The following is a 71,718-nucleotide window of genomic DNA, read 5'->3' as shown; positions in this document are numbered from 1 at the left end:
CTGAGTACTAGGTTTTTGCCATCATTCTCAGCTTGCAGTCCTTTCTGGGGTACGGAGCATACACTCTCCTTTTCTCTTTCTTCTTAGCCTGGGCCTTTGGACACTGGCTGGGAAACAAAACTTGCAGTGGAGTTAGGAGCTATTGAAATGCATCCCTCTTAGGAAGCTCAGTTGGGATCAGGAGAAGAGAGGTTAACTTTTCCACAGGGCAACGTAGCATATATATCAGTACTAACAATGAGGCTTTTATTTCCCTGAGTCAGCTCTAAAAATAATGTTGACTTTTATGGTCGATACATTATAGATCACCATATTTATGTCAAGACATATTGGCATGAAAATAAATCAATGAAAATATTAATACATAAGCCTTGTGTTTAAATGAAACCCCTTGCAACTCCACACTCTCCTGTCGTATTTCACTGTAGGGGCTCTCAGAGACCTCACCTCTGATATGTTTTACTGAACCTGAAATGAAGGCTCGTTTTCATTCTCCACAACTACTGTTTTTAATCAGCCTTGTCTAAAATCAGCTTCAATTTTTTTTCACTTTGTTCTTTTACCATAAACATACATAACTGCCTCCCATCATTAATAGGAATGTCAATTCAAATTTATGGTTTATGCTTAAACAAAATATCTCAGCAAAGCTCTGGCTGGTATATTTTTAATAAATGAAACTCTGCATTTGGAGACTGACTTCAATTATTATTTGTCATGCACATTTTATTTTACAGTCACATATTTTAAAAATCAAGCTCGTAACTTAAAAATCATTAAAGAAAAATAGGTTAAGAAAGAAAACGTGTTCTTTCGCATGTGTCTTTTCTTTTGGATGCTTTCTATCCTCACAGGACATACTATGAACCAGCAGCTTACATCTGATTTTAAAGGAACTGTGTTCCCAGCAGAGGGAGGCCTGGACGTTCATTGGGCGTGGTCTGTCTACTGGAACCAATGGCCATGCCCCTGAAGGACTTCTTTGGCTGTGTACAGAGATCTAAATATTTCCAACAAAAGCATAAGCCAAAGGATGCCCTACCAGGCTTGTCTAGCATTTGAACACTGCAACACATCTAAAAAGTTCATGCTCAAGAAATACTCAATAGAGTCACAAAAAAATTCGTAATTTTAAAGAAAGATTACAGTTTTGTGTTGAGCCACATTCATAGCTATCCTCAGTGTGTGTGACCCAGAAGTCAGGGGTTGGACACACCTGCTGGGGTAGGGAGAATCACGGGAGGCTAGGAGACAGCAAAACCTGAGCAGAGAAGCAGCAGACAAATAAAGGAAGAGTGAGACACCCGTTGGTACAGGCAGATGTCTATCAGGCCCCCTTCGTCTGACCTTCATTCAGTGCCCAGTCAATCCCACCACACATCATGGAATCCACCCATGGCCCATCCTTTCTCTAGAGTAGCACAATAGCCCCTAACCTACCCCAGTGAACCAAGACTCTGCTATTCAAAGAGCAGGTGCACTCACAGTTCAAAACCAAAGTCCCGCCATATTGTTATGCTTTTCCTGCACACAGGCAGACACACAGAGAGCTAAACCTATTAGGAGGGCACGCCCAAACCCATCTGAAGGGGACAGGCTTTCACATGCCAGCATAAAAATGCCTCAAAGCACACAAAGATGCACAAGCTGCTACAAAAAAAATAAATAAAAATATCAAACATCATGAAAAGAAAAATAAGCTGAGCTGTATCCATACTAAGAATGAGGCTGGGGTTGTGCCCTCACCTACAGGCAGGAAGATTGCCAATCAAGGTCAGTCTGGGACCATAAGGCAAAAACCTATCACCAAACAAAATTAACTTATTTCTCAACATACATGCAAAATAAAAAATATGGACAGTTATATACCATTAAGTCAGGAAAGCAAAGAATGAACTAGGGAAAGAAAAGTTGTGACATGAATATTTGGGAAAACTTTAACCTAAAATATATTTTTAAATTATTTTATCAATAATCAAGTGATGACAGGCAACAGAATAAGAAAAATTAGAAGATCCTAGAACAACTGCTTCGCACCAAAAGATATGGGTTTGGGTCGGGTTATGCAGAAGCCTTCCTCTCCCAAGAGGGGAAAAGGGATGGCTCAAGGGATGGCTGGGAAACAAGGCCCCTGCCTAAAGCAAAAGCTTTTATCTCTCTGAGTCTTCTCCCCAGCGCCCTCTGCATTCTAGACGCTCCCTGCATCAGCTGATATGGACCATTTGAGGAACTTACATCTCTAAATCAGAGGAAGAGCAGTGCGGATATCCCTGTGGAGCGTGGCTAGCAGGAGACAGTAGCATGTCCTTCTTCCTGACCCTGAGCAGCAGGAGACCGTAGCAGGTGGGACACTGTGTCTGTCTCCCTGTCCCTGAGAGGCTTTTGCTGAGGCAGAGCTGGCTCAGAGCCTCAAAGGACAGTCCCTCAGAGCTGGGCACTCTGCTGCCCCATTTGAGGACCACCTCAGTAACATACCGTTAGTCCTCATACCGGCTCCCTTTGTGAAAATGTCATTTTTCGTATCTCTTTATTCACCCTCCCAAAAAGATGGAAGCACGGGTAGCCAGGGCTCTGCTTCCTGGTTGACCCAAGCTAGGAAAACACCCTTTGACCCCAACTGACAGGCTTCCCACTCAATAGCTTCAGGATACTACAAGAGGTGCTCTCTGCCTTGGGGTGAGGATGAATGGAGGAATCCATGGCTCTCAGAAATCTTGGGCAATGTTACCTCAGGCTTTGCAGCTGCTTTCCTCTCCTGACCTACATGAAACCAATCTTTATTTCTCCATACACAGCCTATAGAGAGCCAGGCGCGATATAGTTAAATATCTTTGATGTTAAATGGAAAGAAAAGGAGAAATTTTTCTTAGACATCATCTCTTAGGGCTCTAAGTTCAAGACCATAGAGTGATGCTGTAACTGGTGTTCGTTGTTTTGGTTTGTTGTTTTGGTTTTGTTGCTTCCACTGAAACAACAAACAGCTTACACTGAAGCTGGTACTTCTGACTTGAGTTAGGTTTAAAGGTACCACACCCTTCAGCAGCGAGTCAACAGGAGCATAAAGCCTGCTTCTCCAGAGCAGTGGCCTCTCCAGAACCTTCTTTGCCGAGACCACACAATGTTTCCCATCCATCGCCATGTCTACACTGACGTGAAACTGCCAGTCATGCCACATCCTTGTCAGCAGAAAACAAAAACCTTCCGACTGCCACACAAATTCACTACTGAAATGAAGTATTCACCGTATTAGATAGTCTTCGGAATTATTTCGGAATGCAATTTGCTTACATTGTGAGAACATTAAGTATCCTTGGAGTCCCTCGTTTCTGAACAATTGAGATGTTGACATGAGACCGTACTGTAAAATACAACACAAAATCATTACAAGGCTAGCATACCTATACTTAACTCTTAAGACCCCAGAGAAACTATAAAAACAGGTAGTAGATCACTATGCAGATCTATTACTCAACAGTTTCCTGGAAACACAGTTCATTTGTTCTCCCTGCGGGGCATCCATTCCAAGGCACACACCCTGTGGAAACCTGTGTTTGGTACTGGTTTCAGTACCGACTCTGTTCAGTACTTACCCCTCCACCCACTCTGCTTCTTCCCACACAGTCATACACAGGATGACATTTAACTTGTAAGTGAGGCACATGAAGGGACTAACAGCAGTAACTAGTAACAGAACAAAGCAACTATAACAATAAAATGAAAGTTTGTGCTTTGGGGACACTACTGAGTACAACAAGGGTTACTCTGACACAAGAGTGTCAGTACTGCGACACGGCATCTGATAACCTAAACTCGCCAACGGGCTGGTAGCCCATACAGAGCGTACACACTGACAGAGCTGATTCATGGGACCGAACAGCACCTCAAGAGAACTCGTCACACTTCTCTGCACGGCACACAATTTAAAACCTACAACTGTGTGCTGCTGGAATTTTCCATGCAATACTTTTGAACTGCAACCGACTTCCTACAACCGTCATCTCAGAAAGTGCGAACCAGGATAAAGGCAAACTGCTGTGTTCTGTGTAGTCGCTTCTCTGATTTGAAGTAGTAGTCTGTTGCTTGTAATGAAGGCAGTGCATACAGTGGGTTGGGGGGTGACTTGCTGTTTTATTTCCAAGCCTTACTTTATTATTATTATTACTATTACTATTACTATTATTATTATTATCATTATATTTTTGCTTGGTAGGGGTTGGGAGGCAATTGTGGTGGAGGGAGGGAGGTAAGAGAACATTCCCCCCTGAAATCTGGCTTTGTAAAAAGAAGTCCAAGCTTGCCCTGCAGCGATTGCCTCACAATAGACAATTCCACTGACCCTCTCTGAGCCCTAGGCTCCCTGCTGTAAAATGAAGAGAAGAGTATCTTCCATGCTTACCAGAATATTCTGTGCAACAGTCACCCACCATCAGGGGCTGCTCTCAACTAACTGTAACTCCACTTCTTTGTGTGAAAGCAACATAGATGCAGAGTGATAAGTGAAGGGATGGTTAGTGTGATTATTTGGGGAGAGGAGGTCCTCAGTGATTGTGTCTCCTTTACAGCTACCACACAATACATAGAGCCCAACCCCAATTCAGGTTTTCACTTGCATGAGGGGAATTGGATGGTGAAAACTCTCTGTGGTCTTTATTGCCATCCAGTGGTCAGTTGTCAAAACAACTTCACTTGAAACAAAATTCATTCCAGGTAAAACATTTGCTACATGAACCTACCATAGAATTAACTGTACCTATATCCCCATCACTTAAAAGAAACCATAAAAAAGCATGCTGTTATGTGAATGATTCTTATTTGTAAATGAATATTATATTGATATGTACTGTGTGTGACCAGATAAATACACTGATATATAAACAGGTAGGTATGTGCCAACAATTTTTGGAAAACAAAACTTGGTAAAAATAATCAATTACTGTCTGGGGATATTTATGAGCTTCCTTTGCTAAAGAGAGGTCTCAGGTGATTAGCTGTAGCTCAGTGGTGCTTAACAGGCATGGAGTCCTGACTTCAGTTCTTATCACCTCAAAAACATATTCTCCAGACAGGAAAAATACTAAACCCTAAAATTAATTCTTAGATTTTCAGTTTGTATCTTTACATAAAAGAGTGAGTGTGATTCTAGTGATTATTATTATTATTGTTGTTGTTGTTGTTATCATTGTTATTATTATATGAAACAGAGTCTTGCCATTGAGTTTAGGATGGCCTGTTACTTGTTCTGCATGTGGCCTATTCTGGCCTCACACTTACAATCCCCTGCCTCTGCCTTCTGAACACTATAAACAGCACCCAAGAGTTCTTGGGTGGGGCCAAAGTCAGTGACCCAGTCAGATGCTGCCCATCAAACTGAGGCCCACAATATACCTCTGACTTGCTTCAGTAAAACAGAGGTAGTGCTTGATTCAAAAGGTCAGTCACAAGTGTGAAAGGCCCAGCCCAGCCAGCACTGAGTCTCAGCCTCCCTCTGAGCCCATGCTGAGCTGGAAAGAGAGCTTCTCCAGAAATAACTAAGCATTTGCCAACACCCCAGCATGAAAGATTACAGGGAACAAAAGGAATGAAAACTGTATTTACTTCCCTCTCCCAGCCAAAAAGATTTCTTCTCGTTGTCCAGTAGATTTTTAAGCCAGTCAGAGAAGTGATGAACTGTCAGCACCCTGAGGCAGAGAACCTCCATCCTCCTCAACCTTGGGAGCCAGTCTTTACTGTACCTCCAAGACCTCACCATGCCAGCCCCCAGCACTCAACAACTTGAAAGCTAGCAGAGCACAGTAATCCCAGGCCTTCAATCCCAGGACTCTGGGAGGCAGAGACAGATTGCTGTGAGCTGGAGGACAAAGTGAGTCCAGGACAGCCAAGGCTACACAGAGAAACCCCGTCTCCAAAACACAAAAAGAACTTAAGAGCTCCAACCCCTTACTCTTGTGCCTCATGCCCAAGGCCCAGCATTCCTGCTTCAACAGTTCTCTCCTGGCAGTTCCCTGCTCTGTGTCCATCCTGGTCGACCTTTCCTGAGGCAGAGCTGACTGACCCCTACATCCTGCAACAGGCCCTTCTGGTCTAACTGGTCTGTTACCGTTCCAGGTTCTGGTCTCTGGTGTTAGCATCTGCTAGAGGGGATTTCCAGATAGTCAGGACCAACAGAATGCAGACATCACCTGGGAACCATCACAGTTGACTCACACTGTCTGAACTGCCCAACAGTGTAATTAACATCAGGAGCCTGGGGACTGGGGGGTCTGGTAGCAGGGTTCAGTCTGAGAACCGTGGGCCCCTGAAGAAGGTTCTAGAGTCTAGAGGCCAGAAAGCCTAGAGCTCTGATGTCCAAGACCAGAAGATGGGACTTCCCCCTCCAGTGAGGAGGGTAGACGTACTTTTCTTCTACCTTTGTTTCCCTGTCTGGGCCCTCAAGCAATTGGATGGTGCCGAGCTGGCTGAGGAGGATCTTCCTTAATGAGTCCCCTAATTCAAATGGCAGACTTGTCTGGAAACACTCTCACGAGCAAGATTAATAATGTTCTATCAGCTCTCAGGGCATCCCTTAACCCAGTCAAGTGTACACCCAAGATGGACCATCACCAGACTTGTTCCGTCACCACCTGCTTAGGAGTGCCCTTCCTCGCAGAGGTACCATCCCTTCTGCTGACTCTGTGGTCTTCAGGCGTGGCCCCTCTGTGCTTGCCACCTCCTCGAGTTGTTCCTCATCCTGTCCTCATGCTACTCAGCTTCCGCCCTGCAGGCTCGTGTGTCTTCTCTCCTGGAGACTCAAATATTGCCTATTTTAAGAAACCTTCACTTGGTCCCCTCAGTGGCTGTTTCCGCCATTTTCCATAGCTTTTCTGACCATTTCTCACAAATTACAATTAGCTGTATCCATTTCTAACTTCTCCCATGAAGGTGTGAGATCCTGAAGAACAAGGGATGTATCCTCTTCATCCTGTGAGAGAGAGCAGGCATGCATGTGCAGTGTGCAGATGTGTGCAGAGGCCAGAGGTTAACTTGAGTGTCATTCTGAGGTGACACTCTACCTTATTTTTATAGAGATGAGACCTTCAACTGGGCAGGAACTCACCTGGTAGGCTAGACTGGCTTGCCAGCCCCAGGGCTCCTGGATTTACAAGGAGCCTGGATTTACACTGGATTTACAAGTCTGTGTTACCTTGTCTGGCTTTTGTTTAAATGTGAGATCCGGGCATCAAAGTCAGGTCCTCGTGCTTACACAGCAAGCCTTTACCCACTGAGCTTTCGCTGTTGGCTGCTTTTGTTTGTTTTGAAACCAGGTCTTGCTATTGGCCAGTTTGGCCTCAAACTCCTGGCCTCCCTGGCAGAGTGAATAGACTTATCCCATTCTTATTTTAATTGTCTTTCTAAAATATTAGGTGCCTAGTGTTGGTCCTGGAATTAGCCCCCCGGGCTCCATGCTAATTGGCTGACCACACACTGACTTACCTAAAGTGACAGCAAACTTCAGGCTCCCCACACAGCCTGTTGCTGTGGGGCCCATCCTTTGGAGCTGCTTTGTCAGCTAGGATAGCAATAAGAAACTGCACCTGACTTCATAGTTCAAAATCGTGTTTTTTTTAACGGGCAGGAGGTTGAGGTGTCTAATAAGCAAATCGTCCTCAGTATTCAAATAGGCAGTTAATAAATCCTGAGAGAGATACAAATCAAAATCCTCCCTCGGAGCCTATAGGCAAAACCCGTGTTTTCCCTAATCCTCCTGAAACCCCACAGCTCACTTTCTGCCCCACACTGGCCTATGCGGCTAGCACCAGATTGTGGGCAGCACCCGATCACCTCGGGGTACGCCACCCTCTCATCCCCTAAGAGAGTTCCTGGGCCTATGCAAAGGGTTCTAGCAAGAGGGGGGTCATGGAACTGGCAGTTTTCTAGGCCCCTTTAAATGACAGTGCCACCTTCCAGCCACCATGCCACTGAGTCTCCTGCTACAATCTGTGCCCCCCAGCAGAGAGCAGGCGAGTCGAGGTAAGACTGCTGGACCCCAGAACTCTAAGCACTGAGTCTGAAGCCTGGGTTTGACTCTTCTTCCACCTGAATCTGCTTGTGCTCAAATAAGGATTGGGAGCAAAACTGAATGCCAGGTGGTCAGGAGAGGCTAGCGCCCAGCTGAGGGCCTTTTGTTTCCTCCCAGGAGAAGCAGAGGCCATCTGGGAAAAACCCCCCTCCTCCCCGGAGATGGAGAGGCTAGCCGTGAACGCCTCCAGGGAGCAAGGTGCCTGCCACTTTTCAGAGAGGTACAAGCAAGTCTACCTATCGCTCACCTATAGCCTCATCTTCCTCCTGGGGCTGCCCCTCAATGGGGCTGTCTTATGGCTCTCCTGGTGCCAAACCAAGCCCTGGAGCTGTGCCACCGTCTACCTGGTGAACCTGATGGTGGCCGACCTGCTTTACGTGCTGAGCCTGCCCTTCCTCATCATCACCTACTCGCTGGGCGACACCTGGTTCTTTGGGGAGACGCTGTGCAGGCTGGTGCGCTTCCTGTTCTACACCAACCTCTACAGCAGCACCCTGCTGCTGACCTGCATCTCTCTGCACCGCTTCCTGGGTGTGTGCCACCCCCTGAGCTCACTGTCCTACCGGACTCACAGGCACGCCTGGCGCGCGGCTGCTGCCACCTGGATCCTGGTCGTCCTCCAACTGCTGCCCACCCTGGTCTTCTCCCACACCGACTACGTAAACGGCCAGGTGATCTGCTACGACACAGCCAGCCCGGAGGATTTTGATCAGTTCTTTGCCTACAGCATGGTCCTGATGATGTCTGGTTTTGTTTTGCCCTCCTTGATCATTGTGGCGTGCTATTCTCTGATGGTCAAGAGCCTGACAAATCCAGTGGGGGCCCTCCCAAAGGCAGGCCACACGGCCCGTGCCAAGTCTATCCGGACCATCCTGCTGGTGTGTGGCCTCTTCACCCTCTGCTTCGTGCCCTTCCACGTTACCCGGTATTTCTACCTGGTGACCCGCTTCTTGAAGTCACAGGACTGCCAACTCTTGTCCGCAGCCAGCATGGCCTACAAGATCTGTAGACCTCTGGTGAGCGTGAGCAGCTGCCTCAACCCTGTCCTGTATTTCCTGTCATGGGGCAACAACAGAGCCCGGCTCCTCCAAAGGCTGAGGCAGAACTGGGTGGGTGAGCACCCTGCTGGTGTAGAAGGAGCAGCACCTAGAGCTGGGCAGATCCGGCCACTACCAGGATGAAGTCTGGAAAGAAAAAAAATGGACACAGACCAGGGGCTTGTTAGTGGGAGAGGAGCTGAAGCCTTCCTACAGGGGTACTGGGAGAAAGGGTTCTCATAGAAGTAATGAGAGGTTTGGAAATAAGAATACAGAGGCAGCCACCAAACTAAAGGTGGGCTGGCAACATCTTGTCATCCTGGTCTCGCTCTTTTTTTCTTCCGTGTGGAAGGTTTCTTTCTGATGCGTCTCATCCCATTGGTACACAGGTTCCAACAGGACAGAAACCTCGTCCTACTGCTGACCCCCAACATCAGTTTCTACAGCAGGGACCTGCAGAGTGCTGCACAGTGGGTGGAGGCTCAGGGAGTGAGGGAGCGAAGAGTGGTGTGAACAAAGCCTTTACTGTGTAGCGGAGCATCACACCTAAGCTGCGAAGCAGCCCCTAGAATTGGGGGCTATGGTCACTTGTTTCCAGCAGGAGACTGAAGCGCAGCACATTAGGTTATTGTCAAGTTCAGCCAACTGGAGAACACACAGCCAGATCATCATTGAAGGAAGGCTCCAAGCAAGGCAAGGGCCCTTGCAGCATGTGACCCTACGTGACAAGCCTAGGGCTGCCCGAGTGCTCAGCAACACAGTTCCCATTGGTTAGCTGGCTCATTTCCACAGTTGGTTATTCGAAGATCTCAGAGTCTACCTCCGATGTTCTCTCACTACATTTCTTAACAGTGCCCCACTTAGAAAAAGCTCTACCAGATAAAATGGTATCTACAGAGTCAAGCATCTTCCTGAATGGCCGTTTCTCTTATTTTTATTTAAGCATGATGCTTCCATTCATGACAACACACACTTCCCATTCTCTAAATTAATTTTTAGTTTTTATGTATTTTATGTAACATTGATTTTCTTCTTCAATAATTTCATACATGTATATGCTGTATTGCTCTCACCCCTAGCATCTCCTATAAATTATTTTTTAAAATTATTTGAAGGCTAAAGCAAATCCAAAAATAATAATAACCTTGAGACACACACACACACACACACACACACACACACACAAAACAACTCTTCTTTGAAATAATACCAACCTCCAAGCACCTTTCCGACCTAAACAATGATCTGCTGATTCATTACTATCTCCCCAGAAAGAGATGAATGACTCCTTCTCATAAGAACGAAACCTTCCCCTCCCACTATGCTGCTCTAATTATGGAACATGCCTGTATAAAGCGTGCATATGTCTAAATTATAAAGTTTCATTCTGAAAGTACAGTTTATTGCTTTCAAGGTCACACAATAATTAGCTCAAAACTAAGTGCTGCTTGGAAGAATTCCTCTGGATAATTGGTCTAATGAACAGCAAGGATGCTGTCTAATTAGCAGGTCAGCTGTTTCCATGTAAATGTTTCTACAAGAGCAGAGAAGGCTGAAAACGATTTATTCGTTTGCATATTCTCTCTCCCTCTCTGTCTCTCTCTCATTAGTAATTTCTTTGCACAGCACACAGGGAAGATTCAGCCAACTTAACAGTTCTGATTTTCACTGCTTACACTTTAATATGTGTCCACATCACTGCAGAATTAGAGCACCAGGTCCCCAGGGAAAGCATGAAGCCATCCCACTTCATACTAGGCTACTATGGAATGCCCACAATCCTTTCAGCCTTTAAGGCGGGAAGAAACCTCCCCCAGAATGCTCAGCACACACTGCCTTCGGCTCAAGAGTAAGTCACACTCCTGGACAAGGTTTAGCTGCTGCTAACCCCCGGTTAACCCGGGTGCTTGACGCCATCTCTGGACGCACGTAAAGCTGGTTTTGATTCTGCCGAGTTTGTTTACATACTGAACAGAAAAGCCTAAGTAGCCATCTTAATCTTACTTGTGGAAAGCTGGGGTGAAAAATGTCTAACTCAGTTGATATCATATCCTTGCTTTTCCAGAAATCATATCTCCACATACTAGAGTCAAATCAGTCAGTTCCCATTATGAAACAATGAATCCTCTAACACAGGAGGGTTTTCTACACATCCTTTATGATTAGTGAAAACACCTTACACAAGGGAACCAAATGGATCAAAAGTCCCTCCTAAGTGTGCCCATCTCTGCGGGGAAATCTCAGACCCTCAAGTCCATTAGCCCTTGGCCCCTCCACTTCTGTAGTCTTTCTGATTGTTTGGATCGGTTAAAAATAAAATTGAAAGTCAGCGAGTATCATGTTCAAAAGACCATAATTAGAGCTATAATGGATGAAAATGACTCTGGCCACTGAGACCCCAGCCCTTGAGGAGGTGACAGGCCACAGGAGAAATAAAATGTAAAAACAAGTAACGTGTGAACACTAATTAACAGTGGAAGCAGCGGCAAGGAAGCCATGTCAGCTCTTCATTATCAAACGGAGACCGGTGTCACCCAGGTTTTCAGGGGGCAGGAGGGAGCACTCAGGCTGGGAGGAGCCTGGAAGGCGCTATGCGTGTGCTGAAAGCCAATGCCATTTCCACCCAAATACGTTTCCAAGCAGCAAAGAAAACAGGAAGTGGAACCCTCATGAATAAATCCAATTTGCAGGAGATCATCAGTTGGCTCCTAACAGAGAGGAGTTAGAGGCAAGGCTGGAAGGGCAGGCTGAAGTGCAGCCATGGAGCCTTCCAAAGCCAGCAGAAGCGTCGCTGGTGTGGGGAACGGCCAAGCGCCCCTGAGCAGAGCAATCTAATGAAAATTAACCTAGCAGTCCTCAGAACTTAGATGAATTAGAGAACAAAGATAAAAACGTCACGGCCAGAGTCCTACCAGGTCTCTTAAATTGGTTTTCCTTCTCCACAAAGCCATCCTGTGTGGCACCTCCAGCTTCATGTCAAAACAGTGTTTTCAAGGGGTTTTGGATACACCTCAGCGGATCAAGCGCTTGCTGCATAAGTTGTGAGGACCTGAGTTCAGATTCCCAGAAGCTCTGTAAAAGGCAGAGGCATTAGCACACACCTGGAGATGGTGGGCAGAGAATCCCCCCCAAAATCAAAGGCCAGAGAGCCTGTCATACACAGCAAAAAAACAGCCTGTGAAAAGTAAGGTAGAAAGTGAGGCCCAATAGCTGAGATTGTCCTCTGATCTCCATATATGCACATATATGGCATAACACACACACACATTAACACACACAAACAATTTTTTAAGTATGTTGTGGGGTGGAGATATAGCTCAGCTGGTATAATACCTGCCTAAGCAGCACAAAGCTATGGATTTTATCCTCAGCTGAGCACTGTGGAGCAAGCCTGTAATTCCAGCAACTGGGTCCAAGAGGATTAGGAGTTCAAGGTCATCCTTAGGGATATACTGAGTTCAAGGCCAGCCAGGAAAAAAAAGAGAGAGAGGAGGAGGAGGAGGGGGGAGAAGAAGGAGGAAGAGAAGGAGGAGGAGGAGGAGGGGGAGGGGGTGGAGGGGGGAGGGGGAGGAGGGGGAGGGGAAGGAGGAGGAGGGGGGAGAGGGAGGAGGGGGAGGAGGAGGGGGGAGGGGGGGAGAGGGAGGAAGAGGAGGGGGGAGGGGGAGGAGGGGGAGGAGGGGGAGGGGGAGGAGAGGGACGGGAGGAGGGGAGGGGGAGGAGGGGGAGGGGGAGGAGGGGGAGGGGAAGGAGGGGGGAGGGGGAGGAGGGGGAGCGGAAGGAGGAGGGGGAGGAGGGGGAGGAGGGGAAGGGGAGGAGGAGGAGGAGGGGGAGGAGGGGGAAGGGGAGGAGGAGGAGGAGGGGGAGGGGAGGAGGAGGAGGAGGGGGAGGGGAGGAGGAGGAGGAGGGGGGAGGGGGAGGAGGGGGAGGGGAAGGAGGAGGGGAAAGGGGAGGAGGAGGAGGAGGGGGGAGGGGAGGAGGAGGAGGAGGGGGGAGGGGGAGGAGGGGGAGGGGAAGGAGGAGGAGGGGGAGGGGGAGGAGGAGGAGGAGGAGGGGGAGGAGGAGAAGAAGGAAGAAGGAAGAAGGAAAAAGAAGACACAGCAGCAGCAGAAGCCTTTTTCTACACATCACCTTGGCCCATTCCCAGTCATCTCAGCGATGCTCGGTAGATGCCCAGCATCCACAGGCTGGCCCACCAGCCCATTACAGGCCTGCTCCGCATACTCTTTCACTCTTAGCTCTTCAACCACACCACTAAAAGTGGGAATTCCATCCTCCCATTTTCCTGAGCCTGCTATCTCCTACTCCATATCCAGAGAGAACCTTCTCCAAATGTCTAAGTTTTCCCTTCCCAAAGACCACAGACTCCAATTTCCCAAGCCCCCAGGCAGCACCTTGACCGCTGACTCCAAACTTGGCACTGATGCAGGTCTCTTTCTTATCTTGGGTCTCTTTAATTTCCTTGCAGCTCTGTTTTCAATCTATAGAACACAGCAACCTAGCAGAGAAGAAACAAGGGGATGCTGAAAATGAAGAGGAGAGAAAAATGATGAGTAACAGAAGACCACAGCAGGGACCTAAGAACCCAGACAATGGGCAGAACTGAGGTGGCATTAATAGAATTAAAAATTGTAACACTGGAAAGAATGAAAAGAAATAGGCCAGTGGGAAGATAAATATAACAAAAATAACTCTGAGCTTCAAGTATCAAAAGAATGATAAACTGGGAAGTGGAGATGTAGAGATGTTGGTAGATTGTTTGCCTCATGACAACCTGGGTCACTCCCCAGCACCACATAAACTGGTTACATTGTACCCTGTAATCCTAGCAACAAGATGTTGGAGATGTAGAATGACTCATGTACCATACTGGACCTCCTCAAAAGACCTCCATGTTCCATACTTCTTCCAGAGGCCATGCTGGTCCATGGCCCAATGCTGATCCTGGAAAACATGCGCATGTTCATGGTCCATGCTGTTGGCAGAAACCATGTCGAGGCCCAGGATCCGTGCTCCTGTTGCCTGTGAAGGGCAAGGAAGCTACCTTGCAGGCTGGATGCAGGCAGATGCACAGTGGAGAAGAGGGAACAGAAAAGGCTTCTGTGGCAACCCCCGGCCTCCAACCCGCCCCCTCAAAGTGACAGCCTAGACATCAAATAGAACTCGTTTAAGTTGTGATAGGGGTGCTGAGGTGTAGCTCTGTACAATTGATGGCTTCTGGCAGGGGCGGGGGTAGAGAGGGAGGACTCAGTTTCCCTTAGGAAGGAGACTGGCCACTGGGAGTTTGGCCATGTTCCAGTGAGTATATGGACATCACAAAATGGATTTGGAGTTTTTTACCCTTGTTTCTTTTTTTTTTCTTTGGGGGGGGATGACTGGGAAGGTCACAAGGGTGGGGACAAGAGAGGACTGGGAAATGAGTATGACCAGGGAGCACGATGTGAAACTCCCAAATAATCAGTAAAAATATTATGTTGGGAAAATAAAAAGGAATAAAGAAAAAAAAATTGGCCTCAGGTTACAGAAAGTTCCGTCCCTCATGATGGGAGTACATCCTAGAGGACATCCTGGAGCACAGTAGTTCACTTCACAGCCGGCCCGGAAGCAGAGAGAGGAACCCAAAGTGATCAAAGATAACAGAGCCTCCTCCAATGGCCATGCCCCTCCTCCCGCCCCATCCAGTGACCTGCCTCCTTCAGCTAGACCCCACCTCTCAAGGCTTCCGGAACTCCCAAAAGAGTGCACCATCTGGGTGCCAAAAACTCACAGCATCAGCATCAGCCTCCGGGGGACATTACAGATTCAAACCATAACTATACCCACCAACTTCAATTTGGAAAAAAAAAATTCAAAAAAAAATTCCAGAGTACAAACTTCCTGCACATGACATGTTTTCACCTTTTCTTTGTAGTCTATATTCCAAAGACAGTAAAAAGTAGAAATTCTGGGGGTTGGTGGGGGGGGGAATCTCTTGCAATTAAGCATAACCTGGGCTTATAAACTTGTGTGGTCTCATTATCTTTTACTTTCTTCTAAACTAGCTAAATCTCTTAAGGATTTCAATTTCCCAGCTTTTGGGTTTGTTATGGGCTCATTGTTGTTAATGTATCAAACCACTTCAAAGGTAATGGCTTCATGAAGAAATCCGTGTGAAGAGGCAGAACTTACGTTCCCAAAGCAAGCTGTGGCTGGACATTTTTATAGTGCTTAAATCATGAACACAAAGCAAAAAAGTGCCATTTCAAGAAAATGAAGGAATCGCAGAGTCTGAGAACGCTCCGCTCTACAAGTAGAGTAACGCATTAGGAAAGAGACCTTCATAAAGCGTGAGCCCATCAAGCAATTCGGCCACGCTGAAAGCTCCTTATGCTCCCTTTTTATGGCCTTGTTTCTTGCAAGGGTAAGCTACACTTTCTGTTGCAATTCTACCCTGACTTCATAATGTAAATCATTTTCCTGGCTGCCACTGCCCCCCCAACCCACCCACCCCCGCCACCACGGCTGCTGCCGCTACCCTGCAGCCCCATTTCCCCACACTAATGACCTGCCAATTACAATGAACAAACCCCACCAGGCCGCGTTTGACAGTTCCAAGCCGTTTGTCCCTTACCCCATTCAGCTAGCTCTCTTGGCTTCTATACATTGCTCTGCTTCCTATTTTCCAACCTCCCACAAGAGGGGGAGGGTGTGCCCTTAGGGTTGTGACCTCCCCACCCCTCTACTCATCTTGACCTCTTACTGGATCTGTTCACTGCCTCCCTGACAAATCTTATCCCACCAGGAACCCTTCCCAGTCCACTCAAAAACTTACTCTAAGCGTCTTTATTGACTGCAAGCTCCCCAAAGCCACTGCCTCTCAAACTGCAGCTCTGTCCTGTGGTCTCATTGGTCAAAGGACAGCACCTTCCATCCCAGCCAGAAATCTGGAAGGTGACCTTCGCTTGAGCCCTTCTTTGCTACCTCCCCTTCCCTAATGGCCACACTTTCAGTTGGACCTCCCAGCCAGCACCAGACCCTGTCTCTCCATTCCCTCCCACCACTGCTGATGTTCACACACTAATCTCTCCAGCATCCAACAACCCAGGAACCAAAATATACACACAAAAGACCGGTAAGACAAAGAATGCCAAAACAAAACAAAATCAGACAAAACTCTAGAAATATACCATTTTCACTTTGTTTTGGCCAGCCCTGAAGTGTGGTTAATATACCCTGTGAGACAGAGAAAACTAATTCTTCCTTTGCCAACAGGTGCCATTCCGGGTTGTGCTTCTGGCCTCAGGGTATCCAGACACCTCTGTGCACTGGTGCTAAAGGAAATGAAGCCTAACCAGGCAGCTGGGGAGAAACAGCCTTCTCCCAGATGGTTTTCAGTGAAACAGCTCTCTTTATTGGAGGAATGAGGGCTGTAAAAACCTTGGGGAAGTGGGTAGCAGTTTGGGGGTGAGTTACATCATTGGCTGAGCTGAGGTGCTGGGAATGCCTCATTCCCTGGAGAGGAATTCCAGGTGCCAACTGGACATGACCTGAACCCTGGCCACCAGGCCACGTGACTCAAGGGTGGCAGAGGTGAAGGTCTGCACAGCAGGACCTGCAGGCCCAGAACAGGAAGCGACCCTTACTCCTGCAGGTCTAAGATGAGGTTTTCAGAGTTTGGACACATCTCAGCCTCACTCTTGCTCCAGGCCCGTTCCCGAAGTCCCTCAGCTCTCTTGCCCCACAAACAGGTACCAACTGCAGATAGTTTCTTGGTTAGGGGTGGGAGCTGGTGTGCACTTTCCCTCATCTGGCTTGAATCTGGGCAGGCCCTGTGTGTGTAGCCAGAGACTCTGAGTTTATAGGTGAGATGCGACCACTTCTGAGTCATCCCCGCTCCTGTAATACCAATGAACACTCATTAGTTCTTGGAGTATAGTGGTGCACACCTTTAATCCCAGAGGAAATCTGAGTTAGAGCCCAAATGGTCTACATAGCAAGTCCCAAGCTAGTCCAGGCCATATAGCAAGACTTTGTCTCAAAAAAAAAGAGAGAGAGAAAGAAGGAAAGGAAAGAAAAGGGAAAGGAAAGGGGAAAGGTAAAGGAAGGGAAAGGGGAAGGGAAAAAAAGGGAAGGGAAAAAGGAAAGGGCAAAGGAAAGGAAGAGAGAAAAACAAAACTCACTGGTTCCACCAAGTTGGACTTCAGTGTAACTGTTACTTTCATCTGTAGTGGGTTCCCTTCCGGGGTTACATGTCCCCATAAAAACTCACTTGTGTTCTCTTTTGTCAGGTGGGTACAATGCTAAGCTGAAGCTGACACACTCCGCCAGACACAACCAGCTTGTGGGTCAGTTGGAGCAGTTCCTGGCGTGTCCCGAACTCAGTGCCCTTGCCAGTACTATAATGGGAAGAACTTAACCCATGAGCGGTCCCTAACCTCCACAGAACGCACTTCCCAATGCTCGTGCCTTGGGGCTGCTCCTCAGGAGAGGCCCGTGCCTAGCACACACACGGCCCTGCCCGGCCCACCCTCCAGCACTGCAGCACCACAAAAACAACTCTTCAGCTATGGGACGTGAAGGGTTGTCTGTCAGGCAATTATAAAACTGAGCAGGAGGATACTGTCTTAGCATGTGTGTGTGATTGCCCAATGGTTTCGTTAGGGTAAATATTAAATATTGGTTTTCTAAGCCAGAAGGCATGCAGCCCAGCAACCCTTTTGGGTCTTTATATTTGTACTGTCATTTATCCTCCAAACAGGTTATTCCAATGACTTTTTATTTTATACATTGTTCAAAAAAAAAAAAAAAAAAGCTTGGTACGTACATGGTGCTAGGCACTGCAGATACATTCACTAACAACCGGACAACATCCCTGCTCTCATGGAGCTGACAATCTAAGGAGAAAATACACCCAAAACCCACATGCCACAAATGCCTCACAAATTGAGGTGAGCTGAAAAGGCACAGGATGAAGTTTTCAATGTTCATAGGTATCACAAATTATATATGGCCTGAGTGGCCTGAAGGAGTCTCTATAGAGAAGAATGAGTCTGGGCTGGGAACTAGGGTTTTTGTTTCACTCAGATGATAACGGGTTGTCTAAGAGAAGGAAACAGCAATCAACAGGCCTGTGATAGGGCAGGCACACAACCCATTTATAACATGTCAAGGCTTCCTACAGCTTGGCTGTGGACACTGTAGAGAGGACAGGGCCAGTACAGAGGAGCCAGCACAAGCATCAAGCCCTCAACTTCATACAGCTGACATGTGTTACAATGGCCACATGTAGTCAAAGCCTCGAAACTAGTAACAGCATCATAATAAATAAAAAAGGAATGCATTTTCAAACACTTTCTGCACTTTTTAAGATTCATCATCATCATCATCATCATCATCATCATTACTGTGTATGTGTGTGTCTGTAACCACACACACACACACAGGCAAGAGCCTGAGACCAGAAGAGGGTGCTGGATCCCTTGGAGCTGGAGTTACAGGACTATGCGCTGCCCATGTAAATGCTGAGAACTGAGCTGAGGTCCTCTTGAAGAGCAGTGAATGCTCTTAACCACTGAGTGAGCTCTCCAGCCCCTTGATGCCAAAGCTTTAAGCACACCACTGTGCACCATGGGAACCCTAGCCCTGTAACTATTCAATGAGACTGTATCTAGGACATTTCCTTTATTGCAGCTTTGGTTTCTGGAGATTATCTTCTACAAAAAAAGTAGAAACCAGTGTTTGGATGTTTTGAAAATATAAGGAAAACATTGTATTCCTTGTGCAGTGGTTCTATGTGCCCATGTGCATAGGAAGCCATCCTAAATTGAAGGACGCTTTTATTGTCTTTAAGGAAAAAGAAAAAAAAACTTCCACAGATTTGCTACTGAGCAGCCATCATTAGTGATATTCACACATGACCCCTGGTGGAGAACACAAAGGAAGCACATACCATTCTCTATGACACAGTGAGTGCCTGTTAAAATGTCATCATTTATTCTGTGTGTAGCAGCCTTTTCCTCCACTCCCTCATACTTTGTGGGGTTTTTCTTTTTCCTGCGATAGTACAATTCAAATATAAATATATTTTCCACTCTATTATTTTTCTAAATGACTTTTTCAAAAATAAAAATCCTCATGAAGGTTTCCAACCGGTGCTGCATGCTGCCCATTTTCAAGAACGGTCATCACAGAGTCTTATCTGCAAAACATAATACAAGAAGTTACCAAAAAGCAGCAGAAAAAAGCAGAAAGCCCCATGCAGTTCTCAAAACAAAAAAACGTAACACTGTAGAATGCACGGTGTAAAAGGTTTTCATCCCCATTGGGGCTGGGGTGCACATGCCTGCAGGTGCTACCGGAAGAGACGGGTCCCTGTAGCTGCTGCTATGTCATTCATGAGATACACAACAGGCACTGGAAATGGACCTTGGTAGTCTCTAAGGGCAGCAAATACTTCCAGCCACCAAGCCAGCTCTGTGACCTTTCATTTCCAATTTTTTAACAAAAAAACCAAGACTACCACCCTACTTAAAAAACCCCAGGCTGTTATACCAGACTTCAACCCATTCAGGTCACAAAGCTCAACAATCAGGTGATATGCTATTTATAAATAAAAGAAGTTTAATGGTTAAAAAAATTTTCAAAATAGCAGAAAACAGAATTACCATCATGTTTTAGCACATACTTCTAAAACTTAGTCTCTAATCTGTTATGAAGGAATCTGAAAAAAGTAAACGGCATACTAAGATCAGGTCAACTGGGCACAGCCTAGAGTCACCAGGACAGAACGTAAGGCATACACAGTTTGAATAAACTAAAGAAGTGACAACCCAGACTGGCCTGTAGGCACATTTGTGGGGCACTGTCCCAATCGCTAACTGATGCAGTCCCGTGCACTGCGGGGGCAGTGTCATCCCTACACAGGTGGGCACAGGCTGTACAAGCAAGGCAGATGAGCATGAGCCAGAAAGAGGGAGCCAGCAAGCAGAGCTCCTCCCGTTTCGGCCTCAGGTTCCTGTTCCCAAGTCTCTCCATGATGGATGGGACTGTGACCTAGAATAAAGTTTCCTCCCCAAGCTGCTCTTGGTCAGAGCGTCTCAACCAAGCAACAGAATGAAAGTAGGACACAGCGGAAGTTGAAAAGTTACCTTAGCTACTGCGAAAAAGCAAACTGAAAGGAGGGAGGCGCAGGCAGCACTGGGCGCAGGGCCAGGCCTTGCTCCAAAACCTCAAGTCCGACTCTTTTTTATTCTTTTGTTTTAAGCCTTGACATTCACCTTACATTTTCTGAAACAGGGATTTTGCAGTGCTATTTCCAGACCTAACTGTTAAGTCTTAACAATCAATATCTTTAAAGTCCACACCAAACTTGAAATAAAATGCTCACAGTTAAGATCTTCAAGAGATAATTTTCTCCCTTTTAGTACTCACTTGGTTTGACGAAGTTTTTCTTCTTCCCTTTGTTTTGTAGAATAATTTAGATTCCCACCTAAAACATAAATGAATGTAGTCATTTTAAGTAACATGAATAATTAGAATTCAATCACACATACACAAGCATTTGCATAAAAAGTTATGTAAAATAAAAAAAGAATATGTCATATTACCATGCTTTAATTTTAGCTTTGTAGTTTTAAGTGAAGGTATGCACTGCTTTGGGTTTTCCTAACAGAAACACTGTTAAATGTTAGTATCACTGAAAATTAAGAAAAATTAAAAGAAATCTAAATTTATACACATAATATTGTGTTATAATCTCTTAAGTTTATCAAGGCCTTTAGGGACATGCAATCAGAAAGAGTAATAAAGACAATGTCAAATGCTTATTAAAAAAATACACGAAGGCATATTAGTATGTACTAGTAAAAAAAAAAAAAACAGTCTGTTATTTCTAATTCTAAACCAACTATGTTCAACCCTAAAGTGAAATCTATTTTCCTTTTATTTTTTTAGAACTGAGAATATATGAGGGGCTTGGGGGATTTTGCTAATATACACCAAGCTTTTGTATTATGAAACACTGAACTTACTGGAGATGAAACAGCATAACAGTAATTCTAACAGATGTGAGGGTCCAGAATGAGTGTCTATAACCTATGTTCCTGTCACTGGGACTGGGAAGTCACTAGCACAAGCTAGAGAAAGGCTGGCCCTCCAGACCCAGCAGAGATGAAGAGGTCAGGCGAGCTGCTTACCTCGGGCACGATTCACCAAATACAGAAAGACCACAGCTAAAAGTGACACTGAAAAACACAAGAACACTTGTGACCGGCGCCTGTGAGAAGCCAAAGTTAAAGCACAAACTAGGTCCTCTTAACTGCCATTTTACCACATTGCCCACCTCTTCTTCTGAGCACTGAAGTGCCACAGCGTTTTCCCCTCGGGGAACCATTGCTTCTTGGGCCAGGGATGGCAGAGCCAGACGCCAGACCCCACAGCAGAGAGAGACAGCTCAGCGCCCACCGCCAGCACCCGCCCAGATCTCCTTCCTCTCTTCTCATCCCCAGAACCCCTGGTGACCCCTGGCCAGTTTGTCATTTCAAAGCAGCAGCACTGTAGGGATTTCTCACCTAAGGAAACCATGTCCCTTTACAAATGAACAAGATCAAAATTTCACCCTTAGATTCCCAGAAGCCCAGAGCAGAGCTCAGCTCTCCACCCTTACTCGCAGAGGAACTGTCATTTACTTTAAACATTATGGCAAACCCCAACTGTGAAAATATAAGCATTTTACTGCCATAAGAAACCAAATGTGCCACACGGCACACTCACAAGAAACGCAGGCAATGAAGAAAACCTCCAAAAGCAGGTATCCCCGCGTGTCCAGGATCATGCCAGCAAGGATGGCAATGACGGCCAGCCCGAAATTCTGAATAGACTGCATGCTATAATTTCAGGATAAGATAACATTTCATTGTCAACAGTCTTCTTACACGGACTAGTCAGTGTTAATATTAGCACCATAAACCATACACTATCGGTGTTAGGACAGACTTTCAGTCAGGGAACACGACTGAAATATTTTGGGTTTTGGAGACAAGGAGACTACGTAGCCCTGGCTGGCCTGGAATTCACTTTGTAGACCAACCTGCCTCAAACTCACCAAGGTCCACATGGCTGTGACTCCACAGTGCTGGGATTGAAGGTGTGCACCCCCACACCCAGCAGATTTGGGGGTTTATCCTACACTGTGTCTGCTACCAGACCATCTGCCCCAAGGCAAGTGAAGTACAAAATCCTTCCCAGTAAATGAAGGAGGGCTACCTGCACAGCAGCCTCAGTGGATGGCCCCTCTGAGGGCCTGGGATAGAAATCAACCTCTCACTGAGAAGTCCTCAGGTAAGACAGGAGTGCTCATGTCTGCAACTGCATCTTACGGGAGTTAGCTTACTCCAGCATTCTTGCTAGAGGCTTACCCCGTTTGACGGCCAAGTGTAACTAGAGTTAACTAGACTAAGAAGCACCTCACGGACAGAAAGGCACTCTTCAAGGTGCGTCTGTTGGTCATGTCCAATGAGGAATAATTTAACTGGAAAAGGCCTGCACATGGACAGTGCCATCCCATAGGCTAAAGGCCTGAATAGAATAAAAGGACAGTATGGTGGCTGTTCTTGGTCATCAACTTGACTACATCTGGAACTAACTGGAACCCAAAAATGGAGGGGCACACCATGAGGGAGATCTGTTTAATCTGAAGTGGGAAGCTCCACTTGCAATCAGGAGCTTTGAGGTGGGAAGACCTCTAATCTGAGGCATGCCTCCTGCTGGAAGCCCTTGTGAGGACATGGAAGAAGGAAGCGTTTGCCTGCCAGCTCTCGCCTCAAAAGCAAGTGCAAAGCATTAGAGCCTACTTCTAAGACATCCAGATGGACTGTACAACTACTGGATTCTTGGACTTTCTCTTGGTAGATAGAGAGTTGGATGTGGTTGAAATAAAACAGCCCCCATAGGCTCACAAGGAGTCGCACTACTAGGAGGTGTGGCCTGATTGGAGAAAGTGTGTCTCAGCTCTCTTCCTGCTGCCTGAGGATCAAGATGTAGAAGTCTAATCACCTTCTCCAGACCATGTCTGCATTCAAGCCAACATGCTTCCCTCGATAACAACAATGAGCTAAACCTCTAACCCGTGAGCCAATTAAATGTTTTCCTTTTTAAGAGTTGTTGTGGTCACGGTGTCACTTCACAGAAATAAAACCCTGACTAAGACATTGGATTACCTAGACCACAGCCTATAAGTCATTCTAATGCGTCCCTTTCTGTAAATATAGAGAGATACATTCTATACATTCTGCTATTCTAGAGAAATCTGACTAATACAGGGGAAAGGAAAAAAGGCCTTAGTGCAGATATATATGCGAGTGTGCACATTGCATGCATGTCCATCTGTCTGTCTGCCTGCTTCCTGGCTGCCATGATGGATGGCTCTGCCTCACCACATGCCCAGAATCAACAGAGCTGAGAACTATGGATGGAAATCTCTAGAACCAGGACCTAAAATAAACCCTCCTCTATTGGGTTCCTTCACATGGTACATGTGTAAATGGATCAACTGACGTGTCCAGTCTTCTGCAGGTTCAGAGCTGTCCCAGAACTCATTAGTCTAACTCTAACTGTCCCAGTACAATCAGGACACACGGGAGAGGGGGGCATGATAACTGGCACAGCGGAAGGCAGCATGTGTGCTCCGCACTGAAAATGCAATACTTACAATCCATATGCAGTCCCCAGCTGGTGCTCAGGAACTAGAAACGCCACCACTGGCCACAAGGCACAAGCAAGCAATGAGTAGGAGAGGCCCAGGAGACACTAGGCAGAAAAGCGTGGCATGCATCAGATGACAGGTAATTTTCACTGAGCAAGACCAGTGAAAGTGACATACTAGTTAAAACAGAATGTAAACATACTTTACTGTAACTAAGGCTAAAATTTTAAACATACAAGACAGGCGTGGGCCTCACTCAGTACTCTCCACTGTTTTAGCCATTTTCACTTGTGATATAAACATATATAAAGTGTCTGGGCCCACTGTCCAGTCAAGAGCACAGCTAACTGGCAAAAAGTTCTTACCCAAGTCTCAGGCAAACTGATTTTCCTTAATTACAAATGAAGTGATGAAGGCAGCAAAGTGACATTATTCTGCTGCTGCCTCTGGGCGATCAATTCTGAACTGAAAAGCAGAGCAGGTACCCAACCACTTGTCAGATACTATCTATGGGACATGCCTTTCCTTCAGTATAAAAAGAACCTGCCCAGCACGGAGGTAGCATGCCTGGGGATGGAGAGCTCTGAACGCAGGGCCAGCCGAGGCTGCATGGTGATTGTGGAGGTCTCCTTAGCAAGAATAGGTCTCAAACGTTTTTAAAAAGAAAGAAGGTATGGTTTGAGTTTAAATTAAGTATTGCATATACCTATCAGCCTGGGAACTAGGAAAACAATGCTGGCACCAACACTAGCAAGGAAAATGGACAGATGTGGGCAACGCAGGCAACGCTACGAATGAGTAGTAAGTTCTTGAGCGTCAGAACAACTGCCAAGAGGTGCACTGCGCAAACTCTACAGCAGCAGGCCTGCCCCTAGCGCCCGCACGCCCATAGGAAGACTTCTGTGGCACTGCCTGGCCAGCGGTTAGGCTCAAGGTGCCCCTTTATGGACAAGTAAGAGCCACAGCACTTCAGCCTGTACTCCAAACACTGGCATCCCGAGGACAACAAAAACAAAAGAATAGATACTGGGCCAAAAGACTGGTCACTTTCAATGAAATGACTTATTTTAATGAAGCTCAAAAAATAATTCGGAGTAATTAGCTTTCAAATTCTACTTCAGCATTGTAGAATCCCTACTGAATAATGAAAAACAAGCCTTATAAATTAATAAATTGATAATTCTTTTTAAATATATATATACTTGGCCAAGCTTAAAGTCAGCTGCCAGCTGAATTTGCTGGGCATTTCAAAAAGGACTTGGGTTTCTCTCTGAAGGCCCGCAGTCCCCCTATACGTTACCATAGCGATCCATGGGTTCCAGAAGGTGAAGGCCAGCATCATGTGGGACACGAGGGTGGCAGCAACTGCACACAGAACCCAGATAATGTTCTTCCCGGTTTTATCCACCAAGAGTCCAAACACCGGGGACATGGGAGCTGATATGACATACACAACACTGCCCGGAGGGCATAAAAACTTAACAGAATGCAACAAGTTAAATATTAAATATCAAGATAGTCCCTAAAACCACCAGGCAAAGCAAAGCCCAGCTCCTCCATTCAGCACTCTTCCTAAATGACCACCAGAACACAAAAATATAGACTTCTTCGGTTTTTCCCTTAATTAGAAGCCAGGCTCCTGGGACTTGGGTCTGCAGTGTTGGGGGCCGTGGTCATGCAATCTCATACTTGGCCTCTGCCTATGAAGACCCCACACATCACATACAACAAGCACTTACAGAATTACACCAAATACCTGTTAATTGCACTTGCTGACTGGGAAGAAAACCCGAATTTCTCTATGAAGAAAACTCTAAAAAAATAAAAATACAAAAATAAAAAAAAAAGCTGTGCACATTAGAAAGAACCATTTTGTTTTAAGAAATAAATAAAAGTTAAAAATAACTCTAACATTTAATAAGCTTTCCTCTCCTGATACTATTCTTCTACTGTTATCTCACATCCATCCTAAAGCAATCTGCTTCAACACAGTACTCAGGGAACTATTTCACTGACTAAACTGTGATTGGCCCATACATTTTCAGAACACCAAACCTAAAAGCAGGACTGCAGAGGTCCTTTACCATGTAATAGAGTCCTCATCACTAAGTGACTGGGTAGTTTCAAAGGTTATAAAGACATGAACACACATTCCTACAGACACATTTGCACTCTGACACGGCAGCAGCCCATGAATGAGGATAATGAAAGCATTAAAGCAATGCTAAACCTGGAGCTAAAAATGCCCACTAACTCCCAGAATATAAAACAGTCTAAATATACAGTTTCTGGAGCAGCAAAATTAACTACCAAAATACCCACTCATTGATGTGATTCACCTCTCACTACAATGTATAAGTAGGCTCCTAGAGGACACTCACTTGCCCAGTCCAATGAAAGGGAATATCGCTACATAGTAGCAGACACAGATGATGAAGACCAGCCACAGCGATAAGGAGAAGTCCTTTATATCGCTCAATTTAATGACTTCACCTTGGGAAAAGGAAGACACATTATTTCATAATCCTAACGACCTTTCATCTATAGTTATTTTTATTCATATAATCATAATAAAACATTTTTCTAGAAAACTCCACAAGCATCATCCATGAAATATGTACAAAGTAACAGGAAGAAAAAGGCAGAAGCTAGTTCTACCAGAACTAAAATCATCTTACTAACATACAAAACAAAATCAAGAATGTACATTCTGCTGAACGTTAAAAGGGAGGCATGCATACAAAATTTAGACAAGCAGAACTGACTCTGGAAATAGCAAGCGAACATTCAGAACCAAGGTCCCCTCGGGGCCACTCTTCTCTCCCACTCAAGTACCTGTTTTTCCTTGTTCTTTATGAAGGATTTTCTCTGCTCTCTGATCCAAGTAAGCAAGGGCCAAGGCACAGATTAGTGAAACAATGCACGTTATACCCCCTAAAAAAAAAGGGGGGGGAGAATTTTTAGAAAAAAACACCCAGGGGCTTGGGAAAGCAGCAGCCTACAGGGAAGCAACAGCACGGCCATGGAGAGGAATGGCGGCTAGAGACACCGGTGGAAAAGTCCACCGACACCCAATGCGGACAGAGGAGGGACAGCGTGGCAGATACCCAGCAAGCAGGGTCACTTCATCACAGCTGATTCTCAACAGAAGGCTAGAAATTAGAAGGAAAAGACTAAAACACAGTCATCTGGTCTTGTAGAGAGGCCAGAGCACATGACCAGCTGCATGAAGGCGAAGAGGGATCCTTGGAGCTTTCTGGGCAGCCGGCCTTCGCTGAATCAGTGAGCTCGAGCTTCAGTGAGAGGCCCCATCTCAAAAACTAAGCTGGACACTGACCTCTGGCCTCTACATGCATGCAACATGGTTACCGGCACGCACATGTGCACAGAACAAAGTGGTCACATATGTTGAGGGAGGGGGTTGGGATCTTTATCTGACCTGCACACTAAAGAAACTACTGGAACAAGAGCCAGCAGACTGGGTTCTACTGCTGCCACTGGCAAGGGAACAGTCTGGACACAAGCTCAGCCTCTGTGAGCTCGGTTCCCAGTACAGAACATGAGGGACACAGACTTGATGATGACAAGTGTCTTTTCTACCTTCAAATTCTTCAGAGTTCTGCACGTGCAGGAAACGGAATGGAATGCTGAAGAGTTAAAAAAATTTAACTAAGACAAAGCATTTGAGAACGAGGGCCTGGGAGCTGGAGACATGGCTCAGAGGTTAAGAGCACTGGTTGTTCTTCCAACGGTCCTGAGTTCAATTCCCAGCAACACATGGGAACTGACAACCATCAGAGCCATCTATAATGAGATCTGGTGTCCTTCTGGTGTCCTCTTCTGGGGTGCAAGTGTACATATTGTATAAAAAATAGACAGATACACATAGATACATACATACATACATACATACATACATAGATATCTAGATATAGACAGATACACATAGATACATACATACATACATATGTAGATATCTAGATAGATAGACAGATACACATAGATACATACATACATACGTAGATATCTAGATAGATACATACATACATACATAGATATCTAGATAGATAGACAGATACATACATACATACATACATACATATCTAGATAGATAGATACATACATACATACATACATATCTAGATAGATAGACAGATACACATAGATACATATCTAGATAGATAGATACATACATACATACATACATACATATCTAGATAGATAGATACATACATACATACATACATACGTAGATATCTAGATAGATAGATACATACATACATACGTAGATATCTAGATAGATAGACAGATACATACATACATACATACATACATATCTAGATAGATAGACAGATACATAGATAAGAAGAAGGGGCTGGGAAACAACAGCCTTGAGAAAGGATTCCTGCATTGCCTCTCTGCTACACTTTTTAAAAATATTTTATTTATTTATTTATTTATTTGATTTATTTTTATTTTATGTATATAAGTGTTCTATCTGCATTTACACCTACCAGAAGAGGGAATCAGTTCACATTACAGATGGTTGTGAGCCACCATGTGGTTGCTGGTAATTGAACTCATGACCTTTGGAAGAAGCAGACAGTGCTCTTAACCACTGAGCCATCTCTCCAGCCCCCTCTGCTACACTTTTTTAATCAGGCTATTTGCGTCAAGCAACTAAAAGGAATAAAAGATATGCACAAGAATGAGACTGCACCCCACTGTGCCACAAGCCACTCTGAGGCCCTGTGAGAAGCCAGGGACACGGGGACTCTGCCACGCAGTCTGAGACTCTGGGCTGAGAGCAGCCTCAAAGGTACACACAGGGCTTCAAATTCCACTCAGTGACTCACCACTCAGCAATGAGCACCATGGGACTTGGGCTCAGAGAACATAGGGACAAAAAGAACCTGCACAATATGCAAAGACCTGCCATTTTTCAGAAAACTGAGATAAATTCTCTTGTCCTAGACAAAGGAATTAGTTATGGGCAGCAAAGAATGAAGCCAGGTTCCTGGCTTTCCACTTAGTGGCTTTCCCACCATTCCACACCACATCGCTGTGAGCAAAAGGACCCAGTCTTCCCCCTGCTGCCTGTGGCTCTGAGTCTCTGGACACAACCCCTGGCTGACCTGGTGTCATGCACGACCTCTTTGAACATACAACATGCTAATGACAGCGCTGAAGCACACAACAAGAACCAGAGCCTCCGTCACAAACGGCAACTGCAGTACAGACAAGGCATATGACTGTCTGTCTCTCCACCGGCAAAAGGGCGAGTGAATGGGGGAGGGAAAGCCAAGACCCATCAACGTAGCAGTCTGGCATGAGTCTAGAGTTCCTTCTTCTTTGGCACACTATCTCCTACGCCAGGCCTTCAGACAGGACATGACGTGGGACACTGGGCTTCACTCACCAATCATAAGTGTCACTCCCAGGGTCGTGTGGCCAGCTGCCCCCAGTGAGGCCTCGATCTTCCCGTACAGCCATCCCATGAGGTTCATATTCACTGTGCTTCCCTGAGGAAGGAGAAGACAGGTTTCGCAATTATTAACATGCTGGGGGAAACTTCTGCTTGCGGTGGCTTAGTAGAGAATGTGGATCCGAAATCAGATTACAAGGAAAACAAACTGGATTTAGACTGAGATGGGAAGACTCCCCGTTAATCCAGAGCTTGAGGAGGAACACCCACCTCTCATCTAAGCCACTGCAGGGAAGGAAGGAAGGAAGGAAGGAAGGAAGGAAGGAAGGAAGGAAGGAAGGAAGGAAGGAAGGAAGGAAGGGAAGGAAGGAAGGAAGGAAGCTTTTGCTCTTAGCCTGCTTGTTCTCTCCTTGATGAAACATCCATTCCTTCACTGGCATTAGAGCCAATGTACACTGAAGACCACTCGAGACATCCAACATCATGGACCTTCTGCTCATAGACAGTATTGACTAGCTGGACTGCGGCCTGTAAGTCATTCTAGTAAATCCCTTTCTGTACATAGAGAAACTCATTCTCTAAGTTGCTACTCTTTGGGACCCTAACACACTTTGGATGTGCTATGAGGTTTTAAAAGACTCATGCCATTCCCAGGGTGCTCTCTCTGCCTCCGACTTACAGATCAAGGCATGAGCTCTCTGCTGTTCCTGCCACCATGCTTTTGTCCTGTCACAACAGGCTCTAACCCTCTGAAACCATAAATCCCAATCAAACACTCCTTTCATACGTTGCCTTGGTCATGCCAGGGTGTTGTCACACCAATAGAAAAGAAGCTAAGAGAGGGGGCTGGAGGTGAAAGAGCCTGCAATCCTGGGTAAGCCTCCCTCTGCAGTCCTGAAAAGCAGATCTGGCTGACTGACCTGGCTACTCTCTTCAGACTGGACCAGAGGCAGAAACAAGGCAGCAGTCACACTCCGGCAACTGGCCAAAACAGGAAGGATGGGTCTGAGATCAGGCTACTGGCAGGACGGTAAGACGTGCTCAGAGTATGTATGTGTTCTCTTGGTTCAACCATTAGCATTTGCTAACAAAAAGTATGTGGGAGGATGGAAGGAGGTGGAACTCATGATGACGCCAAAGTTCTGTACAAGAAACTACACGGAGAGAGTGTAGTCCTTGCTGAGGAGGAGAATCTCCAACAAGAGCTTATCTGAGGAACGGTGGGGAGATTATGAAGAACTGGGTATAGCTCAGTTCAGGGAAGTTCTGAACAGCCTGTGTGAGTCAGGAACTGAGGAGAAAGGCCTGGACAGAGCCAGCCAAGGGAAAACACTGGACAAGCAACTATCTGTGTAAGGGTAGTTACACAGAAAACACTGGACAAGCAACTATCTGTGCAAGGGAAAGCCTAGACAAGTGACATTATCACAGGAGCAAGGCAGTGCTATTCAAACCTGGGTAAGAGCTCCAAGGCTGAGTGCTGAGGAGAAGAGACAGGTCAGTCCTAGAGCACTCTCACACAGCCACGAGGAGAGGGAGAGGAGGGTCTGATGGAATATGAGATGGGGACTAAATCTCAGGAAATAACAGGGGCGGGGTTGGGATGAAATGGCATTGCTCCTCCACGAGATAGAGCAAACTTCCTAACAGACTGCAAAGACAACTCCTCAGAGACAGAGCTGCTGCTGCAGTATCACCTGACTTAGGGCTTTCTGAAACAGTAAGCTTAAGAGTAACAAATTACAAAGGAAAATCAAAAGACTACACTTAAGAATACCAACCTCACAGGGTGCAGTAATCAAAATCTATGCTGTCTCCTCAGGTGCCCTCCCTAAGACAAACCATAAAACCCCACCATCATTTCTGTTTCTATGCCCCAGAATCTAGCTGACAAGAAATATGCCTGAAGAGATGTGAGTACCATGGTGAGGAAGCAGAAACTGCTGTTGGTTGGCTTAGAGGACCCAAGGAAATTAACACCCCTGATCAAGAACTAAAGAGTCAGCATTGCATGCCAAAGCAAAAATTAATACTGAAGGCAAAACAGTAAGGGCAGTCGGTAAAAAAACGAGCCTTTGTGGAAAAAAAGAAGCCTCAAGTCTGTGGAGTCACACGTCTTTAAGCCCAGCACTCCAAAGGCAAAGACAAGCAGTTCCAGGCCAGCCAAGACTCCAATGTGAGGAGGGAGGGCCAGGACTCCAATGTGGGGAGAGAGGAAGGGAGGGAGGAAAAGAGAGAGGGAGGAAGGGAGGGAGGGAGGGAGGGAGGGAGGGAGGGAGGGAGGAAGGTAGGTTAGCTGAGGGAGAACCGACTGCCCCAGAGTGAGCTTCCTACCAATGGAAATGTGCGAGCAGAACCTGGATAAGTGGCTAGGGCTGCACAGACTTTTGAGGCGTAGTACCAAACAGGTGAGAAATTAGGTAAGCTATATTTCGATCCTTTGAACTGATGAGGGCTCACTTTGTTGTCTTACGCTATTTATGAACACTTTCCTGAAGACAAAGAAAATGTCAGTCTAAGTCCTAGAGAAATATATAAAATCAGGGGCTGAAGAAGTGGCTGCATGGTTGCACTGACTGCTGTGCAATTAGGGGGAGGGGGGACACAAGTTCCGATGACAGCACCCATCAATCCCCTGTACACGTATAACACATCTCTGAGGCAGCTGGAGTTGCCTTCAAATGACCAAGGAGAACACCTAAGGCCCTTGTTTGACCTCTGCAGGCAGAGGTTGCATGCGCACGCACATGCACACATGCGCACAAACAGATATTTTTTTAAAGCGATCTATATAAAAATCAGTGCCTACTTCTTCCCATCCAAGAGTGCCTAGCATACTTCTTTCTACGACCATGAAGAGATCACTACAAGACTCAGTCTTTTGCTTCCTATTGGATCCCACTAGGCCCATCTACATACTTACAATTCTGGACATGCTGAGCTGAAGCCCAAACACCAGGTTTAGCTCTTTGCCTTTAAACCAACTCACGGCATATGCATTCTGGGCAACTGCTAAGGACTCTCCACCAATCCTAAATATGGGAGAAGAAAAGTCACAAGTTTTTTTTAAAAATCATGGTCAGCAATTGTAACCGTGTTACAATTGTAATTCTATTAGTAAGACTTCTGTGTCCTCCTGAATGGAGGAAGGCCAGGGTGCTTCAGCCAGGAAGACACAGCGAAGTGGTGCTGTGTGACCGCAAGCATCCAAAGGTGGCATCTGTCACTTTAGTCCACACTCACAGCTGGAAGCCCAAGCTACTTTGTTGGAAGGGTAATCACCCCACTACACAATAGGCACCACTTGAAGATAAACATGCTCTTCAAGGCACAGGACCCAAGTATCCAACATGGAGAACAAGCACCCAGCTGATCCCAGCCTCCAGCCTTCGGTGGATCTCTGCAGCAGAGATCCCAGAGGTCAGGACACCGACAACCCACCCAGTCTACCTGTCTCCAGCTATAAACACGTAATTACTATTTTCTATTGTGACATGCTGGAGTAATCTGGCATGCTGAAGCAGTAACCATGACAGGCAGTGAAGGGACCTGGCCTCTACGCCATATGTCCTATGCAAATCAGATATGGAGGAGAGCCTTTCATTTGTTTTGTATATATGAAACCTCACTTTTCAGGCCAACACGCAATGCTGTGTAGTCAACATCCTGCTTCTGGGGTTTTCATTTTCCTTCACTTGATTCCACGTATTTATCACAAAAGTGTTCTTAGAATGTGTTTTCATGTCCTTCCCAGGAGTGGCGGATAGGTTATTATTATTTACATGTGTCCATGGAAAATAATCTTTTGGCCACATGCAGCTTATCCTTGTGATTACATACTTCACTCAAGCGCCTCCTTTTCAGCCTCAGAGTATCAAGTGTCTGATGCTTTGAATGAAGTTGGCTACGGCATGAGACTTTAGTTTTTGGCCTTTATGGCCTTAGTTTTCAGCTCCATTCTCCCAGGTCTCAGTATCTCCAGGGCCATACATACCTCACAAGAAAAAATACTGTATTTCTTTTAAAACCTTAATAAAGGACTAGTAAACTGGCTGGAATATGGAAGGCCCTGGCTTTAATCCTCAACATCCAAGATCCCTAATGAACATACTGAGATAAAATGTAAGTATGGTGTAACTCACCCAAACACAAACCTCCCAAGCTCCATCAGCCAAAAAGCATTAAGTATTCCACCCAGAGCAAAAATAATCTGTAATATAAACAATAATAAAAATAATAAATTCAGGATATTCAAAAGGAATAAGTAACATGACAAACTTTCAATTCCACAATAATTTTACTAGCCTGCACTAATAAATCTGAGAAATTAAAATATTAATGTTGATGTGCTTAGCAGACTCTGTAATCACCAGAAGGCGAGCCTGCAGCATCTCTCCGTTAGGTAAGCCCACACACAGACACCCTCCCTGGGCGTGGGGGGCACCATTTTATTTGCCCAGCAGCAAGAAAGGAGAAAGCAAGACGAACACCCCCCACACACACTTTCTGTTTTCTGACAGCAGGCTACATGGCCAGCGACTTCATGCTCCTGTTAACATGCCTTCCCCTCAAACCTTGGGCCAGAATAAACCCTCCTCCTCCTAAGTGGCTCCTGCCAATCACAGCAATGAGGGAAGTGACTAAGACAATGTAATTTAAGGCTTAAATTGAGTTATACCACGTAGCCATTCATAGGCCTGGTTAACTAAGTTGGTCACTCATGAAACATATTTTGGTCAGGGGAATTCATTATGTAAGACTGCAAAGTCACTGTTAAGAAATGAGTAAGTGTTTTGGTCTTTCTTACCTGTCCAAGGCAAACAATGCAGCTGAAAATAACTGTGCCCCATCTGTGAGAGAAAGAGAATGTCATTTCTTCACATCATTGCTAGTGGTCGCAGAGTCCTGCGCTGAGGACCAACTTGGGTCTCCTTTGTCCACTCTGAATTCTACAGAAGATGAGTGTCCACCTGCCTCTTTCCTAAACCAAACACCAACATATAGAAGTCCACAGTTCTGACAGGATTCCAGAGGTTCAGCGATGGCACGGGTTCATTACATCATTACCACCTCTTAAAACTTAGTCTTCAAAGCTCCCAGGGCCAACGCATTTAGAAATGGAAATTCTTTATTAAATTCCTATTCCAAGTCTAGAGCTGAAGGCTAGAGAAGTGGCTCAGCAGTTAAGAACACTATTGCTCTTGAAGAGGACTCAAGTCCAAGCAGCTCACAACCGCCTGGAACTCCAGCTCCTGCGATCTAACCTGTGCTGCCCTCTATGGGCACCTCCACATGTGTGCCATGTATGCACGCGTACACACACAATAAAAATAAGTATTAGAGCCCAGAACTGATTCTAAGAAATTCTGCATTGGACAGTGTAAGCGGCTATAATTCTTGATAATGGAAAAACACTTTTGAAGACAAGTCTAGGCCTAGTTAATGGTGTTACAAGTCCAATACAATTACTATTTCACCAGAGCAATAAAACAGCAGGATTAGACGAGTCTTCAAAAGTCACTGGAGCAAACTGAATTTCTGAAACTGAAATTCACTCAAAAATCTTTGGGAAATCGCCACATCATCATCATCACCTGAACGTTCTCTAAAACTGGGAAACTCAGTGTCCCAAGATGATTTCTATCACCCCTATGACAAGGAAGCTCCCCCTCTGAGTAAGTGGAATTAGCTTCCCTGAAAATTCAGCTAATCCTAACCCTTGAGACCCATGAAAACTGACTTAACACTGCTTCACACTCAAATACTTGAGGTATTAAAAGCAAACCCACAAACCTAAGCGCACAGATTGTTTCATCCCTTCCCCATCAGAAGTGGTTTGAAACCACTTTAGCCGCTTCACTTCCTTCTGAAGAAACTCCTGGGTGATGTTCACTTGAAACACAGCCAGTGAGAAAGCTGTAAAGTGACAAGCTTATAGGACTATCCTTCTTCAACATCTAATGTTAAAAAAAAAAAAACCTCAAATCTTACCAGAGCTGAGGGTTGTATCCCCACCTACGTACAAAGACTTTGCAATTCCAGGTCTTATCTAATCCCTGTAGGCGCTTGTAAGGTGGGAATTATCACCCCGAACTCAAAGTGTGAACACAGTAGACACCTGACCAAGTGGCAGCATTCTGACCCAAATTAAAAGCATAATTAACCTCCAGAAAACGATGGCCTTACTCCATCAGGAGCACCTGCTAGGTCTGATCCTAATGAATCAGCCGCACTTAAAGGACCAAGTCCAGAGACAAAAACAAATCTTTAAAAAGAAAAAGCAAATCCTCACATGTACCAGTCAATTCACAAGTCTACTCAGTTCTTTGAAGATAAACTTCAACCCATTCCTACACTCTCCTAATAACCAGGTTAAATTTGGCCACAAAAACAAAACAAAAAAAAAAAATTGCAAGCTTACCGTATTCCAAATATTCGGTCTATCAAAAAGCCACCCAAGAAACACAAAACTACATTGGGCCAAGAATACCAGGCATACAGCAGCATGAATTTCGTAGTATTCACTTTCATGTCCTATATGGGAAGAAAAGAAAACTTTTTTCCAAACAGGTTTAGTAACTAACAAATCATGGCTATGGCTGTGTTTCTGTGTGGAGTAAGATTCTCAACCATGTGTGAACTATTTGCTTCCTTGAGACCCTCCTGAGAGCTACAATCCTTGCCCTTAGAAAAACAGCCACACCTGCGAATGTCTTACTTCCACATATTACTTCTCCAGCATCTTGGTTTCCAGGACCAGACACTGGCATGGGGGCCACCTCAGTCTGTTTCTGTCTCCTACGTTCTTACTTCTTCATTTCTGCCTGCACTGTGAACTCCTCCCACACAGAAAAGAATCACCGTTATCTAGTCTCATGGACGCAGCCCTCTTTAGCTCCTGCTGGAATGCAAAAGGACAGCCTGTGCACTCGGTCTCAATGCCCAAGAAACGACAGATATCGCGTACAATTTTACAATTCAAAACACGACTAAGAATGCAGATGGGGACAATACTCAGCAACCAGTATCCACACTTTCAAAGAAGGCCAAAGCCATCCCCCCCCACCAAAAAAAAAAAAAAATCACCTAGCATTGACAAGTAAGCAATGGAATGTAAAACCCCAACAAAAACTAGCATTTGAGCAACACTGTGGACAGAGTTCGTAATTACCTACATAAAGAATGAAACTAGCTCAAGTCATGTATGTGTTATCCATGAGTTCCTTGGGGAAATAAATTTGATCCCAGAAACTCTGCAGCTTGTGTGTCTGATGACGACAGACATAAGAAGAGGAAGGAAATGGACATTCCAGATGGGCACCCTGAGAGCTCACGGCATTTCAGCAGCCGTAAGTCAGTGCTCCAACACAAGCCCACGAATGTGGAAAACCACTCACCCGTTTAACCTGAGTCTGAAGGGCAGAAGGATTGTCATAGCAAAAATAGCTCCCTAGAAAAGAAAGAGCATATATTTCACTCTGAATGGTCATACCTATACAACAAAGCTTCAAGTTATGACTCTCAATTAGTAACTGGGCCCACAGTGTTTAAGGTTTACACTGTTGCTGACACTGTGAAAAAAAATTTTTTGACCACTTCCTCATCTACCATCCAAAGGAACTTCCACAATTCAGCAGTCAAGCAAATGCCAGTGACTTAAGTGAGAAGTCAGCATCCACTGCTTTTAATCATTTTATTTTCTTCGTGCTTCCCATGCTCATTACTGGATGAATACCTCCATGAAATAGCTGCATTTTCCTTATTAAAAAAAAAAAAGTCTACATAAACATCCTTCGCAGTTGCATGTTAGCTTTGTGTCACGTCCCTTGAAAGCAAAATGAACTTCAGCTATTCAAACCAGTATTTGAAATAAATTCTGATCCTGAAAACAAAATACCCAGGAGTAAATGACTGAGTGAAATACAGCGCTGGGAACAAGAACACAACTGAGGATCAAATGAAAAATAAAGCAATGTCTCCTGAGCAATCGGAAACAGGAGCGGGGAGAGAGCGGTTACCCAGGACCTCACAAGTAATTAACTGACAGGAATGAGGCGGCCCCAGGACAGCCTGCCTGTTCCCACACTGGCTCTGTTAATACACAGAGCCACCAGTTCAAAGGTGGAGAAGGTGACCAGCGAGGAGGGCTCTGGCTTCTCAAACCCAAACTTTTAGCCAATCTACCTACCAAAAATAAGCTGTCAGTCTGAGTAGGGACAATTTCTTCAAGTGTTTTGTCTGTTTCTTGGTCACTGATGCTAACCCTAGAAACTTCTAGTTCCTGGTTAACTGCTTATGAGAAATCCAAGACCATGGTTTGTTTGCTTGTAGAGACGGATCTCACTCTGTAGCCCTGGCTAGCCTCTGCGTCCCAGTACTGGGTTTAAAGCACACCACCACGCCAGGCTCAGTACCACGTTTTCAAGCAAAGAATGAGTACCATCTTCCCAAAAACTGGTCAACAGTGTGTACAAACTGCATAGAAAACAAAGCCCAAAGTATCTTTTACATACCAGAGTGTGCATTTCTGAATCTGATCTCTGAAAACACGCTTTCAGGCCAAGCCAGTTCTTACAAATCGGAACGGCTTCAGAGTAAACTAAACTATAAACTGTAACACAGGAGCGAAAGATGTCTTTAAAAGTATCTAAAGAAAGTGCTTTCCGGGGGATCAGATTTCTTAAGCGAAACCAATCTCCTCCAAACAAGTGAGGTCCCGCAGGACGGCCTCACAGAGGAAAGTTGAGAAATCACGCTTACTAAGCTGCCAAGACGGCGAACACTATCCAAAGCGGATGAGAGCTCTAAAGGAATATCAAGAAGTGCACCCGGGGTGGGGAGTGTTGCCTGGGGAGGGAGGAAAAGGGACTTAGTCAACGCTCTGAAATCCTCCCGAACACAGTGCTGGGGGTGGGGGGGATCTGGATTCCTTCCCCTCCGTGTCCCCAGGGAGGAGCAGCTGCACTCCGGGACCGAGCGGGAACGAACGTCGCCAGCTCAGTCCCCCGGCCTCGCTCGCGACGCTCCGAAAGAGCGGGTCCCCAAGTCCCGGAGGCAGCGCGGAGCCGGGGACACGAACCCCGGAATCCCGCCATCCTCTGCTGCAGCCCTCCCCGGCTCACCGAAGCCAAGGAAGCACATCAGCAACAGCACCACGAGCCGGTGCGCCAGGCGGCGGGGGTCGCAGAGCGTGGGCAGAGCGCGCGGGGCGCCCTGGGCCGCGCCATCCGCCTCAGGGGATCTTTCAAGCAGCGTCCGCGCCTCCTCCTCCTCCTCCTCCATCCTCCTGCAGCCCAGTTTAGAGTAGGAAGCAAAGGCAGGGCGGCAGGGGCGGCGGGGGCGGCGGAGGCGGCGCTCACGTGACCGCGTGCGATCACGTGACCCCGCGGGTCACGCACCGCCGTGCTCACGTGAGCGGCTGTTCACGTGGTGGCGCGGGGCAAGGACGCTGCTTTTCGGGTCTGCTGAAGTGGGTGGAGTGGGGTCGGCTCGGGCGAGGTCCTCGTCATCTGCCTGAATTCGGTAGGACGCGCCGGCGCAGAAGTCGCGGAGGATCGCCCGACCTGAGCAGCTAGGGACCCCAAAGTGCAGCGACCTTCACAGCTGCGTCCTCCGCTCCCTCACGTCGCCAACTCTTCTTGCTCCCGGGCCTGACGAAACAGCTTCTGATGTGCCTGGCACTTGTGTACTGGGTAGGGGACAAATTCTCCCACCTTGAGAAGCGGGTGAGAGAGTTTACTCAGAGAGATGGACGGAAACTTAACGACGTGGATGGGTGGCTGGCTGAATGACTGAGGCTTGAGTAGGCACTGAATTCCACACTCATGTCTGGCCTGGGGTTTACACGCTTGTAATTACACGCTTATATGAGAGAGTAGAAACACGAAAGCTTCTAAAAGAGGAGCCGTTCAGAGATGTGCAGTAGAGTATGAAAACCCTTCTCTAGGTTTGTTGTGGGAGATGGGATTTGGCAGCACAGCCTTCTACCCCACTTTTCTAGGTGTCCCAAGTCTGTGCCAGCAGTGTTTTGAACGTGCAAAGGCTAGGTGCTAAATAGCTGTGAAGCTTGCTGCAGAAGTGAAAGTGAGAGACCCAAAGCCCGACCCCGGAGGGTTATAGGTGTGGCACACAGAGTTTCCGGTGACTGCGTGTAAGGTAAAATGCTGACGTATTTAAACAATAGCAAATGAGGTCTGAAAGAGGAGGGGGACTTCCGAGTGTCCCACAGAGGTCTAGGTTGGGCCCTCCAAAGAGATTCAGATTAGGGGATGGGGATGTCAGAAGAGAGATACAGTTTGGAATGTGTATACAAACCCTGCTTTCTACCTCCCATCCCCCCGACTAACAGCTCTACGAAGTGGTCACACCCCATCTTACTGAGCATCCGCTGTACATGAGTGAAGGGCCTAGACCACCATTTTACATTCATTGCCCTTGCCCACAGGATAGATTACTAAGTGTCTTGTGCTGGATAGTTTTATGTCAGCTCTACACATGCTGTAGTCACCTGAGAGGAGGGAACCTCAGTTGAGAAAATGTCTCTGTGGGATTTTCTTAATTAGTGATTGATGAGGGAGGGCCCAGGCTACTGTGGGTGGCGCCATCCTGGGCTGGTGGTCCTGGGCTCTATAAGAAAGTAGGCTGAACGAGCCATGTGGAACAAGCCAGTAAGACCCCTCCATGGTCTCCGCATCAGCTCCTGCCTCCAGGTCCTTGCCCTCATTGAGTTTCTGTCCTGACTTCCTTTAGTGATGGTGGACCACAGTGTGAAAGTGTAAGCCAAATAAATCCTTTCCTCCCCACCTTGCTTTGGTCATGGATTTAATCGTAGCTGTAGAAACCCTAACTGTGACAACTCTAGTGGCTTAGTCAAACAGCAGTTTAAATTTTTAAAACAGTATTCATACTAAAAGCTAAAGACAGCCCTCAGCCCTCAGCCCTCCCAACAGCCGTGGCTGCCAGTCGGGGTACATTGTGTAAATGTGTGTCTCTGTATTTGACTGTTGATTGCTAATCCAGCAAAGAGCTAGGTTCTAGCCCACTAGCCAGATCTTGGTACTATTATTTCTGTGACCCACCACTGCTCTCAAACTTTGTAAACATTTGTGGGCAAGAAGTGGAAGATGGAACTTCTCGGAGAGGGTCTCTGGGAGGAGAAAGCATAGGTGGGAGATTCATGAGTGAGACACGGGGGGGGGGTGTGGACAGATGTGAACAAGAGCAGAGAGGTAGAGCTGGCCATTTGGCAGGACATAGTGCCAGGATCAGTCAGGATAAACCGGAAGGCTGGCTGGGGATCTGGCCAGTTAAAACGCCTAATCTTTAAAATATTAAAAAGCCTCTGTGTCATTATTCCTACCACTGGCAGGTCCAAAAGTACCGCTGTATCTTACTCTGGCTACACATTTGAGATTTCCACAGCCATGACCATGGTCCAGACATATTCACAAAACTAATTAATGTTTATGCAAAATTAAATAACTCAAGAAGGCAGCCAGGCGTGGTGGCACATGCTATAATTGCAGCACTCAGGGAGGCAGAGGCAGGCGATCTCTGTGAGTTCAAAGCCAACCTGGTGTACAAAAACAAACAAAAAAAAAACCTGAAGAAGGTATAAGTGAAAAATAATAGGCATGTTATATCTGAGGTAACTACTACAATAGCAGCAGTAATATAATAATAATGTTTTGAGGCTGTTCTCTCCCTCATCTAACTTGAATGTCAATTATGGTCTATGTGGGTTTTGCCTTTAAAAATGCTGTGCACCTAAGCTTTGGCACTAAGACATTGAGGCATGAGCCCATAACTCAATCTTAATTGTTTCCATTAGTGTAGTGGTCTGTATTTTTCTCACAGGGAAATCAGTTTTCTGCAAATTCTCTTTATGCTCTCGACTCCATGTTTTCAGGAGGGTTCCTGGGCTTTATTCCTTTACTTAAGGCTTAAAGTGAATTGCCACTGTGTATATAACTTGCAATTTCTTTTGACTGTGCTTATTTTTCCAGGTAGTTTTTCATTGCAGATCAGTTTTGGCTTTTTGTTTTGGTTTGTTTTTTTTCCTTAATGTCAGGGTTTTGGTCTCCAATTAGATTTCAGCACCCTAAAAGCTGACTGTGGCATCGCATGCCTGTAATCCAAGCTGTTTAGCTTCTAACGCTATTAAGACTTAGGCAAGAGTTGTATGGAGCAGAAGAAGCCTTGAGTGAGTAAAGTCCTGAGTGAATGTTTATTGTTGATATAGGCACAGCCATGACAAGGTCCAAAGCCTCAGAGCCATAGTAAATTGCAAAGCCTTCCCCCATATGAGTCAGGCTCAGAACTGGCCAGGCCTTCTCCCTCTGGTCCAAGTATAAGTGCCTGTAAGTGATGAATGGGTCTTTGTGTGCAAAAACCAGCAAGCGCACCTTCCTCCCTTGAGATGCGTACAGCCTGAGAGCGCTCATCTACAGAGACTCCCATGCTGTGCAGAATAAACTCTGAGGCGCTGAGTGGTGCAGCGCCATCCGGGCACGTGTCCCACCAGACCCCAGCTTCTCTACGTGTACGTACTCTCCAGGAAGGGCCGTGCGGAGGAGGCACAGTGTCTGTGAGCAGAGCAGGGTGCTGAGCCTGTGGACGGCTTTTAGGAAGAGTCAGAGCCAGGCACAGGCAAGTCCATTTTAGAGGCAAAGGAGCACTGGAGGGAGCAGTGTACCTCTAAGACCCCTGCCCCACACCACTGAGTGTACTGGGTGAGGCCGTAATTAGCTGCATGGTGGGAAGGGAAGAATCCAAGCCATTAAGGCAGTCATTAATTAATCAAATGGGTTCTGTTAAAACTTGTTCTAAAAAGACAGAAACTTGCTTTCATTCTCAAGAGTTTCCTTTTTAGTTATTGTAAAAATTCTGGGTTGGGATATCACTTAATACATCGTATATAAGAGACCCTGGAATTTAAACCCAGCAGCTCACTCTGGAAAACTGTCAAAGTGAGAATATCACAGAATACCATGACCTACACTTCTGTCCCCACTGGCCTGAGCGCCCCGAGCACTCAGCGGAGCTTTCTTTGCTTCTGAGGTAAGAGTGGCTCTTTGAAAGGGCCCTGCCTCCCACAGGACCCCAGATGGCGTGGTTACCCAGTACCCACAGCTGCACCTAATGGCTTCTGTCAGAGTTGGATCTTGTAGTTTACTGACTTTCCCTCATGTTATTAAAGGGCATTCATTGTAGCTTTCTGTATCCTAAATGCAGGAGGCATCTCTCTTCAGCTTCACAGAGTAACCAGACATTCTCCCAGTTTTTCAGTTGCCTTTTGTCTCTTTTTGTGATATTTTGGGTTTATTTGTTCTGCTTGTCTTGTGGTGTCGCATATATCACTCTTTTTGTTTGGTTGGGGGGGGGGTTGTTGTTCATTTATTTTTCAAGACAGAGTCTCTCTCTGTGTAGCCTTAGCTGTTCTGGAACTCATCTTGTAGACCAGGCTGGCCTTGAACTTGTGGAGCTTTGTCTACCTCAGCCTCCCCAGTGCTGGGATAAAGGGGGTGTGCTACCACAGCTGGCACACATATCACCCTGTACTGTTGCTGAATCTTAGGTTTGAAACATAGAGAACCTTCCCCATCCGAATCATAGAAGAGTTCACCTGCTTCCCCCCTAGAATGTATGTGATTTTATTATTCAGACCCTGTGGGTAGTCTGTTTTTAGTTTGTTCATTTGTATAATGAGAGGCAGCAGGATACCCAGTTACCCAACACCATTTAGTGAAAGCTCATCCTTGTCTGAGTGAGTGGCGGTGATGCCTTTACTTTGCAGTGAACTCCCGAGTGTGTTCAGGTCACTTCTGGAAGTCTGAGTCTGCCGGCCTTTGTCGCTCTACACACCACGTTTGTCATTTTAGAAGCGTTTAGCTGTGATTTGTTAACTACTATGGGTCCCTCTTCACAGCTTTTTTTTTTTTTTCAGTGTTTTTCTGGGTGTTCTTGCTTATTTTCCCATTGGATATTACTATCAATTTGTCTGTTTTTGTTTTTGTTTTTTTTAATTGTTTCATTGTTGGTTTGGTTTTTTGAGACAGGGTTTCTCTGTGTAGCTTTGGTTGTCATGGACTCACTATGTAGACCACACTATCCTCAAACTCACATCAATCTTCCTGCCTCTGCCTCCCTGGGGGCTGGAATTAAAGGGGTACACCACCACGGATGGCGCGCGCGCGCGCGCGCGCGTGTGTGTGTGTGTGTGTGTGTGTGTGTGTGTTACTAGTAACTGCACCAAACCCTGCTGGGAGCAGGTTCCAACATAAACATCAAGGAAGATCTCAAAACAATTTCTACCTTGACTTTTCACTTTCAAAAGTCTTCGCAGTATTTCATATTGGGCCTGCACTGTTCCTTGCAGCTATGAGCTGCCCTTAGCATATCCAGGACAAGGCATTGGTGAGGGTGGGTGGCATCCATGTTCTGTTTGTGCTGTCAGGAACTTCAACAGAGAGCTGCTACCATGTGGCATGACTAGAGCTGCACTTTCATTCATGCTGCTCAGACAAGTGTCCCCCAAGGAAGTGGGAGCCCATTGCATCATCTTTTGCACAGATGCTCAAAAAGTGAAGACAGGCTTTCCTCAGAGCTGGCCTCTCTGGCAGATTGCTCACACTGCCACTACAGGTGGAGGCCATGAGCACAACTGTTGTTGATTGCTTCTGGCCATTATGTTTCGAGTGTGGCTGCTAGTGTCCAGTTAAAATCTAAATCCTTATTTGTCATCAAGGAAAATGGTGCATGATCTCAATAAAGGCACAATTCTGGGCCAGCAGCTGTGGTCAGACTCTTACGTCCAGATTGACCACCCTGTCACCCATGCTTCAGGCAGGCTTCACCAGTGAGGCCCAGGCCTCTCTGCATGATAGACCACTGCTGCTGCTTGACTGACTGCGACAGAATGAACTCTTAACAGTCTGGTCGAGAAGGCACTGTGACCTGGCAGGAATGAGGACATCCTAAGGAAACACTCGTGCCCGTGGCTATGCAACTGTTGAGACAGTACACCCCGAGGAGTGGGCGTTTCCCTTCAACTTCATACTGTGAAGAGGAAGGCAGGGTCGGAGTGTGGTGGGGAGCCAGACAGAGAGCTTGTCTCCAGGAAAGGGATTTTACACAGTCTGACGACACGTCAGACCAGCTTGCAGAGGAGATGAAAACAGAACCATTGAGGGGTGGTCTGGTGGACTCGCACTCTGCCCAGGAACACTTAGTCATGCATACTAGCCTTCTATGGGAGGAATTTACTGGATCTCTTTGTTCCTCTTCCCAGTGTGGCCACACCAAATCAATCTCCCTCTGCTTTTCACCATTACTTGTCTCTTTAACTGGGTTACTGAGGACAGGTGAGAGAGTCTAGCTGGTCAGGCTGGCCAGGACCCTGGATCTCACCCTGACAACGTTGGGAACAGCACAAAGGACAAAGATTCACTTCTGATGTTGTACCCATCAAAGCACTAGATCAAGACTGAGTTAGCAGACATGATAGCATCCATCCTTCTAGAAAACCCTTCCCACCCCAATGTAAAAACATATGAGGCATGAAAAACCAAGATAAGATGTGTCCTCCAAAAATTACCTAACCCAATAGCAGCCCCCAATAAGAGTGAATTCAATGAAAGTTAAGACAAAGGACTCAAAATATTTATGTATGTATAATTAAGTATGTTCAGAGAAATCACAGAGGATTCAAACTCCTAAATGAATTCCAAGAGAAGACAAAGGAAATAAAGTTATATGGGATATGGAAATGGAATTTTATAAAGAGATAAAAATACTGAAGAAAAAGAAGAATTGAAATTCTATAAATGAAGCTTTCAATAAGTTAAATAAAAACTTCAGTGGGAAACCTCACCAGTATAATGGATCAGAGGGAGAACAGGTATCAGTGCTAGAAGACAAGATATGGGAATTAGAACATACAGTCAAGGACATAAGGATAAATTAATAAAATTGTACAAGGGATCATAGCAGAAATTTCTCCATATCCAGAGAAAGAAATACCCATCCAGGTAAAAGAGACATTTAGAAACCAAATAAGCAAGACTAGAAAAGAAAGTCCCCGGACTGTTGTTTGTAAAGACACTGGACATACAAAGCAAAGATGGTGTCTTGAAAGCCACGAGAGGGAGCTGGCAAGGTGCCTGTGGGCAAAGCATGAAGACCAGAGTTCTCAGCATTTGCACAAAGCCTTGGTTGTGACCTACATCCGTAAGGCCAGTGCTGGGGAGGTAAAGCCAGGCTGATCAGTGGAGCTTGCTAGACCTCCAGCCACATTGAGCCAGTCCGCTGTAGCAATAAAGTGCTGTGCTGGTACAAACTCATTATGTAGAGCAATGGAGTAGAACAGAGGAGAACAACACCGCTAAAGCCACCTCTGTGCTGCCATCTCCTCCCCCTGCTCCTCCCACTCCTGCTTCTCTTCCTTCTAAAGGTGTCAAAGCGTACATTGCAGGGATGGGGGCTGGGCATAGTGGTAGAGTTCAATCCTCACTACAAAGGGGGGGGCCCTTTAACAAATGGTGCTGGGAAAATCGATCTTTCACACATGCACACCCCAAAAAAAGAAAAGCTCAAAATATATTAAAGTCCTTAAGAATAAGAACTGAAACTGTGACTGAAGAAAATGGATAGTTCAAGGTCTCCAGACAGGCAAGTGCTTTCTGTAAAGGGCTAACTGTGGTCCATGAAGTCACCCCTAAAAACTGACAATGGCGTCCAATTAAATGGAAAAATAAACAACCACAAGTGAGAGACAGCCTACAGATTAGAAAAAAAAATCTTTGTCAACTCTGTATCAAGCAGGACATAAATATATAAAGAACTGCAAAAATTTAACACCCTCATAAACTTTCTAGATAATAAACAGGCTGTTGAAATGAATGTATTGCAAAAGAAAAAACAAAAGTGACCAATAAATATGAGGAAAGGGTTTCAATCTCTTTAGCCATCATGAAAAGGCAAATTGAAACTACTTTGAGTCTCTCTCTTTCTCTCTGTCTCATACACGTCCAAAGGGGTCTATCTCCACTCAGCACTGAGATGCTTACACATCCATGTTTACCGGTGCGCTAGTCACAATAGCTTCGACATGGAACAAGCCTAGATGTCTATCAGCAGAGTGAATGAGTAAGATGTGGGGCCTACACCAAATGGAAATTTATTCGGTTTCAGAGATCAATAGAATCGTGACATTTGCAGGGAAACATATTCAATGGAAACAGATGGATGTAATTAAGGCAGTAGGTACTTGGGGCCATGCCCTTGGGAAATCCATCAGGCCCTTTTGCTCTCTGCCCACGTCTCTCCAACTTTTCTGTATCTTCTCCACTTTTCTCCCTTCCCAACTCCTCTCCACTTCCTTCCCTCTCCGCTTCCTCTTGGCCACCACAAAATAAACAGTTTTTCTCCATCACCCTCCTACCGTGATGCTTCAGCCTCATTACAATGAGCAAGAGAAAACAGTAAATCAGCCACAAACTGAAAACCTTCGAAAGATGCCACAAACCAAACTGCTTCTCTGTCCAACTGGTTTTCTCACAGCAACAGAAATTTGTGCAACACGCATGGGATTAACGTGTGGAGGAATGTGTATGATGCACAGACCTCCAGACTGGCAGCACATTCCTGTTGCATATTTCAAAAAGCTGGGGAGAGGAGGATGGCCTGGGAGGTGGACCAGCTGTTAGGGCCACTTGCTGCTCTTGAAGAGGAACAAGATTCAGTTCCCAGCATGCACCTAATGGCTCACAACCACATGTAAGTCCAGTTCCAGGAACTCGGTGCCTTCCTCAGTCCTCTACAGGCATCAGGCATGCACACGGTGCAATGCATGCATGTAGGCAAAACAGACATAAAAAAAAAACTTTTAAGGTGGAGAGAGAGAAATTATCTACCCTTGGAGACACACAATTGGTATGTCCAGAAGAACAGGAAGGCTGGCATGTTGGGAATACAGACGGGTACTGTATTAGTTACTTCCCTCATGTGTGACTGGATGCCTGATGAAAAACATGTTAAGGGAGAAGACATTTATTTTGGCTCACAGTTTGGTGGGAAACAGTCCGTCACGGAAAGGAAGGCATGGGGTCTGTAATGTCAGCACCAGGAGCTCCGCAGGGTAACAAGGAACCCCAAGCAGACACCACCCTCAAAGTCTTCCCCAGTCATTAACTTCTGCTACTGGGACACACACCCCAAACTTTCTATGAAATGTCATAGAATCAAAACAATATCAACATCTGAGGAAAAAGCGTTCAAGCAAATAAGCCTCAGAGGGAGGGGACAGCATGTCACCATTCCTAACAGTTACCACGCTGAGGATAAAACATTGCCCTAGATTTCTGACCTCAGTGACGAAGCATGTCTTACAGAGTTCAGTTTTAACAAATCCAGTTTTAAACTATGTCGGACTGTTCTGTGTATGCAGTTTCCATCCCATCTGCTTGTGTTTGGTTTCTCTCCTGTCTGTGTGTATGTATGCATTCATCTCATGCCTACCTGCTGCTCTCCCTACCCAGCTGCATGAAAGTCTGTACTAGGGTCAATTGCAAAAGACAAACACACCGTATTTTTCTCCCCACCCCCCAGAAGGGATGAGAGAATCAGAAAAACAAGGAATCATGAATGGTTCCAATCTGATATTTCACACTTACTTATTCATCCCTTTTTAAAGGGGTGTGTGGTGGGTGGCAGCTTGCCGAAGTCAGCTCTCTTCTTCCCACCGCGAAGTCGGTTCTCTTTTTTCCACCGTGTGTGTTCTGGGCATGAAACCCAGTTCGTCAGGCTTGCCATCAAGCCCATTAAGCCATTTTCCCAAACCCTAACTGGAAAGTTTTTAAAGTAGACTTCTAGCTTTTATACCACATGGTTATAAATTAAACAATAAAAACGGTGCACGTATATTTGTGATTCACACAGTGAAGAGAGAGACAACCCTGGCGCAGGAATGGCTACGGGGAGGGTCGATAATCACGCTCCACGTGGGTTTGTATTTGCTGTCTTTGCTCCCAAGTTTACCTTTTCCCTGGGCTCTGGGAAGGGTTGTTTTCCTTTGCCAGCGCGTACGATGTTCACCTCTGCCAGTAGATGGCGCAGGAAAGACATCCAGAGGGAGGGGATCCCCTCCATCCACAGCCAAAAGGCTGCGAAGTTAGGGCGCAGCTTCCCAGCGCAGGCTTCCAAGGCCACGCTGTGCTCTTCCAAGCAGAAAAAAGAAGGAACGAGTCATATCCCCCACACACAAGTCTATACACATAGTGATAAGAAAATTAACACAAAGGGACCCCTGGAGATAGGCAGGGGTTTTGCTTTTGGTTTTTGTCTTAACGCCACTGGAATGACAGTACTGAGCAGATAGGAGCACTCCTCCAGAGAAGCAGATTTGACAACTGGGACGTTCCTCACGTGGTGCCAGAACAGAGAGTCTAATCAGAAATGAAGCCCGGCTTCACACCCAACACACCCACATCAGCAGACGCGCGAGGGACTCGGGCCGCCAGTGGCTACTGCCGCCAGCCGCTCCAGCACGTGTCTGCCGGAACTGCAGCAGTGCTGGTTCGACTCCTCCTCCTAAGCCCACACACGTGCTAATTATCTCTCTGCCCTGTATTTCAGTGTATCTACGTGACCTGTTTTGGTTACGACCTGTTTTGGTGAAAGGCCTTCCGTACCCCCCTCCACCATTCCTCACTCCCAAGCTTCAAAACACGGTTGATCCCTGCTTTAGATACACACTCACTCTAAAGGCACGCACTCAAAGCCAGGCTGGACCTCATGTCAAGCCCTGGCTGAAAAGCAGCGGTGTCGGTTGTCTGCCCAACATACTGAGAAATGTTTTGTAGGACTTGGCACTCTTGCCAGTTTACATTCCTCTTCCTTATTCTCCCGCCCCATAATATATCATCAGATACATCTGTCCTGGATTGCAGTGCACTTAGTACATTCACAGAATTTTCTTGTTACAAAAATATTTTTTTGCAACCATCTTCGGTGCATTCACTTTTCTGTTATCTGAAGGAATTGTGACATTAGGCTAAAGGTGGAATTCATGGGTTATGGTCAAAGTGAACTTTGCTACGTGTTGCCAGGTTTTCTTGTTAGAAGTGTTGTACAATTTTGTGTGATTTTAAAAAACCACCGTTTTAGCATGGTACTGGAACAAAACCAGCCAGGTAGACCAATAAGATAGAAAACCTATATATAATAGAGAAAGCTTACATCTATTGCAGCCATCTGAGTCTGAACATAAGGCCCCAGGAAATGTTGGAGAAGGGATAGTCCCCTAACAGACAGTGGTGGGTAAGCTGGACAATAGCATGAAGAATACTGAAACTCGATCCCTATCTCTTTCCCTGGAAATCATTCAGTAGATCAGAAACCTCAGGCCCCAAACCTCGAACTCACTAGAGGGGCTTCTACAGGAAACACTCCACGCATAGCGGCTTTTTAAGTAGGACTCCGATTCACTCAAGAAACAATTTCAAAAATTAACAAATGAGGGCTCCTGACATAAAACAGCTTCTCCGGAACAATGGTCATAATGCAGAGGCCAAGAATGGGGAAAATCATTTGCCAGATGTTTACCTCACACAGGATTAATATCCAAAATGTGTATTTTGAAAACTCAAAAAAGCACACACACAAAAACAGACTGCCAACCCAGTGAGTGAGCCAAGTAAGAGAACAGGCAGTTCTCAAAATGCCCGAGAAGTAATCCGGAAAGTAAAAGTTCCACGCCCTTAACCGTTAGGGGGAAATGAAAATCAGAATTACATCAAGATTCCACGGGGCCATGGAGATGGCTGAGTGGTTAACTCGCAGAACAAACATGAGAGACTCAGTTTGAATTTACGTAGCCCATGTGCTGTGCGCATCTGAAGCTCCAGCATTGCAGTGGCAAGATGGGAGGCGGGGACAGTGACAGTATCTCTCAAGCAGCTGGCCTGGCTCTCACAGGGAGGACAAGAGTCCCTAGCTTACACCACAGGGAGGTGAGGCCTGAAACCCAAGGTTGCCCTCTGACTTACACACACACACACACACACACACACACACACACACACACGAGGGGATGGAGTAGATTTAAAGATTCCATCACACTCCAGTCACAGTGCTTATCATCAAGAAAACAATGACCGGAGAAATGGCTCAGAAGTTAGGAGCCTGTGCTGCTCTTGCAGAGGACTGAACTCAAAGCCCCCTGTAACACCAGGTTCAGGGAATCTGATGCCCTGGTCTGGCCTCTAAGGATACTGAACTCACGTGCAACTGTATTACCTTCCCCCTCACCCCCCCCCACTAGTGCACACCAACATGCAGGCCTGAGAACACTCTGGCTGTCACGTTCTTCACATTTTTCAGGCACCATCTGCATGTTGTTGTTTTAAATAGTCTTTTTTTTTTTTTTTTTCAAGACAGGGTTTCTCTGTGTAGCCTTGGCTGTCCTGGAACTAGCTCTGTAGACCAGGCTGGCCTCAAACTCACAAAGATCCACCTGCCACTTAGTCCCGAGTGCTGGGAACAAAGGCATGCACCACCCAGCTTAAATGAAGTCTTACTGGCTGGAAATTTGCCGAGCAAGCAAGGCTGGCTAGCCAGGGAGCCATGAGCTTCTGTCTTTCCTGGGACTATAATAGATGTAAGTTGTTAAAAGTGGAAGTCACGCAACTTGGGATGGATGTGCTCAGATCTTCGCAGCATCCCTGGTCTGCTCATTAGAGTCCTGTTCCTGACACCTAGTCACTAAGGTCCTGTGGCCAGTGGATGTCACTCTAGGACAACTTTCACAGCTACAGTCCTCTCCTTCAGTTTATTTTAGAATAATCATCCCTTTAAAAAAAAATCCACTTGTTCAATGAAGGATGGGTTGGATGGTGGAAAGGAAAGGGGAAAATTGTGTGAGAATATTTTAATCTAAAATTCTTTTAAGTAAATGCACGTGTCCCTTAGTCATGAGTAAGACGGGACTTCCCAAGGGCCAACTTTGTTTTGAGAAGCCCAGGGCTACCAGGCTTAATAGGAGGAAGCTAGAGAAGCCCAGAGGAACACAACCTCACAAAATGGCGGTGGCATTGCTCCAAAACCCAGATTATCTAAACCAAGAGCAAAATCCGTGGTGGGGTGAATAACACCATAATCTTGTGACCTCAGTGTCCGCAATACTAACTGCTTGGCTTTTCTCTCCTTTGACGAAAAATATATACAGGCACAGAGGTCTACTGGGAGTCTCCCTGCACTCCACAGACCGCTGTCCACCCGAGGGCGATGGCTTCTTCATCGCAGAGAACACCTGTCGGTGATAACAGACAAACATCCGGGGGCTGGCAGTCCTTCTCCTAAGGTGACCTTTAAAAAGAAAACGGGTCCTTAACCATATTCCTAAAGCACTGATTGATGAATTAAAGGGGGGGAAAGGTTTAAATGGGGCTCCCAAGATGGCTCAGGATGATAGGACACAGGCCATTATGCCCTACTCTGATACCCAGAAGAAGAAAACCATCTCCCACAAACTGTGCTCCCTCCCCCTCCCCCACACAGCCCTAGTGGTCCTAGCACTCACTTTTTAGACTAAGCCAGCCTCCTTCTCACAGAGACATGCCTGCCTCTGCCTCCCAAGGGCTGTTACTAAAGGAATGGACCACCATTCCCAGCCTTGATCCACCTTAAGTCAGTTACTATGTGGAAGAAGAGAATTTTAACCTAATGTTGTGGTTCTGTTTGTCCAGTTTACCCAGCATGGTTTGCTGAAAAAGCTATTTTTCTCCAAATGATGTTGTCATGGTGTCCTTGTCAAAAATCAATAAACTATAAATATAACAGTTTATTTTTTTCTGTCCTTCATATCTTGTTAATATGTGTTTCTACCATTTTGACAATACTGCAATGTTTTTCTAATAAATTTTGGAATAAAGTATTGTGATCCCGCCAAAGTGTTTTACTTTATTGTTTGTTTTTACCCAAGAGTATTCAGCGTTTTCCTGTGAGGTTTTATGATCAACCTGTCAGTTTCTGTTTTTTTTTTTTTTTTAAGCAAAATTCAGCTGGAATTTTGGATATTGACCTCATTGTCTGTGCATCATCTTCGGGAGTATTGCCATCTTAACAACACTTGGTCCTCTAATCTAGCAGCCTAGAATATCTTTCATTTATTTACATCTTATTTAATTTTACAAAAATGTTTTTGCTGTTAATTATACAAATTTTAGACTGCTATTTATTTCCAAATATTATAGTCTTCCATTCAATTTGTGAATCAAATTATTCAATTTTCAGATTGTTCCTTACCAGTATGTGAAAATACACTCGATTTTTAAGTTAATACTCTATCCTTCAAAATTACAGGAATCATTTGTGTGTTCTAGTAATTTTTAGTGAAGCTCTTAGAATTTTCCATACACAAGATACAGCATGAAAATAATGATTACTTCCTCCTTTTTACTTTATTTTCTAAAGATGTATTTATTATATGCTACATATGAGTGTTTTACCCACATGTGTGTAGATGCACCATGTGTGTGGCCAGTGTCCTTAGGGGCCAGAAGAGGCATCAGATCCCTTGTATGTGGAGTTACAGATGGGTGTGGGCCACCATGTGCACGCTGGGGACTGAATTCCATTCCTCAGCAAGAGCGGGTGCTCTTTACCACGGAGCCATCTCTCAGCCCTGCTTTCTCCTCTAATCTGAACACATGTATTCTTTTTTCCTGCCTAACTTCTCTAGCTAGACCCCTCAGTACAGTACCGAGTGAAGGGACAGAATTTTTTTGTTTCACCATCCATATGATGTTAGCCATGGGGTGTCTCTCATACATGTCCTTTACCATTATAAGAACTTTTTCCTTTTCCTAGTTATTTGGTAATATTTTTATTCTGAAAAAGTTCTGTTGTCTATAGAAGTGATCACATGATTTCCTCATTAGTCTATTGTTACAGTGTATTGTGCTACTTGAATCCATAAACTAAGCTAATCCCATACTTCTGGGACATGTCCTACTTGCTCCTGGCGTGTAATTGTTTTTCTTCATTTCTGGGCTTAGCTCTCCCCTCTGTGTTCATGAGAGATACTGGTCCACTCTTTTCTGTATGACTTCGTGTGTCTTTGCTATTAGGCTGATACTGGTCTTCGAGAATGAATACATTCTGCATTTGAAAATGGAAGTGTATGCCTCTTCTTTGATTACACATCCCTAAAATATGTTTATTTATTTAATTTTAAAAATGTGTCCTGGTACCTGTGTAACTAATCCATATTGCAGCAGGGAAGCACACACAGAAAAGACAATTTTGAAAAGTGAAATTTTAAGCTAAATAAACAATATTTTAAATGTCATTTTCAATGTCTCAAAGCCACAACACAGACCTAGTCAATGAGTACAGTGGGAAGAAATCCATTTTAAGATGGTATTTACCAATATTAAAGTTCTTATGGGGGGGTTGTTGGGATTGTGTTTCCACACACACAAATGCCTCCATATTTGTCTGGCTTCTCTTTATGTTCACTTACCCCTGCCATATAATCCAGCTGAGGATATCCTCCTTGGTTGATGGCAGAGAGAAGAGCAACCAGACAGGCTAAAGAAGTGAGCTGAATGGCTTCTGTGGACTCAGATTTCAGGAAAGGTACCACAACAGACAGCGAGGAATGCCTCTTTTCCTTCCGGGAATCAGGCATGGGCAAGACAGGGGTGCTATGTGACAGCCTCCAGTGAGGACCCTGGGCAGGAGTCTCCAATGAGCTTGTTTGGCTGGCAACATTTCCTACGTATGTTGCAGTTTGCTGCGGTAGGGTTTAGGGGTGTCCTGTGTCATTCACCAAAAAAAAAAAAAAAAAAAAAAAAGAACTCGCCAGGATTCTGCCTCTCCCCTCCCGCAGCCAGCCTATCTCTGTAACCAAACACAATCCTAAGTAGTATGACTTCCGCTGGGCCCCAGGGGTCCCCCTGGAGACACCCTGAGGTGGCCTTAGGGACCTGTGACACCGCCTGCCAGCCCTCCGGGAAAAGTATGCCAAACTTCAAACCTTCCTCCACTGAGTTTTTGGACAGAAATTCTCTTTGTCAACCTTCATTTTATTGATAAGGACAAAATTAACGCCCACATGCAGTATATCAAGACCTGCAGCGAGAAATGCGTTCCCACACAATAGCAGGGCGTTTAAATCCATGCACCAGGTCCACACAGGTCTGTGTCCTCCGTGAAGTTTGGACTTACCATGTATGCATTAGATTACCTCAGCAAATGATTATGATGTGAGATGGATAGATTTTTCAAAGGCAAAATGAGAACAATCTTTTTCCAAACTTTTGTCCAGTATTTGACTAAATAAGCATTGGGAAAATAGGTGTTACTTAAGAATGCTCTCAGCTGAACTAGCTATGCACCTGTGAAAACTTACTGAAATCTTGCCTCAGAGCAAACCCTTCTTACTCGGCGGGATGGTTGCAAGCGGTATTTCCTTGTTATGAATCATCTTGGCTTTAGGCACTTAGCGTTGTGTTGAAGCAATTTTAAGTTAGCTGAATTATTCTGCCCTGGTAGTGACTAATGCGCCGAAACACGTATGAGATAACCCACACAAAAATAAACAGACCTCCAGGGAATTATACTGAATTCAAAACATTAAGAAGGCCAAGCTCAAAGGCTGCAAACTATATAATTCCATCTCCTTTATCACTCTGAAAAGAGCAAAATTCTAGGCAGGGAAAACAGATTAGTGGCTTTGCCGGGCTTGAAGGGTCAAGGGTGGAGCCAAAAGAGGGGGGGATAAACAGAATATTATTAACCAAGGCTATACAGAGATGAAATCATATATATCACTTTTTACATATTTATCATTATACATTAGATCTTTTTTCATTTTCAACCACATACGGTTTTCACCTTGACTGTGACCTTGGTGAGTGGGAAACATAATATCTTTAATACATGAGTTAAATCTAAGATGGTGTTCAAATGAACTACAGGTAACTGTTTATGTCAATAATAAATACAGTAGATTACTTTTTAAACCCATACGTTGGACTTTTTATTACAGATGCAATTGCTGACTTCCCATACATCAATGTGCTTAAAGTGCCATATGATGTCAAATGTTTAGCCTAACAGCATAAAATTGAGCAGAAACTGTAAAATGTGTTTTATGGGTGCCATAAAAGCTTGGGGCTGGAGGTCCCCTCTTTAGCATTACTCAGATCCATCAAGTCCAATGGAAATTCTAGATAGCCAATGAACTTGGGAACTAAAATTGGCCTTCGGAGTTTTACTGACGTCAACTATGACCTCCAAGACAGCACCAGTTTCCTACCAAAAGTATGCTGGACAGAGGGCAGGCTCCTGCAGGACCACAAAGTCAAAACATTAAGCCTTATACAGTCCTCCTCTGCAAAGCAACTATATACAGTCCTCTCCCCAAACCAAGTAAGTTCTCCTTCGCTGAGTACACCGTCTTGAGTTCTGCTCTGAGGCCCTGCAGTGGGCAATACAAGAACAGGGTGGTTAGGCTGTGAGGTAGAGGGTTGAGGGGCCTATGTGAGAGGGTTGGAGGGACAGAGAGCCACATTCCTGGTACGTGAGTGAACAGTGGTGCTGTTCCCTAAGACCAAGAACAGAAAAACGTCAAGGACAACAGGAAATAAGAAAGGACAATTATCTCTGGAAATCAGTGTGTCACCCAGGTGCAACAATCAGAAGCAAGCAGTTCCATGAGTCCAAGCTCAAGACGAGAAGACAAAAAGGAGTTAACACATGGAGTTCCTCCACAGGCCACAATATTCCAAAATACAATTTTCTTGCTGGCAGAAGCAGCTTACTATGATTTAAAAACCGCATACTCATTTCCCCAGCTCCCTTGCAGCTAAGACATGAGACCTAATGCTAGGTAATATCTCCATAGAAAACCGGAAAAGGAAGTCCTTAAAATGCTTCTCCTTCCCAATCAAAGGAGCTTCTGTAAAAAGAAGCTACTCTATTTGCTGCCTTTAAACACAGTGGGTGAAGTGGTTGATGTCTGGTGTTATGGCAGCCACCCTGAAACCATCAGAACTGAAGATGTGGAATAAATTAAGTATGTTGAAATGGCATAGGTGAACGATGATAAAACCTGGATCCTAAATATTGCTGCTGAATACTTCACCATTCTTAGGAAATCTCTGGGTCTGGACTCTTGGTAGGTAGCATTGCTTAGACAACTTTAAGTTGTATTTCCTCTTATTTATAGTTGAATATCGTAGCTAATATGTCAACAAAGGAATGAGTGAAGCTGAGAAAGTTCCTCACTGGTAGAATGCTTGCCCGGAATGTGCAAGGACCTGGACAGAGTCCCCAGCACTGAAGAAAGTACCATGGGGAGGGTGGAATAGGCTTTTTAAGGATTCATCTTTATTTTTTAAGTGTGTGTGTGTGTGTGTGTGTGTGTGTGTGCATACACACAGGTGTGGTGGGATGACTGTGAAGGTTAGAAAAGGATATTGGGCCCCTGGAACTGTAGGTAAGTGGTAATGAGCCATCTGACATGGGTTCTGGAAACCAAACTCCTCCGGTCCTCCGCAAGAACAGCATGCATCCTTAACCCCTGAGCCATCTCTCCAGCCTGATTAATTATATTTTAATTAAAGCTAATTATTTTGCGCTTATGTTCACCTATTCTTGAAATAACCCGGTAAAATCAAACTGAGTAGGAATTTTCCTTTTAAAGGCCTGACTGGGAAGTGGAAGTAGGTACAATGGTCTTCAAAACACAAACCAAGACACAGAATGTAGCTCAAGGGCTGCAGAGAGCAAAATTAATCATTCGGGAAAACCTAGGGCCACAGTGACAACGTCAAAACATCAGGAAGTGGTGCTCTGGAGGTGATGGGCAGGGAGGGAGCAGTGGAGGAGGAATTTGAAGCCTAGTGCTGTATTCTTGGTCAGAGGCCCATGCCTTGGGAGGTCACAGGCCCTGGGACAGAGGCTGCAGCTGTTATTTTTCTAAATTGCCAGGCTGCCAAGTGTGGCCTTCTAAATGTCTGTGTCTATACCCCAAACCTGGGCTGTTCTCTGCGGTCAGGGAAGCTGCTTCTTGCAGTGGGCACCCGTCAGTGTGAGATGCAGAACTGATGAGATTGCCGGGAATGAGAGACTGGGTGCTCAAGTGCCCCGCTCTCGGACGTCTCTCTCAACCCCATCTCCTGCCGCCACCAGGGCTCATGGAACATTCATGAAGAGGAGAGAATGTAAGCACTGGACAATGAAGAGGGCTGTGGAATGCAAGCTTCTGGACCTCACTGGCTATCACACTCCTGAATTCACACCAGCTGTCCAAGATCAAGCCAGCCCGAATTCCTGCATATGTGGGTAGATGATCCCCAACATCCATTCTTGTTGAAGAGCTATCGGCAATTGACAGTTGTGGGGGAAGAGCAAATCTTATCATTTATTTATTTATTTAATTGGGGCTGCTGGTAGAGTTCATGCTTCAGACAATGGCCCTACACCCATACCCATATGGGTAGCACTAATTGGACTTAGAATGTTAAAGAAGAGGAGGATGAGGAGGAAAGAAAGAAAGGGGGAGCGAGAAAAAGAAAGAAGGAAGAAAGAAAGAAAGAAAGAAAGAAAGAAAGAAAGAAAGAAAGAAAGAAAGAAAGAAGGAAGGAAAGAAGGAAAGAAAGAAGGAAGGAAGGAAGGAAGGAAGGAAGGAAGGAAGGAAGGGAAAGAAAGAAGAAAGAAGAAAAGAAAGAAAGAAAGAAAGAAAGAAAGAAAGAAAGAAAGAAAGAAAGAAAGAAGGAAGGAAGGAAGGAAGGAAGGAAGGAAAGAAAGAAAGAAAGAAAGAAAGAAAGAAAGAAAGAAAGAAAGAAAGAAAGAAAGAAAGAAAGAAAGAAAGAAAGAAAGAAAGAAAGAAAAGAAAGAAAAAAGAGGGCATGAGGTTGGGAGGATAGGTAGGGAGCGAGTGGGAAGCGGGGGAGGAAGCGGGGGAGGAAGCGGGGTGGATATGACATTTCCTTGTATAAATGCATGAAATTCTCAAGAATGAAAAGAAGGCCCCCCTTTTTTAGAATAAACAGTCTGATGGCTACATTTTGCTTCTTGCCACTCAGGCACCCTCACCAGACAGAACGGTGAAGGCTCCAGGATTGTGTGAAAAGGTTCATAAATATGGATAGGATTTTTATAAATACCGATTTCCTTCCAGCAAGATCATCACTCAGTCCCATGTGTCACAGGTAATTTCTGCCCTCACAGCTGCTGACTCTGGAGGCTCTTTAGCTCGCAACTCACGTACAATGTGGGCCTGTGCCCACTCCGTAATGCTCGCTACCTCCCCGCGTTAGCCTGCAGCACAGTTCCCGTCTCTGGGGACAGGAAATGACTCATTACACTCACCCACCTTTCACCTTCGATGACAAGCTCTGCCCTTCTCCTGGCACCACAGTCTGTACAGCCTAATTGGCAGCACAAGAAGAAAACACCCCTGGGTGAGATTACTTCATTTACAACTTGCTCATTATGGCCAAGAAGGCTGCGAGAGGCTCGGGGAACGCCGGCAGGAGCGGGAGGCGAGCTTAGAGTCACGCACATGCGCGTTGCGGAATGTATATCTGCTGATTTTTTCTTTTTCTTACAACTATATAAAAGACAGAAAATTGGGTAAAAAAGGATGTGGAATTGGGCACTATTACAAAAAAAATACATTAAAAAAAACCTTTATTGAGTTAAAGAGTCAACAAATAGCACTCTGTGAGTCTACACTTTCTTTTCCTTGTGTTTGGGGTATGCGGGCATGCAGCATGTGTGTTCACACGCCTGTGGAGCCTAAGGACAATACTGGGTGTTGTTGCTCGGGCGCTGTCCACTTTTACTTTATTTATTGAAAATGAAGTTATTTTCATGCAATATACTCTGCTCACAGTTCCCTTCCCACATCTCCCAGATCCTCCCCACCCTTCCAACTCAACACTTTGTTTCTTTCCTATGTGTGTCAGACCTGTTGTGCCCAGAAGGCCTTGTTTCCTTGGTGTCCTCCATGCCCTCTGACCCTTACTATCTTTCTACCTCTTCTTCCCTGAGCCCTGAGCAGAGGAATTTAATGGAGACATCTCACTTAGGACTGAGTGTCCCAGCGCTTCTTACACTTTGCACATTGCCCATTTGTTCCTTTTCACTGCAGAAGGAAGTTTCTCTGAAGATGGCTGAGGGAGACATTGAGCTGTGGGGTGTAGCTGAATGTTAAGAGTCATTTTACTGCTGTGTTCCCTTAGCAGAACAATGGCATTTGGTTTTCTCCTAGGTCCACCGCCTGTCTAGTCTCAGATTCCTGGCCACTAGAGTAGACTCCTGGCCAGGCATAGGTTCCCTTCCATGGAGTGGGCCTTAAATCCAGTCAGCTAGTGCTCGCTTACTCCTACAACGTTTGTGCCTCTCACACCAGTTTATCCTGCAGGCTCGTCATCACTGAAGATCACAGGGTTTGCAGCAGGAACGGTGTTTACCATCCTCCGCTGTTAGCGTGGAGAGTACTTTCCAGGACCATGAACACTAGTCAGGAGGGGTGAAGGATCTAGTCAGGATCTAGGTCCAAAATGCTGGACCAATTGAGATTAGTAGCTTTCTTCAAAGCTCTCTTGGCTTTGATGAGAAATAGCAATTGAAGCAGTTGAGGCAGGAACAAGCAGAATGCTGGAACCTGTAAGATGCTAGAACAGATATGTCAATGTCTCAACATGCTGGAAGGAGGATTTTTGTCAGTTTTGGTCCAGTGTCTCCAGTGCCCAGTCCGTTTGTTTTGCAAACATATAATTTCTCACAAGCATTATACAGTTCTAAAATTATAAAGGTATGAGATGTTTGGGACGAAATTAAATTGTAAACCAATTTTACCTATGCCAATTAAAAGAATAGCAAAATAAATTTTGAGGATATTATAGCCAAGGATTTATTGTTGGAGTTCTGGCTAGAGGCATTTTTTTTATGCATCAATCAGTTTTAGAGTTGTTCCCATGTAAAGGGATCAACAATATAAGTTACCATTATTATTGAACATACAATCATTATCATGTTAAAATCAAAACAAGGTTGTAGAGATAAAAATATCTTTTTTGAGCTCTTGGGTGCCTGTTGGATTTGGTCAAGCTGTTACCTATCTCCCGAGAGAAGGCCTCCCAATAAAGAGACAAGCTGGTTATCTTGAGCATAGAAAAGGCATATTTCAAGTAAACTTTATATTAGCTTTTTTTTTTTTAATTAGAGTTTAAGTATATCCTAGGCATTTTGTACTTGTTTAGAAGTTTAGGCTTAGGTTTATATATATGTTGTAGCTATTTTTGTCTTATCCCCTTTTCTATACAGAATGGGCAGTTATGCCTTTATAGACAAACTTTATATAAATTCCCTTTTACCTTTCGCATTTAAGCATACCCTAGGCATTTTGCACTTGGATTTTTTATTTTGATTGTGGCTATTTTTTGGCTTGCTCCTTTTTTATACAGAATGGGCAATGATGCCTTTATAGCCAAACTTTATATAAACTCCCTTTTACCTTTAGCATTTAAGCATGCCCTAGGCATCTTGTACCTGGATTTTTACGTTGGTTGTGGCTATTCTTTGGTTTGCCCCTTTTTTGATCTGGCATGGATGATTCAGCCTTTTAAACATATGAATTTTAATATTTGAGTTTCTAGGACTTGAATAGGCTGGCATGTACTTTGCCATCTGTAAGCCCCCTGTGTCTTTTTTGCATCAGGCATGACCAGACATTTGCCTTCCCCCCTGTAAAAATGTCTCATATTTGAAAGGATAAGTTGGTTTCCAGAGCAGTGTGACACCTTTATCTTGTCAGCATTTGAAAGGTTTTTGATGTGGGAGGCATGCAGTTTACATGTTTGTCTCCCAGCCTAATGTTGAGTCTTTACATTAACCAACAAAACATATTTCTTACTCCAAAATGCCCTTTTGTACCAATTCTGTGGAAGTACCAGTTTTGGAGATTGGCTGGCCTTTTTAGAGCAGTGTGACACATCTCTCCTTACATAAACTTAAAATTGCTGTGAATCCAACCTTTAGATCAGTAAGGACATAGCATCTATTATTAAGAAAAGAGAACTTCCATAGTAACCTTTAGGAAATTTTTGTTATTTTCAATCTTAGACTATTTCTGCAAGTGGCTAAATAGCAGGAGTTGCCACCCTGGCTTTTATTATGTAAATTAGGCTGATCTGGAACTCAGAGATCTGCCTTTTTTTTTTTTTCAACTTTGTGTTGGGATTAAAGGCATGTGCCTTCATCAAATATTTTTTTCTCAAATCCATATCATTGTAACTCAAAGCCTTTAAATGAAAATCAAGCAAAGAGACAAGAAAATTTTAAGTTTTGGGTCAGTTGTGCCAATTTAGGCTGTAACAAGCAAAGCCCAATTGGTTATTTTTGCTATTTAGTTGTAGCTACAGTGAATAGGTGGAACCTTACCAGAAAGAGCTGACAAGTATCTTGCAGCCAGAAAGCTTTGAATTTTAGCCGCTATTAATCTAATTTTTATTAGGAAGAATGCCCTTTCTATTGTCTGTAACTTAGAATTGCATTCCTTGGCTTTTTTCCCCATTTTCTCCTTGAAATTTCTTGGAGAAGGCATGGAGAAGAGCCATTACCATTAAACATATTGCAACCAGATCCATGACTATGACAACCAAAACAAACCCAAAAGGGATTAAAACAACCTCTGCCATGGCATTTTTTTTTTTTTTTTAGATGCAGTTTTAGGCCAAGCTCTGTCTAGAGGTCTGTCTGCCTCTAGTTCCTTTCTTTCCAGCCATGGCTGCTGTTGTTGCTCTGAGCTGGGCGGAGCCAGCCACAGAATAAGGAAGCTTGTGTACCCCTCCTGCTAGACTCTAGTGGCAGCCAGTTTTGTTGTTAAGTCTCAGCTCTGCCCACAGGAGGCATCTTTTGCTCCTGAGCCTGTTTAAGAGTCTCTCTTAAAGGGACAGTAATTGACCTGGGAGTTTTTAGGTTTAAAGTTTGGGTTATATCACTGGGAGCTTATTCCCCCCACCAAATTATGTTAAAATATGATTTAAAGGGTGTGGATAGTTAGACTAGTTGGGTGCCTTTTGTTGCTAAATATTAATATTTACTATTGATTTATCTTTTAGTTAAGCAGCGGTTATTCCTAAACCAGATGTATACCCAAATCACCACCCAGAGACTAGGACTTAATTAACCTAGAGCACAATGCTGGGCAATAATGACTCCATCCAAAACTTCCAAGCCTGCATAGTTTCCTACCATTCATATTTTACCCATTATACTTGCTTTTAGTCATATCTTAGGTCCGGTTCATCTCTCCTCATGTTTCATAGTTTTATCCTCCCAATCTCTCTCTCCTCCCACTCATTTCCTTTTCCTCCCCTCCAGACCAGGATGTCCCTCCCTATTCTCTCCATTGCACAGCACTGGCTGGTCCTTTAATTGAGAATATAGAGAACAAATGGTGGCATGTTTACACAAACTTGAGACAGGTGATGTTTAGACTAAGCATCACAATACAATGTTTGGATTAAAACCAAATAATAGGGTAGAGAAATCAGCATTTGAATGAACAAGGGTAAACTGTATACATTCCAAAAGAACATTATACCAACAGAGTTTCCACCTGGATCCTTTGACCAACATTTAATAAAATGTAACCCATTCCTGGCACTGGAGGTTTCACTTGGTGGTCAGAGATATCTAGTTGGAATTTTGTCTCCCCCATTATTTGACAACTCCATTTGTTTTGGGCAAAGAACCCCCCCCCCCCAAATTACAAATACCATTTAATTCATTTGGCTTTGGCCATCTACTGCTGGGCCCTGGGGCAGCATGCCACTCAGCTGGACCAAAGTTTAAATTGAAAGTCTGTATTGAACCAGCCAGTGACTTCTTGGAGAGAAACACTTCTCACAGAGCACTCCCAAATGCATATTACAGGAACTTTTTAAAGACAGAGAATGCAGAAAAATGACATCCTGGTTGGCAGCTTCATAGGGAAGCAAGCAAACCGTTTAACAGGAGCCAAGAACATGCAGTTAACTGGGGCGTTTCAACCCCAAGTTTCTACAAAAGGATTGGGCACACTCCCATGGGACTTTTCATGGTGGGGAGAGTCAGTTTCTTTAAACCAAAGATGGCTGAGACATGATAGAAAAACCTTTGCCCTCTTACGCAGTTAGATTTCTTTCATATAGGTATATATTTAAAGAAGCTTCTACTGTAGTAGCTTTCCACATGAGCCCTCAAATGGCTTCTAGCGTGAGCTGTTCCTCCCAAATGTCTTCCCTTACACCCTCTCTCCTCCCCATATTCATTTAATTTTCCCATTCCAGTCTTTCCTAACCCTGTTTCTCTGTAGCTATATAGTCTATATTTCCTCCTCGTTGGGTGGTCCTTCCCTCCCCTGCCATTCCTTAAGATATACCTGCCTTCAAAGACTTAAAAGATAACATCCACACAGAAGAGAATGCATACCACATTTGTTGTTTTGGGTTTGGGTTGTCTCACACAGGATGTTGTTGTTTTGTTTTGTTTCGTTTTTCTTAGCTCCATATGTTTATCTGTGAATTTCATGATTCCATTTTTAACAGCTGAGTAATATTCCATTGTGTAAAGGTACCACATGTTTCTGATTAATGATCATCTATCTGTTGATAGACATCTAGGCTCTTTGCAACTTCTGGCTATTTTGAATAGAGCAGCCATGAACACAGCTGAGCAAGTGTCTCTGTAGTAGGATGTAGAATCCTTTGGATATACACCCAAGAGTGGTATAGCTTGATCTAATGTTAGATCTATTCTCAGCTTCCCAAGGAACCATCACACTGATTTCCATAGTGGTTGTAAAGGTTTGCATTCCCATCAGCAATGGATGAGTGTTCCGTTACCCCACATCTTCAACAGCCTGAACTGCCTTCCATTCGCCTCCCCACCTCCCCGCCCCCCCCCCCCCCCCCCCCGCCATTCTGCCTGTCCACCTTTTTTTGAGACAGGATCTCACACTGGCCTGGAACCCACCAAGTAAGCTAGGCTGGCTGGCCAGCGAGCTTCAGAAAGCATCCCGCCACTATCACCCACCTCTGGATCACAAGTGCACCCTGCCGCACTTGGCTTTTGCACTTCCCTTTTAACGTGATGCGCCAGGCACCTTCAGAAACTAATCTAAGATTCAAATGGGTCAATCTTGTGGCATGGGTATTCACAACGTGTCGAGCAACCTGAGAGGAACAGTGGACCTAGGCATGCCATACCCTTCCACTCTTGAATATCAGAAACTAAAGAGGTTTGGCTACTGGGTGACTTCTGCAGACCATTTGGTCCAGGCTTGGAAGCTCCTGACTCCCAGGCAGGGCCCACATAAGCCTGTAATACAGGATGTCCCACCTCTATGGCCAAAGACGTTGTCTTTTATTAAGTTACTTCTCCAGACTCCTCAGGAACCATGGCTCTCTTGCGTGACCCACCCTTCCCCATCTGCCAATGCTGCCCCTCGCCTGAGTTCTGCAAGCAGTTCGGGCCTTTCCTTCTTTCTATCCTTTCTTTCTTCCTTTCCTTTACCTGCTATCTCCTAAGTACCATCTGACTTCCTTCAATTTCCTAGGCCTCTCCTAGGCAGCGTTTCTCAGTTCAGGACACAGGCTCCGCTTATGTTCCCAGAGAAGATAGCAGCGCTTATCCAGTACAGTCACTGAGCACCGTCAGTCAAGAAGTCTCCAGTTTCCTGTCACACCCTTGACCTAATCCTTGATAGTTTTCCGTTTAAAAAACTACATTTCCCAGACTTCCTTGCGCTCGAAGGGCGAGACTATGGGAGGAAGTGTGCAGTACCCATTTCCCACCCCTATAAAAGGTGGCAGCCACCTTTTCCCGTAGGCATTCGTTCTGTCATCCACCGTTTATCCACTCTCAACACAGAACGCGTCCCGTGGTACGTGCCTAAGGTCAGACGACCCTCTTTTTCCGTCCTTCCGTCTCTTTAAAGACGTCTCCGAAATCGAATAACCCCCGCATCACTTCCCCGTGCCAAACGTGTCCCAGACCTTCCTCAGTGAATTCACCAGATATTGCAGACTTTCATGTAGGTTCTGGGGTTATATGGCCAGGAAAGAGCAAAACCCAGAAACCCGAAGCTGGAAACTGATAGTGTGTTTTGTTTTGTTTTGTTTTGTTTTGTTTTGTTTTTTAAGAGTCCCAGGCTGGCCCCTGCCTTGGGGCCTTCCTGCTGGTATCCCTGGCCCCCAGCGTCCTCCTATAACATCCACCCCCACCTTCTCTAGCTCTCAGTTCCCATCTCCTTTTATCTCGGAAGGGCGCTCCCTCCGTGCAGTGAATGGGCACTCTGGGTGCACTGTTTCCCACTTGCCTTCACCTTTCCCATTTAAAAACAGAAAGCAAAGGTAAGCAAAACAAAACACACTTTTGTTTGTTCGGCGAGTGCATTGTTTGCACGTGTGTAGGGTACAGAGACCCCGTTTTGGCGTCTTGGACTGCCATGTGCCCCACAGGGCTGTTAGAACTGTTTTCAAATGCAAACAAAAACGCAGTGGACAGTGCTTTAGACACTAGCAGTTCATTCTTCTCGTGTAAGGAGGCCTTTGGTAAATAGGGGTAAAAGTGAAGTTACCCCAAGGTTCTGACCTTGAGGTTAGGATGAAGTTCTTAGGTCCAGCAACCCCAAAAGGAAAGGCCACTGACTGTCTCAGGATGAATTGTGGGTGTAGTTCAGGCTAGACAACAACAGTTTTGCTGGTGGGCAAATCAGAGTTCACTCAGCACTCCTCGAGACCTGTGACACAGGTTTCCTGTCTTCCTGTTAGAGTCACCTCCCTTGTCTCTTCCTACGCCAGTCAAGCAATGGGGCATCAAGTTACAAAGTCAGAGTTCAAAGCTGGTTGCTAGTGTCCAGGCTCCTCCAGTCCCTATTGAGCATACCGCCTCCCTGACTCCTCCAGGACTATGCTAATTCCCAAGCCACTTACAGCTCAGGATGGCCAGCAGCTGCCCTGCTCTCTTTAAAGTGGCAGGGTTTTCCCTGCTGCCCCACTTTTGCCTTTGTTTCCCAGGTCTAGGCAGCTTGGGACTTCCCAAGATAGCGCTGGCCATTCTCTCATCCACAATAAAAACTTTCCTCCACCCAGGAACAGTCAGTCCTGTGGTGCCACTGCACCCTCTCTTACAGATGCTAGCTCTAGATCAAATCCCTGGATTCTGTAATTCTGGAAGTTTCCCTGGTGATGCTAATTTGCAGTCAGAGCATGTGTCATTACTCCAAAGGTTGCCCAGCCCACTGCATTCTCACCTTCCAAGTTTTCAGAGTCACTGCCTGCTCCATTTATCCACACAGGTGGTCCACAAGCAGTATTGCTTACCATGTATGCATGGACATAGGCTCACTGAGGGTGATGAACTATGTTACAGATGTGGAATGTGGCCGTATTCTCAAACCACATGCAATTTCCCTACAGCCTATTTCAAGTACTTTTTTTTCCCACTGAAGAATGATGGAGTAACTATTAAAGTAAATTACAGCGACTCAAACAGCTTCTTTTGCCTCCACTTCTTCCCCTGGAGCTCACTAATGTACAGAGATTTTATGACAAGCAAACCCAAATCATAAGTCAAACTAAATCCCTAAAAGTCCTTTTTTTTTTTTTTTTGTAAGCAACAAGAGTGAAAAGAAATGTGAAGAAAATGTTGGAAATAGGACAGCAGGTGGCAGTAGTAAGTGGTTTAGAGACAGCTGGGAGTGCAGAGATTAGGAGGGTCACAGGCAAGAACCCACAGGGCCCTGACAGGTGTAGGCCTGGAGAAACCACAAACCCCTTGGGGCATTGTGTATTAGTTAATGTCCTGTACTGAGCACGGGTGGGTGCTTGCCCTGGATTTGACCCCAACATCCCTTAAGTATCTGAAAGCTAAAGTCACCTTTTGCTACAGTACAGTGAGTTTGAGCTCTGCCTGGGATACATGGTTCTCTGTCTCCACAGATACATACATACATACATACATAGATTCAGAGATACATAGGTAGCTACATACAAGGTATATACATACATAGATACATACATATATATATATATATATATATATATATATATATAGAGAGAGAGAGAGAGAGAGAGAGAGAGATCAGAAGAAAGAACAGAGCCCACCCTGTGGAGCCCAAGGACACTGTATCAGAGGAACTGGAAGATACCTCTCACAGAATGAGTGGGAGCAGAGCAGAGAATGCTACCACAGGATTCAGCAAAGATCATTTGAGGAAGGAGCCGAGGCCAATGGGCCTCTAATGGAATATGTCAAAAAATAAACCACCAGTGGGTTTCCTGATGTGTTTGAACTATGAAGAGGCCTTCAGCGATTCTGGTGAAGCATCAGAGCAGCGAAGGTTATGCGTCAACTAAAACATAGCATTAATTTTTAACTGGTGAGAAAAAGAAAATGTTAGATAACAATGAGACTATCAGCCTTCCTCCATGCCTTAGCTGGGAAAAAATTTTTTAAAGTAACCCTAAGCATGTCAACTTGGAAGGTTTGATTTAACAACAAAAACTACAACAAAAAGACAGCATTACACACTGGCAGAAGGAAGGGGCCATGGTACTAAAGCTCACCTTTCAGAGGAGGAAGCAATGAGGCCATACTGAATCTGAAGAACCAACACAAAGGAGGTGGAGATGGGGGCGAAGGGGGGTGTTTGAACACATGGACTGTCTGGAAGCTAGAGCTATTGAGTTTCATTTCTCTGAAGGTGATGGCTGGGTGGGAAATGGTCACCTTTTGGCCCACAGGGAGCTTTTTGTTTGTTTTGTTTTTGTGGTCAGCAGCCCCCACACATCTGTGATTCTTTCCCTCACATTCACCTTGATCAAAGTCCTTCCTTGAGCATTGCCAAGTGCAGGCTCTAGGGATTTCACAACCAAGCCAGGTGAACTCCAGATGAACTCTGATGAATCTTTTTTTCCTAATCCAACAGTTCAGAACAGACAGGAAGGAGGCACCGTTGTGGGGAGTGGGTACGAGGGTCTCTTCCACAAGCCTTTTGCATCTACTTTTGTTACCAGTGTGATGAATTGTGAGCACCTTCTCCATCGACAGAGAACTCCCTACAAGTTTGGATAAACAAAAAATGTGAATGGATGAACAACAACCTGATTCTTCTTCCCACATTGTGTGTGCTTAGCAGGTGTGAAGAGCCACACACTTTGGCTCTAACCATCCTTTCTGATTCTCTCCAAAATGCAAAAACCTAGTGAAGGGCTCTAGTAGGCTGGAGCATGGCAAACAGCCCGGAAAGGCCTTGCCGTTCCCCCATTTCCTCTGCCTTGCTAGTATTAGATTATGTTCCTAAAGCTAGCCAGCAAGGTCTAGGCCCTTATTTGGTTACTTCTGCCTCCTGAGGCCGACCACCAAGGTCCAGGTATCAAAGTATTGAAATCTGGCAATTAAAAGCCCCCTTTGGTTCACCTAATTAACATACCCAATCAAAACAAACCAACTCATCCTTACACAGGGTTTCCCTTTGTTAAAAAACAAAAAGCAAACAAAAAAACCTGTCTCTCTATCCAGAGGCAGTACTTTGCTTACCTCCAGGGTAAATATCTCTTCCCCAGCCCCTTCTTCTCTTCTCCTTTATCTCCTTTATCAACCCCTTTTCCTCTATCCAGCCTTAGTCTCTTGTTCTCTGCTGTTTGTCCCTCTGGTGCAAATAAATCTCCTTTGTGTTGAGAACTTGATCTCGGTGTGTCTATGTTATATGAAGTGGGCACCCCTGGTGCTCAAGGGACACTCCTTCAGAGATAGACAGTCCAATGGTACTGACTAAAATGTGAATGAAGTAAAATATAAACTCCGGGGCTGGAGAGATGGCTCAGTGGTTAAGAGCACTGTCTGTTCTTCCAGAGGTCGAGTTCAATTCCCAGATCTACATGGTGGCTCACAGCCATCTATAATGGGATCTGATGCCCTCTTCTGGCCTGCAGGCTCACATGTAGGCAGAATACTGCATAAATAATAAATAAATCTTTAAATGAACAAACAAAAAGTCTTAAGTTTGGGACTGGAGAGATGGCTCAGCAGTTAAGAGCACTGACTACTCTTACAAAGAACCAGGGGTTCAATTCCCAGTACCCACATGGCAGCTCACAACTGTCTGTAACTCCAAGATCTGACACCTTCACACAGACATACATGCAGACAAAACACCAATGCACATAAAAATAAACTATTTTAAAAAGGGCTGGAGAGATGGCTCAGATGTTAAGAACACTGGCTGTTCTTAAAAAGGTCCTGTGTTCAATTCCCAGCAACCACATGGTGGCTCATAACCATCTATAGTGATATTTGGAACACAGGCACACATGCAGACAGAATATTGTATAAATTTTATTTGATTGTTTGTTTGTTTGTTTAAGCAGTCAAGCCAGGAGTGCAGAGAATGGAAGAGCTGTGAGCCTTGAGCCAACCCCCCTCAGTAGGAACTGGAAAAGAAGGTGAGGATTTCCCATGGCTAGCTTCAGATGTCTAGCATCTTTCTCGTGGAGTATGTTCCTGCTGAGTGTGGGATCAGGGTGTTCCACCAAGGGTCACTGTTGTTGACATGCCAACAAAGCACAGATTTGGTTGGCATCCTGGAAGTTTTCTCACGTTTACTTTTGTGCTTTAACTGAGGCAGAGAAGTGGCTTTTCTTTCTTTCCCAGCAGAAGGACAGTGGGGAGTGTCCCTGACAGCTGCCTGTCCTGTCCTGTCCACTCCCTTAGCGGCTGCTAGTATCCTTTAACTATTTTCCCCACTAAGATAATGCCTACATTATTATCCGGGAGTGCTGTGACAGCCTCCGTTTGTATGGCTCCATTTGGCGATTTCCACCTTTGGAATGTTGTGTCTCCTCCCCTGTATCTTCAAGACCCCCAAGTCTCAGTACTGGGTCCACCATTCCCTGTCAGTCTTGCCCTTCAGAGAACTCCTGCTGTCGCCTGGCTTGTTCTAACTTTCACATGTGAGCCTTTACCTCACTCATTTCTTTGCTCTGGCTACTTTGCTTTCATTCACACTTGTGAAATGTAAGGAGGTTCAACACTCTTTCAGTTCTATAAATATTTCTCTTTAGCAAGTATGACCTCAGCATCTGAACTCTGGGAAATGGGACAATTACAAGAACAGCACAATCTGTCCAAGGTTCTTGAACTCTAGAAAAATGATTCCTTGAGAGAGAGCGAGGGCAAAAGCAAGAGAGAGAGACAGAAAGACAGAGAGAGGTATGTGCTGGAATGCTTTTGTTTTTCTACATGCATCCTAAACAGAGACCTTGGCACGCATTAGACTCCCTAGAGGAAATTTCGAACGAAGAAAATTGTGAAATCATGTATCTGGTCACCAAAAGCTTATCAGCCCCAGTAGAAGTGGTGCTGGGGAGCTGTACTTTGTGTTCTGTTCTAAAGGAATTTGTTCATCTTGTCAGCTTATGCAGACTCCGCTTACTTTGCTTGTACCTGCTCTGGGAACTGTCCTGTGGTGTCTCCGAGTCTCAGGCTCCGGCGGTTGTGAAGCCTGCTCACCCTGATTTCCTTTGGGAGGTACCCGATCAAAGAATAAGGCTCCAGCTGCCATTTTCCATAACGTACCCATGCTCCATGGTATGATTTGATGTGTAGGAGCATTTTTGTACGGGCAGAGTCACAGGAAAATGTTCCCGTAAGCCGTGCTCCAACCAGGCCCCACATTGTGGCAACAGATACACCTAAGCTCTGCTTTCAGAGCTGTGGAAAGCTGGGAGTTTCAGGGTCTTATGGAGACAGGGAGAGGCCAACGGTCCAGACTGCTGCAATGTAACAAGTGAGAGCTGAAACCTGAGAGGAGGAAGGATGGAGCCGGAAGTGGATAAGCAGAAAGCAGCAGGTATCAGAGAGAATGCAACAGGCAGAAGCAGCTGTGGATACCAGAAGGCACAGGGAGTGAGGGCAGATCAGAGGGTCCTGTGAGGAGGCTTTTCACCATGAGAGGCAATGAGGCAACTTAAACATAGGAAGTAGGAAGCAAAGCAGATTGCATTCAGTAAACCCCCAAGACCAGTTGACTCAGCAGTGGAGAAAATAAACAGCAGCAGAAGGAGGCATTGTTAGGGAGATCATGGGAAAGGCCATGGCAGGTGACAGAATGGTCCAGTCAAACCAGAAACATCTAGAATGAACAGCAGGGAGCTGTGACAAGGACTGCAGTCTGATCCTGCTGGGTTCAAGTTACCTGAGGACACTCAATGATTATTCAAAAACAAAACAAAACAAAAACACCACCACTACCCAAAAAATAAAAATAAAAAAAATAAGCACCCATTTCACTGTCTTGACCCCAAGCTCTTCCAGAAACATCAGCTTAGCGAGATCTGATGAAAGACCATTTAGATCAAAGCAGACCACTGTGGAGGAGGGCAAGGCGGCTGGTGGGCAGAGCCCGAGGACAGGCTACTCATGTGCCCTGAAGAACATATCCAAAGGAGGCACTTCGTGT

The 71,718-nt window shown here is 45.2% G+C and overlaps 1 protein-coding gene, 1 long non-coding RNA gene and 1 pseudogene across 3 annotated transcripts in view; 2 read left to right on the top strand and 1 right to left on the bottom strand.

Annotated features, from left to right (window-relative positions):
- Positions 1 to 6,588: 6,588 nt before the first annotated feature.
- LOC110562742 (somatostatin receptor type 1-like) lies at positions 6,589 to 9,237 on the top strand (annotated as a pseudogene).
- A 9,802-nt stretch (positions 9,238 to 19,039) lies between these two features.
- Positions 19,040 to 38,557, bottom strand: Mfsd1 (major facilitator superfamily domain containing 1). The gene is made up of 16 exons (XM_021659625.2): positions 38,318 to 38,557; positions 36,593 to 36,645; positions 35,617 to 35,729; positions 34,003 to 34,045; positions 33,338 to 33,405; positions 32,119 to 32,227; positions 29,190 to 29,292; positions 26,606 to 26,704; positions 26,152 to 26,263; positions 25,527 to 25,583; positions 25,071 to 25,227; positions 23,777 to 23,874; positions 21,841 to 21,953; positions 21,264 to 21,311; positions 20,500 to 20,557; positions 19,040 to 19,267 (listed from the first exon to the last, which is right to left on the bottom strand). Exons 1-16 carry the CDS (start codon positions 38,475 to 38,477, stop codon positions 19,264 to 19,266), a joined length of 1,395 nt encoding a protein of 464 aa, XP_021515300.1. The 5' UTR covers positions 38,478 to 38,557; the 3' UTR covers positions 19,040 to 19,263.
- A 26,543-nt stretch (positions 38,558 to 65,100) lies between these two features.
- LOC132652228 (uncharacterized) overlaps positions 65,101 to 71,718 on the top strand; it is a 14,764-nt gene continuing 8,146 nt past the window's right edge. For both annotated transcript variants that reach the window (XR_009589708.1, XR_009589707.1), the window contains exons 1-2: positions 65,101 to 65,152; positions 69,629 to 69,703. This is a non-coding gene — a long non-coding RNA (uncharacterized LOC132652228). The remainder of the gene's footprint in view (positions 65,153 to 69,628; positions 69,704 to 71,718) is intronic.

The sequence above is a fragment of the Meriones unguiculatus genome, chromosome 2 (assembly GCF_030254825.1).
Source record: "Meriones unguiculatus strain TT.TT164.6M chromosome 2, Bangor_MerUng_6.1, whole genome shotgun sequence".
Taxonomy (NCBI): domain Eukaryota; kingdom Metazoa; phylum Chordata; class Mammalia; order Rodentia; family Muridae; genus Meriones; species Meriones unguiculatus.
This window is presented reverse-complemented; position numbering and strand designations above follow the sequence as displayed.

Coding starts and splice junctions, on each gene's coding strand:
- Mfsd1 (XM_021659625.2), bottom strand. CDS start 38,477: ATGGAGGAGGAGGAGGAGGAGGCGCGGACGCTGCTTGAAAGATCCCCT. Junction 35,730..36,592: donor TTCAGACTCAGGTTAAACGG/GTGAGTGGTTTT, acceptor CTTCCCATATAG/GACATGAAAGTGAATACTAC. Junction 21,312..21,840: donor CTTCATTGCCTGCGTTTCTT/GTGAGTGTGCCG, acceptor TGTGTTTTTCAG/TGTCACTTTTAGCTGTGGTC.